Source organism: Mustela nivalis (genome assembly GCF_964662115.1).
Source record: "Mustela nivalis genome assembly, chromosome: 2".
In the NCBI taxonomy this organism is placed as follows: domain Eukaryota; kingdom Metazoa; phylum Chordata; class Mammalia; order Carnivora; family Mustelidae; genus Mustela; species Mustela nivalis.
Genome location: NC_139021.1, coordinates 28752826 through 28824914, shown reverse-complemented (window position 1 = coordinate 28824914; position 72089 = coordinate 28752826). Strand labels below are relative to the sequence as shown.

At 41.0% G+C, this 72089-nt stretch overlaps 1 protein-coding gene and 1 long non-coding RNA gene across 2 annotated transcripts; one reads left to right on the top strand and one right to left on the bottom strand.

Annotated features, from left to right (window-relative positions):
* Window positions 1–11603: 11603 nt before the first annotated feature.
* LOC309860612 lies at window positions 11604–26162 on the bottom strand. The gene is made up of 4 exons (XR_014309491.1): window positions 25957–26162; window positions 16830–17136; window positions 13619–13797; window positions 11604–12346 (listed from the first exon to the last, which is right to left on the bottom strand). It is a non-coding gene; the product is annotated as an uncharacterized lncRNA (long non-coding RNA).
* Window positions 26163–29786: 3624 nt separating this feature from the next.
* Window positions 29787–66996, top strand: TRHR (thyrotropin releasing hormone receptor; the record flags this gene model as incomplete). Its single annotated transcript, XM_082713580.1, has 3 exons — window positions 29787–29913; window positions 30453–31325; window positions 66589–66996. The coding sequence occupies exons 2-3, from the start codon at window positions 30537–30539 to the stop codon at window positions 66994–66996; spliced, it is 1197 nt and encodes a 398-aa protein (XP_082569706.1). The 5' UTR covers window positions 29787–29913; window positions 30453–30536.
* Between the last annotated feature and the right edge of the window lie 5093 nt (window positions 66997–72089).

The following is a 72089-nucleotide window of genomic DNA, read 5'->3' as shown; positions in this document are numbered from 1 at the left end:
TCTTACGGTTCGGGCTTTTCACTCCTTGGCCACTAGGATTCCTCGGATTCCTGCTCCACAGAGCTAGTGCTGCCCTGAAGGTCAAAGCAGGAATGGCCTTGTTCCTGACTCCTTGATGGGAAGATTATGGTGGACTCTTGGAGGTGTTGGTCATTAGAGATCTCTTGGGTAAGTTAACCTATAAAGTAAATAAACCTTTGTCTGTGACGATTGACTGTCTTTTTTTTTAATGTCAAAGTTATTAGGCTAACAGTCCCCATCTGTGACAAAGCTGAGAAGAAACACAGGAAGAGAATGGGATGGAGAAACCTCCTTCTGCCAGAGCTCCAAATCCCTCCAGCAGAGAAGCCGTGAGTGTCTTGCTTATGACAAAATCCTTCTCCCACCTGAACTAGCGCTGGATTGCACTTGACATCAAATGTATAAATGGATGAATGAACAATAGACGCATGAAAGTACTAGCCAGGGAATGTGGCTGTTTCAGTGGATAGGAAAGAATGTTCTAAGCAGAGTGAACAGCATATGAAAAAAAAAAAAAAATCAGGGAGAATATCAGAAGTTCCAGCAACTGAAAATAGACCAGACTAGCAACAGTTGAGTATAAAGGGATTTATAAGATATGAAAGTTAGAAATGTAATTCTGAGTCCAGTCCCTGCTTGGTTCAATCATTGGCATCATAACTTTGTTCAGTAAATTCTTACCCTGTCTATAGACTGGGTAAACATTCCCTAGCATATCATAATATCTAGCTAATAAAACATCAAACTACCTTTTCTTTATCAATTTCCATTTATCAGGGTATCAATAAACAATCTATCATTGTGAGTATAAGCACATGCAAGATTTAAAACACATACTGTATTTATAATTTTCCCCAATTTTGGTGACTTTATCTGAGTTTTCATGGTTAGGAAATTTGGAAAATCATTCTGTAATTTAAAAATACTGTTAATCAATTTGAAAATTAACATTTTCTTTCTTGTGCTTGCAGCAATAACTTCTGAGAACTTTATTTCAATTAGAAATGTCCAATTATAATAAATGCCTCTAATGAAGATGTAAAAGGACAAGAATAAAAGTGAAGAAATGGGAACATTGGAGAGATGGGATCTAAAGGGCAACCATTATTCAGTTTCTTGTAATTGCCTTCAGAATTCTCTACCTCTCTTAGAAGGAGGAGATCTGAATGATGTATAATGTTGGTACTTTGGGAGTTCTTCCAGGCGGTTCACATAATTGGGAATACAAGTGCATGTGAGGTCCAGCATATCCATCTGAATACTTCAGGATAACCATATTAATTTTGAAGTACACTAGGAGGTTGCCTGGGTGGCTCAGTGCGTTAAGCCTCTGCCTTTGGCTCAGTCATGATCTCAGGGTCCTGGGATCGAGCCCCGCATTGGGCTCTCTGCTCAGCAGGGAGCCTGCTTCCGCCTCTCTCTCTCTCTCTCTGCCTGCCTCTCTGCCTAATTGTGATCTCTCTCTCTTTCTGTCAAATAAATAATAAAATCTTTAAAAAAAAATAAAGTGCACTAGGAAATAAAGGGATTTTCCTTCCCTATTGTTCTTAGATCCCTATTGTCTTGTTCAGATACACGTGTGAAAAATGTTGAAGAACATAAATTTCCAAGTGTCCCCATCTATTCAATTTAACCTATGAGCTCATAGTTAAACTGTAAGAAATGTTTAAATGTGTCAGCCTTAATTCTTAATTACTAGGATGTTAATTCTGCCAGCTCGTGTGGCACACATGGGGGAATGTTTCCTGACCAGCTCATAAGAAGTGATTAAAATTCAAGGGTTCTGCTAGACTTGCAATCACATGAGTAGCATAAGCACCAAAGCCTATTTGAATGAAATCTATAGCACGATGTTTTCTTTCAGCAAAGCAGCATCTAGCAAAGGATGGAACAACACATGGAAATCGATGCTTGTGTAAGCTGACAGATTTGAAGTCCAGATGTAGGGGCAATTCTGACAAACTTGTCCCTACTAATAATAATCAATTTTTGCTCAATTTTGCCCATAAGGAAGCCTAAGGCATTTAGGTAACTCCACAGGAGTCTATGTAATAAATATGTGTCTATTTGTCTATTGTCTATTAAGGTTTTGGTTCCATGATGTAGTTTAATTCTCACATTTCTATGAGTTAGAGAGGTTGGTTTGAGCACCTCTGTTTTCCTGATATGGAAAGAGGATGACAAACTTGACCCATGACAGAGCTAAGAAGAGGAATATCCAGGATTTGAATTGAAGTCTAACTCCAAAGCCTCTGCTTTTTCTTCTCTACCCACAAAGAGCCAATCCTACATGAGCCTTTTGAAACACGTAGAAAGGGACTTGGGACATGTAGCAACTTTATTCCTCATGCTTATACATCAGTCCTTGTCTTTCCTTCAGAATAAAAGGGATGCTTCATTGTCATGGGGAAAAGTCTGGAATAACCTAGCCTGTAGAAAAGCTTGTGTAAAGTACTCTGGACAGAAGAGACCCAGAGTGAATATATTCTGTTTACTATGGTTTCACATTTAAATATTGTTCTATATACAAATTCCTGACATCTGTGGCTGCCGATATAATTACAGAGGCAGAGAACATCCTCTCACAGCCACCTTGAATGTGAAACATTTCTACAAGAAACTTTCTCCAAAAATATTGCTATCGCAATAAAAAAATTAACTATAATCCCCTCCCGGATTCCAATTATGGAAAATCTGCCTCAACAACATTCTATTTAAAAAAGAAATAAGGGGGCACCTGGGTGGCTCAATGGGTTAAGCCTCTGCCTTCGGCTCAGGTCATGATCTCAGGGTCCTGGGGTCAAGCCCTGCATCGGGCTCTCTGCTCAGCAAGGAGCCTGCTTCCCCCTCGCTCTCTCTCTCTGTGTGCTCTTCTGCCTACTTGTGATCTCTCTCTCTCTGTCAAATAAATAAATAAAATCTTTTTAGAAAAATAAATAAAAATAAAAATAAAAAAGAAGTAAGACACAAAACAAACGGGGTTGCGGGGGGTGGAGGGAGAGGGTGGTGGGGTTATGGGCATTGGGGAAGGTATGTGCTATGAAGTGTGTAAATTCACAGATTTACAGATTCACAGATCTGTACCCCTGGAGCTGATAATACATTATACGTTAATTAAAAAAAAAGAAGAAAGAAAGAAAGAAAGAAAAAGAAATAAGGTACAGAATGAACCACAGATTTCCTCAGGGAAACTGGGGTAAGGACAGGACTTGTGATGAAATTCCTCCATAGATTTCCTTTTCTGCTGGTCTTCCTTAGGTATTCAAACAACATAAGAGCCAAGAACGCTCAGAGATGGCCACTGAAGGGACGTCTGCTGGATGAGAACAGGAGGAGAAGGGGAGAACGAGGCCTCCAAGGCTCCTGTTCATAATGCGTCTGTCGGGAATTCTACCCAGCTACCCCCCTAATTCTCCAACAGCTCTTCCTCCTTATGACTCTTCCCAGATACTTTATCTCCCATGCATTTGGAAATGATTTCAAAGTGAGAGCTATAAGTAAACAGAAGTACCACTGCCTGTCATGCCTTAACTAGATGCAGCGTAGATGTTAGAAACATGGACTCCGGAGCCATTTTGGTTGGATTTGTATCATAGCTTTGCCATAGACTTGGGCATATTGAATATGCTTCGCTTCTCCATATCTGTAATGGGTAATAGCAGTGTCCCCTTCTCAGAGTCATGGTGAGGATTAACTGTGGAATGCCAGTGCCTGGAACAGAGTAGGTTTTCAGAAAATGTTAGCTATTTTAAATATTTTGAAGAAGTAGTTAGTTGAATTCTCCTCTTCCATACCCTTATACAGTTGATCCTTAAAACAATATGGATTTGAACTGCATAGGTACACTTACACACAGATTTTTTTTTATTGTAGTTCTATATATGGATTTTCCTTATGGCTTTCTTATTAACATTTTCTTTTCTCCAGCTTACTTTATGGTAAGAATACAGTGTATAATACATATGACATACAAAATATGTATTAACTGCCTGTTTATGTTATTAGCAAGGCTTCTGGTCAACAGTACACTGTTACTAGTTAAGTTTGAGGGGAGTCAAAAGTTATGGATATTTCCAGGGCAAGTGCACAGAGGTTGGTGCCCTTAGCTCCCAAGTTGTTCAAGAGTCAACTCTACTCTACTTCAAGAGTCAACTCAACTCTACCATTGGCAAGTTCAGTTTAATTGTGAAAAACAGGATCTTTGCTCCAACCTTCATCAGATTCTCATAAATTACTCAGAGAAAAATATTTCATCTGTCCATAAACAATATTTCAAACATCACTGATCACTAACTTCCCTCCACTCGAAGCTTTTCTGTGCTCCTGCACTTTATATTACATGTTTGTACTGAGTTGAAAGAGGAGCGTTCACACTTTGCCATGTTTATTTTCTTCAGCTTTTAATGTGAGTAATAAATATTTTCATTTATTTTTTAATTCAGTCTTGGTGACAACCCACCCAATGGCATGCAATCTTTTCACGTGTTTTTCCCCCCCAATGTAAACACATGGCCATTAAAACCAACAACTGTTGTTTTGCTTTCTTTTAAATCCTACAAACAATTAGATTTACAGATGGAAACCCACTAGTGCCAGTTGTCTGGGGACTTTCTAGATGTAAGCACTGAAAGTCCTATGTCCAGAGAACTCCTTTGATCCTGGACAAACCAGGACACTTTACTCATATTGGACAAATATATTGCAGTTGTCTTTAAAATATCCCAAACCACGAGGCATCCAGGTGGCTGAGTCAGTTAAGTGTCTGACTCTTGATTTCAGCACAGGTAATGATCTCAGGGTCCTGGGATCAAGCCCATGTCAAGCTTCATGCTCAGTAGGGAGTCTGCTTGAGGATTTTCTCCCTCTCCTTCAGCCCCTCCTCCATACACTTATGCGCTCTCTCTCTCTCTCTCTCTCTAAAATAAAAATAGAAACTTATTAAAAAATTATCCAAAATCATTAAATAACAAAGCATAGTGAAAATAGCACTGGACTTGGGACTCAGAATTGCTGGTTTCAAGAAAATACGGGGTGGTTTTTTTTTTTTAAGATTTTATTTATTTGACAAACAGAGATCACAAGTAGGCAGAGAGGCAGACAGAGAGAGACAGGAGGAAGCAGGCTCCCCGCTGAGCAGAGAGCCCGATGTGGGGCTCCATTCCAGGACCCTGGGACCATGACCTAAGCCGAAGGCAGAGGCTTAACACACTGAGCCACCCAGGTGCCCCGAAAGTAAGGATTTTGCCTTCCACTCTCTCTGTGACTTTGGCAAATCAGTCCCAACATTCAAGGTTCTCATTAATAAAACGAAATTGTAATATTGTTCTTTGTTACCCAAGGACTGCTGTCAAGGCTATCCTCATAATGGTCATGCACACAGAGTCTTAATGAAGAGTTGCACATGTTTTCTCATCTGATCTGAAAATTTAGTATAGAAGTTGCTAAATGATATGAGGTAGCCTGTCTGTCCGTGGTGGTTACTAAAATTTAGAAGTTAAAGTGAGGTATTATACATGAAGTTTTAGTTCTTTTGTGTAGACATTTCATGTCTAAACATATCCATAAACAACTCCATTTTATGTCTAATCAACAATAAAAATTCACATCTCTTCTAGTATTCCAATATTTTCTGCTGTGGGAGTTTCCAAACCCTCCCTTTAACTTTTGTAGTTCAAATGCCTTCTTAGGTCAAAAAGAATTCATAAGAAAAGAGCATCTTAAGTTCTTCTTTCATCAGTGAGCATTTTCACATATAGTTCTACAGATACTATTTTTCTGGGATAACGCATTTCTTCATAACTACACAATATGCTTATGTATACTCAGCTTCAGAAAATAGATTTCGGCTCATCCCTTTACAAGCTTTGTGACATTGAGCCAGATGAGTGGTCTCGTGGTGCCCAAATCTGTGCATTTATAGAACACAAATAATAATAGTACCTACCACCTTGGATTCTTGTTGTTGTTGTTTTAAAAATTATTTATTTATTTATTTATTTATTTATTTTAGAGAGATAGATAAAGTGTGGGAGAGTGGGGGTGGGGGGAGGGTCAGAGGGAGAAGGAGAAACTTAAGCAGACTCTGCACTGAGGGCGACCATGTTTATCTTCTCAAGGAGCATTACAAATGCTTTGAGGGAAGAGATCCTGGGTCATGGGTCAAGCAAGGCTATCCTAGAGAACATTGTGTTTATTCTCTGCCTTTAATTTAGGAAAGGAGCCTGACCTTTCTATGCATTCATTTCCTTATAAGCTTCATCTATGATCTGCTATTGAAAACCTTAATCCCAAATCATTTCCAGATTTTAGATATGCTTAGTCTTTAATAACTTCTCTTCACAAATAGGACATCAGGACTTTTAACATTTCGGGCACATACCAGGGTCAACAAAAATAGCTTCTGTCTCTATCTCAGTGCCCACTATTTTGAATATTTGTGTTAATAATGTGCTTCTCCGGTGCTCCAAACCAAAAGATTGTCATCTTCAAAGAAATGTTGCCAAAACCTCTTCATAGGTCGTCTTCAAAGAAACGTTGCCAAATCATCACTATTTACTCCATTAGAAAACTGAAGCATTGTTTTCCATGTAATTCAGTAAATATGTGGGTATATATATATTTTTAAGATTTTATTTGTTTATATGAGAGAGAGAAAATGAGAAAGCACGCATGAGAGCAGGGAAGGTCAGAGGGAGAAGGAGACTCCCCACTGAGTGGGGAGTCTGATGTGGGACTTGATCCTGGCACTCCAAGATTATGATCTGAGCTGAAGGCAGTCGCTTAAGCAACTGAGCCACCTAGATGCCCAAATGTGGGTATATTTGAGGATATCTCCACCAGCTACACTGTGGTCAGGTGAGACCATGGTGACCATTTAACACAACACCCTCCACACACACACCTTCAAGTCCTGTCCTCCTGTCCCTGCTCTCCCATCCTCTCCTTAGTCTCTCCCAAATTCTGCAGTGTGAGTCACCTTTCACCCACAGGGGAGATGATTAGTAATGTACTGCTGGGTACAATCATTAAAAGTGCTACTATTTATACGACGCGTGCTGAAACGAAGCCCATCATATCTTACGTGGCTTTTTTAGTTGCCAAGCTTCTCCTTTAACACTCTCAACAACATGGTACCTGCTACTCAGTGTTCTTCATTGGAGAAACAAAAGTGCCTTAAAGAAAGTAATGAGATCTTTTCATTTTCTTCTACCTTGTGTATTTAATCATTAAGGGCAAATGGGGATGGCATTTAAGGAGTGAGCAGTGGCTGCAGGGAAGCGTACATGGCCATTAGCCACAGTGACCCATGATTCAGCTGAGTCCCACCACGACCCAGGTTATCCTGATCTTCATAGTCCAGTTCCTGTACCTGCAGAAGCATCATCCCAGAATCAGAAGATCATGGAGCTATACAGGCCTAGAGTTGGGTCCTCCAAACAAACGTGACTCAGGCTGTCCATTTTCACCTGTTTAAATTTCCTATTGGTGTGCTTCAGAGATTCAAGTTCAGCAGTGTACCCTGGGCTTTGTCTTATGGACGGTTCGTGTTCTTCCTCACATTCATTTCCATATTTCTCTGCCACATTCCAGACTGCTTTATCTTGTTTTATTCTCCTAATTAATGTAGCTTTTCTTTTACTCTCTTACTAATATGGAGAACCATTTCTTTATTTTCTTTAAGTTCTTTGCATTCTGGAGGTTAGAATTCATATCCCATTAATGCACCCTCTCTTAAGTAACAAGCATAATCAGTTACTGAGCTCTGATTCCTCTTCATGGGTTTTCATCACATCTTCTCTCTCCCTTTTTTAATCCCTCTGTCACAGTCCTAAAGAAAACAATAAAAACCCCAGTTTACAGAGGTGCCTGGGTGGCTCAGTGGGTTAAAGCCCCTGCCTTTGGCTCAGGTCATGGTCCCAGAGTCCTGGGATCGGGCTCTCTGCTCAGCAGGAATCCTGCTTCCCCCCCACTCTCTCTGCCTGCTTCTCTGCCTACTTGTGATCTCCGTCTGTCAAATAAATAAATAAAATCTAAAAAACAAAATAAAAACAAAAAAACAAAACAAAACAAAAAAACCCCAGTTTACAGAAGGACTATTCTGGGTCAGGCACTTGGCCTACATTTTCTCTAAATCCTTGCCATTAATGAAGGGAGTTACTGTCTCTATGTGTCTCTTCTCTATTTCACTCATTATGATCTGATATGAACATATTTGCTTTATTTATATGTCTATTGGTCGCCTCAACTAACCAGAATGTAAGCTCTATGATGACAGGGATATTTGCTATGTTCATTGCTATATCACCAGTACCTAGAACTGGTACCAGGTTGACAAGAAGCCATCATTTTAACTTAGAACATTGCACAGTGTCTGACATTTATGTATCACCCAATAAATATTTGTTGAATTAATTAACAAATCAAGAATGACATACAAGACTCCTTTTCTATTTCTGTCTGCTTATATTCTATTTTGGATTTTTCAGTACAAATTGGCCCCTTCTGCATTTATTTATTTATTTATTTATTCACTTACTTACTTATTGAAAGAGAGAGAGAATAGGGCAGTGCAGAGGAAAGGGAGAGAGAGAATCTTAAGTAGGCTCCACGCCCAGTGTAGAGCCTGATTCGGGGCTTGATCTCACAACCCTGAGATCATGACCTGAGCCAAAATCAAGGTTTGGATGCTTACCCAACGAAGCCACCCATGCACCTCAAGGTCTATGTATTAGAGCTTCTGCAATAGTGGCAGCTGGTTAAGTGGTCTCTGCAGGGTTTTTATCTTTGCATCTTATGTTAGAGCTTCAAGTCCAGTCATTAGGCAGTCATTCCCAGGGAGGGAATATAGGGATAAAGTAGGGGAAAGCAAGAAAAAGTTGGAATCCATGAATATGATCTAGAATCCACAAGGAAAGACCGAAACCTGTGTCATTTCCTATTGCATCTGACCTTGATGGTGTAGGTATCTGCAGTAAACAGGGCCTTTCTTCATGGAGTTAAATACACACAAGTGGCCCAGGATTCAGAGATACTGAATTAGGATCCAGAGGAAGGCGGAGAGCATGCAGGCCTGAGAGCTACCTCACATGAATGATTCAGACATGTAAGTTACAAAGTGGCCCTCTGTGTTGCCGACAAGGCTGTCCCTTATGGCCCACCCCATCTAGAAAATACAGAAAAGGGAATTCTAAGAAATGTAGTGCAGTCTAGCAACATTGATACAGTACAAAGCGGCTTCTCATCTTTTCCAATTAATTACTCATGGTAGTTTTGAGTGGCATTTCCTGTTTTGCCAGTGGTTAACAACCCACCCTAAGAAAGACGAGAAGCTTTCCTTGTTTTTATAAAGATCATAAGGCATTCCTGAATTCGTATGTCTTGCCTCTATTATGCCACTTAAAATTTAATTGGATACTCTCATTAAATTAACTTATCTACTGGTTAGAATTGCATTTGTCTACAAATAACATTAAACCAAAACAAACAAATAAAAAATAATGTCTGAAACAAAATAAAAAAGTATTTCTTTTTCACATAAAAGACATAGGAATTCTAGAGCTGGTTTGTGTATGAACATTGGAAACTCAGGCTTTCTCTATCAATAAAATAAGGTGTAGCATCTTTTTTTTAAATTTTTTTTTATTTTTTTAAGATTTTATTTATTTATTTGACAGAGAAAGAGGGATCACAAGTAGACGGAGAGGCAGGCAGAGAGAGGAGGAAGCAGGTTGCCTGCTGAGCAGAGAGCCCAATGCACACCTCGATCCCAGGACCCTGAGATCATGACCTGAGCTGAAGGCAGAGGCTTAAACCACTGAGCCATCCAGGTGCCCTCCCTTCCCAATTTCTTAAAGGTTTCCTGGAAATCCTGAAGAGCAAATTCCACTTGCATCTCAGAGCTTCAAGAGGAACTGAAAATTATAGCCCAGAGCTGTGTACATTGTTCAGGGAGAAATTAATATTTGGAAGGAAATAGCAACATCTGCCACAATTTCTAAGAAACATTTCCCCCACAAGTCATACTTACCTAGATGAGATATTGCTTCCTTCCCTAGGAATGAGAAGAGTATTGAATATGAGGTGGGCTTTAAAACAGTTAATTTTGTGGCAGGAGACTTTATTCAGCATTGTCCACAAACGCTTTTGAAGCTCTGCACTTACAATATGGGTCTTACAGAGAAAGTTCTGCAAACTCTTAAGCTGAAGCAGTGGAGATAATATAGAAACCCCAATTTTGCCGTCAAAGACATGAAATGTGAATTACTGTAAAAGGTGTGCAGAGTATTAGGAGACCTTGTGGGACACTGGGTGCATGTCAGTGAGCCGTGATTGTCAGAGGAGGGGGAGGCTGATGCAGACATGAGTGTGGGTGGGGCCCAGGCTGCACTTTGACATCTCCATGAAACCAACGTGGTTTAAACCAGCGGTAGAGACTGCAAGGGTCCATTATAGGGGTTCATTAGTTTACTGGAGGGCCTTTTCTCAGTTGCAGGGAGGAGGGGACCCTGAGAAGAAAAACGTGATAAGGATCCAGAGGTCCTGCAGAAGTGGAGGAAGCAATGCAGAATTTACTCTGGACGCAGAATTAATGTCTGTTTTATATCATAGCACGTGAGTCGGAGCTACCCACAATCCCTTGCAGGTATCACTTTAAAGTAGTTCTTCATTCACCTGATTGTACTATTGTCAAAACACTTTCCTGTCTTCATCATTAAGAGTGCTATTCCAGGCAAACAAACTGTCTTTGTACTGCCTTCCCCCTTAGCATCAAAAAAAAGAAGTTGGTTTCTCAAAATTTGCTTGTCATTAGCCATGTTGATTTTATATAAGAAATATGACCACGCTCTAGTGAGACTAACACCTTACAAATACAGTGGCATTTATGCGTCCTAGTGAATGCCCATTACTTCAAAGAGTCATGGAGGGAGAAAGCACAGTTACAGATGCTGCTATAGTTGACCACACGTTGGGAGCCCCCATTCTAGAATTCAACAGACAGTGTGGCATTTCGGGGGTGAGGGGGCACTCTCATGTATGCTTCTTGTTTTCCATCCTGCTTGGATCAAGGAGACCCAAGGAATGGGTCTGTTCAAATGGGAGGCGGTACAGAGGCCCAGAGCATATGGTTAAGAGCACGGGCTCCAAGGACAGGGTGCCCAAGTTCAAATCCTAGCCTTGTTCCACATGAGCTGGGCCACCCCCGGTGGGTTTCTTACCTGCAAAGTGGGGATACTAAAAATAGTTCTACACCAAAGGGTCTGGGGCAGACCTGAGGCTGCAGGTCAGGTTCAAGTTATTTTACCTGTGAGGATCAAGTCCCTGGGAACAACCAGAAGAGGAGTATGGTCTGCTGAACAAAGAAGTATGAACATTAAACTTCTATTTTTTCCTCAACCAAATATTCTTAAGCAATTAAGTTAAATATGAACAACCATGTACCTGCTTTAAAAAAAAAATGGAAAATTTCTTGTAATTAATGTCTTAAATCATTTAAAAATAACAGATTCTCAATAATATAAAGAAAGAGCAGAACAAGGTGTTTCTAAATTAGCATTCCTGATTGGAAGACAAATTGAAAGTTGTTGAGAAACAAGAGGGCAGTCTCTAGTTCCTCATTTAGCTTGCCTCCAGGAATGTGGAGTCTGAGCTCTAGGCTCTGGAATGGTTTTACGGCCGCCCCTCAGTTATCTAGGTACCTGGAGTTGAGTCAGCCTGACAAGTCAAATTTAGTTTGAGGGAACAAATTGAAAAGTAGAACCCGTTACTGGTTAGTTTTAAAGACTTTCAATTGCTTAATTACAGTCTTTACTGAATTTATTGAATCTATTTTTATTCCTCATTAACAACTGAGTGCTTATCACCACACACAGAAACAGAACCGCCATCTGTGTAGTTAGAAGGCCCTAGTGCAGATGGATCCATTGGGCTCCATGACTCAGAGAACAGGACAGCAGAGCAATCCAGCATCCTAGCCAGCACTGAGTGGGTCTTGCTGTGAAACTGTTCATATGCTCTAGAAATCTTCATGTGCATTTGGGGTTCACATGAATATTTAAGTTCAGGCGTGTGGATGACTATGGAAACAATAGTTTTAGCCAAAAGTGTGTTTCTTTTTTCCCCGATGGACCCAGATTTGAAGAAGTCACAGGGGTCCTTGATTGTGTGTTCGAGTGCTTTGCAACTCATGGCCACCAGTAGAATATTCTATTTCTTGGGCATGGCTGTTTCCTTCATTCATCTTCAAAAGGATACATTTGTTTTCAGGCAGTGTGTCCCTATTTATGCAACATGCATTCTCTGGTTGTCAGCATTGTACAAGCAGTACCTGAAAGTAATTGGTACAATGAGCTTGAATCAGATGGAGAGGAAACCTTTACTAATGCACAAAACAGAATTCTTTCAAATCGAGATGAAAGACTATTTTCAGAGTACACATTTGTAATGGATTTCAATGATCACTCTTCCTCTTTTCCTATTATTTGCTTCCCCCCCCACCCCATTTCAAAATGTTAATCTGATGCTTCGATAAATTTCTTTTAAAAACATTTTAAGATGCTCTTATGAACGCACTGTAAGCAGTTCAAAGGAAAATCTCTAGGACTCCTGTAAGTTTCAGGAGATGTGAAGAACACCGTTATGCCTGGCATATTATATTTTGACCATCAGAACACCAGCAGGAATGTCAGTAGGAGGTAGCAGACATATATGAGTGTTATATGGGTGTCTAAAAAGATAAAGCATAGTTTTCCAAAATTAGTTTTGCTGGACTTGGGCATGAAATAAACACACACACACACACACACACACACACACACACACGGGGCAGGGATCAGGGAGAAGAGGGAATTCCATGGTCAAATACATTGGGGAAATGCTATATACTCTAGCCCTTCATAGAGACATCCAATACACTTACTATCTTAAACGGTATGAAATGCTCTGTAGAGAAGAACTCTGTTTAACCTAGAATTTGTCTACATGTTTGAATCACAGAATCCTTCTCATTTGGGATTAGCAGGACTTGAGTTTTCGGAAAGCACTTTGGGAACCATTCTCTTAATAATCACCAGTTAAGGCCTGTATTAATGATTAGCCAAGGCATTCATTTTTAAATTCATTTTCATTTAAACTATCCATTAAGTAATTAAATGCATTTCATTTTAAACAATTCTCCTGGAAATATTTTTCCTGTGAGCTAAATATTTTATCTCTACAACGGTCATTTGTGTTGTTTGAATCTCTATATATTTAGAACATCGGGATATTGAAGTTTTTTCTGTTGAAGCCCGAAGTAAGGCCTTATTTAAATCAAGAGATAATTTCTTTTCGAACCTGCATACAGTTTGGCAATGGTCGTGGCCTTCTCCACTCCAGCTAATAATTACGGTAGTTTCTACATGCCTCCCATGTGCCCATTGGGGAGTGAAATAATATTTTCCAGGAAGCAGATAGGTAGGTAAGATCAGCCCCAGTCCAGGAAGAAAAAAATGGAGGGTGTCAGATGCTGAGGAACTTCACTAGAAAGAGCAAGGAGAAAGCCCAAAGCCAGGTCCGTTCGGCCTCCAGAGCACTCAGCCTCCCTCCACTGTGAGCTTACCTGCCTGCCTGTGAGCTGCTCCCTTAAACTAAACACCGTCGCCTGAGCACACCTCTGTCGTCACCATGGTCACACCACTGGTTGATTCATTCCCTTCTTTACCAGTCTGTGGAGTCTGCCATGTTGCCTCTTAGTGACAGCGTCTCTCATCTCAAAATATCCAGAATTTACCACAGGACCTTGGCAAATTACAAATATAATAATATAATAACAAATATAATAATAGTTAACACTGAGTACGTAGTTACTTTGTGTCAGGACTTGATTTAGAGGCTTTAAATATATTAACTCATTTTCTCAAGCACTGTTATGATCTTTGTGTTATAGATGAGAAGCCTGAGGCTCAGAGAGGGGAAGCAATGTATCCAAGGCAACACAGCTGATAACCGGAAGGGGCCCAGGTCTGAGCACAGGAGGGACAGACGAACTCCCTGATGAATAGTAAATGAATAAGAAACAAGCTATAGCATCTTTTGAATTCTTTTTTCTGGACTAGGCACCATTCTAAAGACTTTATATGAATTATGGCTTTTATTCCTTACAATTCTGTGTTTCTTTGAGAAGGTGGGTAATTCTTAGACCCCTATTTTTTTTTAATTTTTTTTATTTTTATTTTTTTTTTTTACAGAGAAGGAAATTGAGCAGAGAGAGCTTAAATAACTTATTCCAAGCCACAAAGCCTAGTAAGTGATGAGACGGGAATTAGAACTGACTCCAGAGCCAAGGTTTTATGAATGAATAATTAAGTTTTTAAACACCACACTAATTACAACGTAAGTCAATAGAGAATCACACGCCTAAAAATTTTTCATTTTTAAGAAGCAATAAAAAGTGTTGTCAGTGGCCTCCATTATAAAATTCTCCAAAATGACGCCTGGTTTTCCCCAAGCGAGACAGTATTTTAGCCCAGCATCTTTCTTGTAGCTTGTGTGTTTACAACAAAATTAATTAAGATTCTGATAGGGACTCTCTTAGGAGAAGGATTTGAAATCTTTGAAACCAATTATTGAAAAAGAAAACAAATCGTCAGGATAATAGCCTCTAGATATTTCCAAAATTCATCTGCATAAACATTCCTGTACTATTCTATATACTTTACGCTCCCCCTCTAAAACAAATATTCCTCAGCTCTAAGCTTCCCTAAAGGAGCAAGAACCAGTAAAATGAGGAGAGAAAACAACAAACATCATAAGAAAAACTTTGTATTTTCATATACAACTGTGGGAGGGCAGTTGTCGGCTGCCTGACAGCTGTGTAATGTTCAGCAAAAATTTGCCTCTCTGGGTTTATGAAGTATAACAAAACAGGCATCATAAGATGTGAAAACGATGAAACCAGTCCTGAAATCACCGTGTCAACATTTAGAAAGTGCAGCAGGAGGGAAGTAAAAATGATAAAATTAAGGGAGACAGAAGGTGCCGGCTCGCTGCACACAAGCAGCCTTTTCCAGCGGGAAACAGTCCTCGTAAGTGGGCTGGAGGGGTACGGGAGGTGGTGGCCAGGGGCAGGCGCCCAGGGCAGGTGGACGAAAGGAGTCCTCTACTACTTTGGCAACTGCTGAAGAAAGGCAGGATGGTCCTATTCTCTTTCTACATCACCTGGTTCTTAGGTGACATCAGATCTGGCTACTTCTGTCCAGTTCCAATGATGACAGAGTTGCTCCCACAGTGTCCTGAGCCCACCTGCGAGGTGATAATGATTCCTATTGGTGAGCATTTCTTCTGCTAAAAGCACACTTTATCGGTCCTCTTACCGACTTTTGTTGTTATTTATTTATTTATTTGGCTTAACCAATCTTTATTGTCTCATGGTTCTGGTGGCCACAAGGATGAAATCAAGGTGTTGGCGGGTTGGTTTCTTCTGGTTTGTTTCTTTCCTTTATGGAAACCTTAAAGAGCTCCGTGAGTAGGTACCTATCACTAGCTTTGCTGCACACATAGGTAAACCAGATCATGGAGAAATTAATTGTCCAAGGTAAAACAGGTAAAAAGTAAGAGACTAAAATTCAAAGTGAGACCATCTTTCCCAAGATTCTGTCTTCTTAACATGCAAGGCTGGAATTCAGCCAACAGCAGCCTGCTGGCCAGACAGGCCACTCTGCCCATTACTTCAGTGACCCATGAGCTAAGAAGAGTTCTTGCATTTTTAAATGGCTGGGTAAAAAAAAAAAAAAAAAAAAAAAAAAAAAAATCTAAAGAAGAAAATCACAAGAGACACAAATGTTATTGTTCGTCACCGGAGTTGGTTGGAACACAGGCTCAGTGTTCATTTCTCCAAAATCTGTACCTGCTTCTGTTAAAATGGCAGAGCTGAGCAGTTACAGCAGGCATGGTGTGGACTGCAAAGCCAAATACATTTCTTCTCTGGCCCAGTACAGAAAAGAAAAAAGTCTCCCACTCAAAAACAGAACAAACAACAACAACGAACGTTTGAAGAAGGTTCCTGGTGCCCGGTCTATGCAATGCTGAGCACGGGCTAAGAAGGATTCTCCAGCTTTGTTGTTCCCAAAGGATGATCAGCTCCACAGCTGTCCTGGCTGGCCTTCCGGTCCACCTACCCCCCAACTCTTCATGCTCTAGATTGTTGCCACGTGTGTGAATGTGACGACACAGCGCCAAGTTTCTGACCTACTGCCAGCAGGCTAGCTTATTGTGTCTTAGAATGGAAGTACAAGCCTAGCCCACCAGCAACATGGGTTGAGGGCTTTCTACTAAATGGAACTAGACACAAAACCAAATGTCCAGAGTACAGTTATTGTGACTTTAAAAAATACTGGGGCCAGTGTTCAGATGAGTAGGGAAAGAAACATTTTATGATCTCTTTTTAAGCAGAATCAGACCTAGAAATATAAAGAACAGACTGGTGGTTGCCAGAGAGCAGGGGTGTGGGGAGATGGGTGAAATGGGTGAAGCCGAGTGGGAGCTACAGGCTTCTGGTTCTGGGCTGAGCAAGTCCCAGGGATGGAAAGTCCCGCACGGGGAATAGAGTCGATGGTACTGTCGTAGCTGCACGGTGACAGGGGACAGCTTTGCTTGTGGTGAGCCCAGCATAACCTTTAGAATTGCTGAATTACTGTGTTGTATGCCTGACACGCTAGTGACGTTGTGTGTCGACTGTACACAAATAAAATCATAAAATAAAATAAAGCCTTTTTTAAACTAGAATGTTGCCCATCACTCAGCTGCCTTCACTGGGGGTCAGCAGTTCTCACCTGAGCCCAGGAGAACGCCGGCTGGTGCTGGCTCTGGCCGAAGATAGCTCCGTGCAGAAAGCAGCAGTCGGAGAGGAAGTAGCAAAGGTCATCGGGAAAGTAGTGCTTCGGCCTCCCTGATCGCTGGATTTCAAATATTTTAATAAGTAAAACCCACATTGAATTTAAACACGAGTTGGATAAAAATTTCACCTGAATACTTCATGCTTGGCTCTTCTTTCTCAGGAATCGCTATGGTAACAGCCAGGAGAGAGGTCTGGCATTTCCTTCACCACAGTTACGGGAGTCACCGATAAAGGAGATGAACCTACAACATAACAACCATAAAATATGCATCATTAGACCAGCAGAGCTCTGGTCGACTTTCTCTGACATTAATATGCATTCCTTAAGAACAAAAAACAGGAAGGTAGATAACATTATTATCTCCAAAGAGGCCATCTCACCCTCTCTCTACTCCAGGGGACTTATCTGCATATGTACAGTGGGTTTAAAGGTCCCCCTGAGAGCCTGATTCTGTGACATCATGTGGGTTTTTCTGCTCTGTTCCCTTATGCAACTCTCGGCCTCCGCAGACGCTCTAAGCCAATGGCATTAAGTCTATGATGCAGAAGAGCTTTGGGCCTTTTCCACCCTGGAGGGAAACCAACACAGGAGAGCCAAACAGAGCAGCATGTCTGCTGCCAGAAGCAGGCAATGCAGTGTTAGAGATGGGCTGAAATTCCAGAGGCACCACCAGAGGGTTCCACTTCCCCGGCTCGGTTCACAAGGCAGCTTTGTTCAACTTCAGGGAGGAAGCTGAACTTCTTCCATTTGGGCTCCTTTGAGATGATGGGGGTAAGAGAGACGTGATAGCGGGACTCTGAGCCGCCTGAACTTGAAGCATCTCTTGGTGCTCACGTAGCCTAGGATACTTAGCCTAGTATACTCTCAAAATCAGACTTTTAAAACTAGAACATGTCAGTTATTTCCACACCTTTAATTTTTCTTAATTTCATTATTTATTTATTTATTTATTTGAGAGAGAGAGTGAGCAGGAGGGAGAGGGAGAGAGAATTCGAAGCAGACTCCCCACTGAGCATGGAGCCCGACTTGGGGCTTGATCCCACCACCTCGAGATCATGATCTGAGCCAAAACCGGGAGTCAGAGGCTTAACTGACTGAACCACCCAGGTGTCCCCCCAAAACCCTTATTTTATTGACCAGGAAATTGAGGCTCAGAGAGCTGAAGCAAATTGCTGAAGATCATCCAGCTGATTTATGGGATACTCAAATCCTTTAAGGGACACTCCAGGCTTTCATTTCCACAGCACAAACCACCTTTTAAAAAGACTGATTCTTTTTAAAAAATGGTGCTGGATGACTACACGGTACACTGAGCTCTGGGTTGCCAAAAACTCATGTTCCTTGTTGAAACATGTTGTAAAAAGCATGTGTCTAGAATGAGGAGAAAACACTCTCATGGCTTGTTGTGCCCCAGAGAGGTGGTGAACACTTGCCATCATCTAACCGACATAAGCAAGAAGACTTTAAAGTTGCTGCGGGCAGCATCTCCCTTGAAAGGAGGACAATCAATCCGCAGAAAGTGTTTTGCTCTCTGAAGTACGCTCAGCCCTTAGGTAAGCCAATTCAGCCAGGATTTATCAGGGACAGACATAATATTGTAGAAGCTGCACTAGTACTCAGTTACACATACTCAGCAGAGCCGGGAGAATGCTGCTATCTTGGCAAGGTGTGGCATTCTGTCAATGATTAGGATGTTGTAGAAAAATATTAAATGTTTATCCCCAAAGACATTCTCATGATGGTGAGGCAGATGAAACCACCCCTTGTTCTAAAGACATGCTCCAGACTTCATGCCTCTGCTTTATGACACACCTTCTCCCCGCAGCCTGAAACCCCCTCCTCTTTCTACTCTCAAGAATCAGGACAGAGATTAGTTCCTCCTGGAGCCTAGGTCGGGTTGGTGACCACTCTTATGTACAATTGAAGAGCTCACTGCATTTCTTCACATTCTCTCGTTGAACTTACAAGGTAATATTGTAGTTCATACCTTATGTTGGTTTGTCTCTCCCGTTGGACTGTAAGCTGCTTGAGAACAAGGGACCTTGTTCTACTTATCTTTGCTCCCCACGGTGCTTGGAATAGGTTGGTGCACAGTAAACATTCATTTTCTGAAATACTGTTTTGCAAATGATACTAACTGAATTTTTTTAGGACCTTCACATTCTACTAGTTCACCATTTTCTCTCTCTGAAAGCACGCCCTTGAAGACTTGGATATCTTATTTGTTTGCATACGCTTTCGTTCCTCTTTCATTCTTAAGTTGATTAAACCATCCAGCTAAAACTCAGAAGACACAGGAGCATTAGAGTGACTTTCAAGCCAGTAGAAGCTCTGCAAAGGCAGGATACTTCCCTAGGGATCCTGGGAGGGGGCAGCTACACATGTCTTTGTCATAATGGCTTCAAAACCACAGTAAGATGTACATTTTCTATTATACTCATGTCCCTCATAGCTTCTAGAGCCAGACTTCCAGGTCCGCACTCCAGGCTCTGAAATATATCAACTCTGTCCTTCTAAAGTTGGTTAGCCCCTTGGTTACCTCCTCTGCAAAATGGAGTTGATAATAAGATCTGATAGGACATATGCAAATTAACTGAGTAGACATAAGAGTCTCACTATCATATATATAGTGTTCTCTGTTAGTGTCAGCCATGATGTTATTACCTATATGAATAAGAAGTTTATGAAATAATACCCATATTATCTGCAACCTAAATTTTTTTTCATGAAACTTTAAATTGATTTCACAACCAAATATTGGTCTCAACTGCAGTTTGAAAATAAAAATGCTTAGCAATTTCATTTTCCTTTTAGAAATTCATTTGCTGGAGTTTGGTGAACTCCAATTGCTTTTTAAAAAAATCCCTTGAGGGCGCCTGGGTGGCTCAGTGGGTTAAAACCTCTCCCTTCAGCTCAGGTCATGATCTCAAGGTCCTGAGATCGAGCCCCATATCTGGCTCCCTGCTCGGTGGGGAGTCTGCTTCTCCCTTTCCCTCTGCCTGCCAATCCCCCTGCTTGTATAGGTATGCTCTCTTTCTATCAAAAAAATAAATAAAATATTTAAATTATAAATAAAAAAATAAATAAAAATAATAAAAATCCCTTGAGAACAGGTAGAAGAACCATAAGGCTTCTGTCAGAAGGAGTCATAAGAATGGACACTCTAGCCTCCTTGACTTGTTTCAAAAATTTGTTCAGCATAAAAACCCTACACTATCCATTCCTTTCATCATTAAATAGAATTGAGTCCTGTGTTTTCTCTGGCATTACTATGCAATATAGATTAGCATTCAGCTTCATAGCTGGCCCTGCCTCTTCTTGAAACCAATAAGTGTTAGCAGGGTACAACTTCAGAAACCCATGCCTCAAAAACCAGCGGAATTAGAAGACAATATTTTTCTTATACTTTAAGGATGGATCTGTTAATGTTTACTCAGTACACTCTTTGTGTGGACATAGTTCTAATAATTTTAATTCATATTATTTTATGTAAAGAAACACAGGACCCTATGAGAACGCTACTATTGTTATCCCTACTTGGCAAAGGAAAATATCGAGATGCAGAAAAGTTCAAGGATTTGCCAAAGTCACACAGACAACAAGTGAGCTCAGACCAAAGACGAGTCGGACTGAGGAGAGAATCCTGGGCTTAGCAGATGCCTTTGCTATAGGGCTCCACGTTCAAGGGCGAGGCAGTCAGGCCCTGTGTGTTACAGAGTAGCATTCACTGTGAGACATCCTCAGAGAGAGACCCGGTACCTGCTGGTCTCCAGCTGAGAATTTTCTAGACTCCCGACCTTCTGTATTCCCCAGGCTTTGGGCCAGGGGCTTTTTTTTTTCCCCCTCCCCTTCTCCTGGCCCTAAGTCCTCTGTTGATCTTCTTTTTTTTTTTTTTTAAAGATTTTATTGATTTATTTGACAGAGAGAGATCACAAGTAGGCAGAGAGGCAGGCAGAGAGAGAGGAGGAAGCAGGCTCCCTGCTGAGCAGAGAGCCCGATGCGGGCTCGATCCCAGAACCCTGAGATCACGACCTGAGCCAAAGGCAGGGGCTTAACCCACTGAGCCACCCAGGCGCCCCCTCTGTTGATCTTCTTGGTCTTTGAAATTGCTCCATACCTTTTCACATGGAATTAGTCTCCCCTAACACTGTACGTCTTTAAAAATGTGTACACACGTCAATTATAGCAGCTAACAGATTGCAATATAATTAGCAGTTTATGGAAGTCACCCTGCCAGGCTGGGCGCTGCTCTGTGCCTTTCCTATTTACATTCCTATCTATAGTGTCTGGCACAGAGCCTGCCCAACAGGCGGCACATACTAAGTACGCACTTAACAAGCGTGAATGGAGAACAGGCAGGAAAGTTCGAGAAAAAAATATAATAAAATATTTCAGAAACATCTTGCCTTAGGAGAGACTACGATGATGATTTCACAAACTAAAAATTCATTCCACATTAGTGCCTCTTTTTTTGTTTGTTTGTTTTGTTTTTTAATCATTTCCAATAGTAGCATGGCCTTTCATTCTCAAAGATGCTATACTTCTGATTTTGGCAGATCTCTCTTGGCAGTTCACCATGGAACTGTCACAAAACTTTTTCTCATGGAGACGTGATCCCTCCTGCACCTCAGTGCCGGGATGGTCTTGTCAGTGACACCAAATATCCCATTGCAACTAACAACCTGATCAAGTGACCCAATCATTAAATAATAATTATTATATACAACTTCAATAATCTGTACTCTTCTTTCTGTCTTAGAATACTCTTTAAGCCAACAATTCCTAATAATGAAAACAAATTACTTTTCCAAAGTTTTCTATATCACGATCCTAATTCCAAAGGCATCAGTAAGAATTTCAATTCCCCAAATTCCCTAACTTGCTTTGAACATAATTATGATGAATGAGCAAATGTTTGCATTTTTGTTGATAAGTTAATACAATTACTGAGGCACAAAAACATTCAATGTTATATTTTACATTAACTCGGTTTTAAAGAATAAAAATGATATGGCACTAGGGTCTCCACAGAGACATAACTTAGTCAAACCCCTAAACATCTCCATTGGATGCGGCAAGATACCCTTTATCACTTAGATATTTCAGAGGCGCTATGTGGTGTTTTTATCAAGTTTAATAATACTAGTTTTATATTCCACAAAAAAGTTGTGTTTACTGAATAATAAATACACTAATCTTTTACACTGTGCCAAGGACTGGACTGAATGTTTGATGTAGTATGTCATTTCCTCAATCACCTCTATTCTATGAATTACATTTTAAGTAAATAATTTGAGGAAATTGGGGCGCCTGGTGACTCAGTGGGTTAAAACCTCTGCCTTCGGCTCAGGTCATGATCTCAGGGTCCTGGGATCAAGCCCCACATCAGGCTCTCTGCTCAGCGGAGAACCTGTTTCTTCCTCTCTGTCTGCCTGCTTCTCTGCCTACTTGTGATCACTGTCTGTCAAATAAATAAATAAAATCTTTAAAGAAAAATAATTTGAGGAAATTAACTCACTCATGTATACACCCATTTGTGTTCCACACAAACTGCCTTCTCCCAGAGCTCTATATGTTCTGTCTGCTGCACACGAGATCCTAAAACAGAGTTCACCCTTAATGTGTATGGTTACCCTCTGCTTTGAAGTTTTTACATCCAGCCATTACGTCTATTTGTATGAAAACAAAATATTATTAGCTTTGTATGAAAATGGTGCAATCATTTTTTGGAAAACATTTTAGCAGTTTCTTAAAAAATAGAAACATATACTAAATTTATGTCTCAACAATTTCACTCTTGGGGAATTTGTTTATGCTTATCCAAGAGAAATGACAAAATATGTCCACAAATGTTGTATTTGCATAGATATTAGTAAAAGTTTTATTCATAATAACCAAAGCCCAAAGACAATCAAATTATCCACAAATAGGTGAATGTATAAACAAAATATATCTCCATTTATCCTTACAATGAAATAGGATGCATCAATAAAAGGGAACAAACTACTGATTCATGCAACAAATGGATATTTATTTTAAAAATTATGCTGATTAAAGAAGCTAGACACAAAAGAGTATATGTTGTATAATCCCACTTGCATGAAATTCTTCAAATAATAATATAATCTTGACATAGAAAGCTAAAGGACATTGACCTGAATGCAGAATTGTTCAGGGGATACAGACTTGGTTGGGAGAAAACAGGGAACATTTTAAGATGATGGAAGTTTTCTGTATCTTAATTGTAGTGGTATTTGTTTAAATTCATAAAACTGTATACTTAAAGTGATCTCCAGTTTATATGAGTTGTACCTCAATAAAATTGATTTTTTAAAAATGATATATACACATCTGGGAAGCATTGTTTTGTGTCTGCATTTGTGTGTATGACATCGTAAGGGGATAAGAACAGTTTTACTGAAGGTAAAACAGTAAGTTGATAGATTTAGTAGGCAAAAGAAAATTTTATTGGGATGTTCCTATACAACTATTCATGTAAGGATATGTATTTGGAATTGAGATTCCTAGCATCGAGAAAGAAAGAATAAAACATGACCAGCTACAGTTGGAATTTTATAATAACATAATTGAAGTACATTTTTGAATTATGCAAATGTTTAAAAGTAAGCTTAGTGTTTCATAAAACTTGCAATAAATCAAGATTAAACACAGGCTCAGATGTTAGATGTTTTGATTAAAAATCTTATTCTTAAGCCTTTCGTTTAGGTCATGCTTCCAAGTGACACTTTGGGGAACCTCATAAAGGGTGTTCATTCTTCTTAGACATACTTCACCTGACCAGATTACAAATGGTACAGACTATGTGTTTGTGTTTATACTTTTCATCTTTAGATACTTTCAGGTTGAGTTCTACTGCTTTGTTTTTAAATCTAAGGTCCTATTTTCTACCCAAATTTGGACATTAGGTGATATAAAAGTTTATATGATAGAGAAACAAAAAGGAAAGGCAGTTTATGCCCAAAAGACACATTACCATTCCAACCTGCTTTGCCATAAAGGGCACAAAGATTTCATGTCTTTTCCAATTAGCACAAACACAACTTCATAAAACCATTACATAAAGTATTTCCTTTTGTTGATCAACAGCCAACAATTTTCTCTAGCTACTATTTAAATTACAGCAAAAATGAATTTGACATTTTCTGGAGTTTGCCAAATGCCTTCTCCTATGCGAGGCTCCAGGCTGAGCCTCATACCTGTGCACAGGAACCCAGAGAATCCTCACTGTGGTACTTAGGATAACTCAGCACCACATCCTGTTTTGACTTTGTTTCCTGTTCCCAGAACTCAGACCTTATAGCTCAGTTCCAGTGACCAAGCCTTTGCCTTGGTTTTGTGTCTGAATCTTAACTTGATAGACTTTACTAGGTTCAGCAACTCTAAACCTAGAAACCCACAGAATTGTACAGTTTCACTCAGGAACCCAAGTCCTGAGCCAGTGTCCTGTTGCCAAAATGTTCTGATGCCATCACCTTTCTGAATCATTGCACATTCTTTTCCTCCAGTTTATCTCATCCTCCCACCGCCTGGACCACCAAGGACCGCCAATCTTTCATCCCTAGAGACCAACGTCCATTGGTCTAGCTCAGTGATTCTTGACCATTGTTGCACCCACCAAGCTTAGGCTTTGCTCCCTGACCGATTAAATAAGAATATCTGGGAAAGAGACCTAAGTCTCTCATTTTTAAAAACCCAGGAGGATTCTGAAATTCAGACAGGGAAAAGAAGGCTGAGAATAGGCTGAGGCAAGGGAGCATGCCAAACTTAAGGGGCTCCAGGAAAACAGGAATCGATTAATTTAAGATTAATCTACTAAATCAAATTAATTATTTAATTTTTATCTATAAATAACTTATTTACAAATAATTATATTTACTTATTTAATGTATTAAATTAACTTAATCTGAAAAATCAAAAGGAGGAGTGAGTGGGCGGTGGCTCAGTTGCTTAAGCATCCAACTCTTGATTTAGGCTCAGGTCATGATCACGGGGTCATGAGACAGAGCCCCTGTCTACTCCAACCTCCACAGAGTCTTCTTGTCCTTCTCCCTCTGCTCTTCCCCCTGCTTGCACTCTCTCTCTTACTCTCAAATAATGAACAAATAAATAAAATCTTTTAAAAAAGGAAATGCAAAGTAATCCATAATAAGCAAAATATCAAAATTTTAAAATTTAAAAAAAGGCTCTGTACTCAGAGCCTGAGATGGAGGGGAAACGTTTGTAATTCTGACAGGGTCTTTATTTAAAATTTTGATATGTTATTCACCATTGACTTGTTGGCATTTATACTAATTTAAAAAATAGTCCATGAAAACATTGATTCTATTAATTACTGAGGTTTTGGGTGCTCCTTGAAGTGTTGCCTTCTGCTCACGCTGGTATGGGTCCTACAAACCACTGACCTAATCACATGCTCTGCATCATCTCTGACCCCAGGGCCAGCTGAATGTAGTGAGCACAGATATTCCCTTTCCCAACAATTTCACACCTGCCAAGCCAAGCTCCAGTTATAACAATATAAGACAGAGAAACATACATATAACATATATGTTGTACGTCATATACATTATACAACTGAAGAACAAGTCAATTGTTTTTGTCCAAAGTCCCAGTCTCTTTCCCAAACCTGAGCCCGATTTTAGGAATATACCTATATGCAAAATATGTAGGAGGACAAAGCTAGTATGTACATTTTTAAAATTCTGTCTAGGTGACTGATCTGTCTTTGCTCCCTACCTCCCACAGTAGCTCCATGGAGCTAGGTCAGTGCTGCTCCAGGTGTGGGCCACGGACCAACAGCCTCAGCATCACCTGGAAGTTTATAAGAAATGTTTATAAGAAATGCTCAGGTCCTATCCTTGAACTACTTAAGCAGAAGTTCGGGGATGGAACCAGGAATCTAGATTTTAATAAGCTCTCCAGGAGACACAGATGCATGCTAACGTTTGAGAAAGACTGACTGTATAAAGAATCATCCATCTACTCATGGATTCGTGACAACCCGTGGACAGTCACCTCCTCCCCAGATAGCTGAGCTCACCTCCAGAGATAACGGTGGGACTTGCCCTAATTCCTCCCGCATAGAGGCTGGCAGGCCGGGCAGACGTGATATCACATCGGCCAGCGTGTCCCAGGAACGGAGAGTCACCAAGCGAATGGTTTCCCGGAGTAGCCAGGAAAGGGAAAGCCAGATTCGGAGAGTAAGCTGTGACTGGAAATGCCGGGGATCAGAAACAGAAGTGCCAAATGTTTCCTCAAGTTCAAGGAGCAGGTCTGAGTCCAGACCAAAGAGACCGTGCGGGCTAGAAGTCCAAGGACATTCTTACAAAGGAGTCTGGGAAGTCTCGTGCTTGTTTCTATTGACCCTAGCCAAGTGGCCCATGAGAGAGAAGGCCTGACTAATGGCATCAGGTCAGAGAAAACAGGCTGGGACTGAAATGGCCGTGAGCAATGCGTGTGGGTTTGCCATCTACACGGCTGTACTCAGGACTCCGCAGTCTTTTCCAAACAGATGCCACTGGACTGTTTTCAAACTGCTCTCTAGTCAGAAGTACTCAAAAGATATAAAAACTGTGGCTGGTTATAACGTAAGATGCTATTATGAGAAAAAAAATCAAAATGTAAGGTTTAATTGAACCCCATTTTTGTGCAGTTCTTTACCACAGAGAACATTTATTTGATATGATCAGATTGAGGTGTACAACTAAAAAGCCTAGTTTATGAAATCACAGCTACTTTGAAAATGTAATTTTGCAGAGAGCATGGAGTGGACTGAAAACAGACAGAACCACATTGAATAGTCAAGTCCGGGATGGTGAAGTCAGAAGTTTGGACTCTCCCGAGTTGGAAACAACAAGGTCAGGGGCGGGGGGTGGGGGTGGGATGGGGAAGAATGGTCTGAGAACAGTGGAGAGGGCTTCTTTCTAGAAAGCCTGCCTGTGGGCATCAGTGGCTGTCTCGTGACCAGCTCTAACTCCTCATGGCCAGAGCCAGATCATAACATTGCCCGCTCCCTCCTCCGTCTGCCATTTCACCCAGCTGGGCCTTATATGCCCTGTCAACTCCAGGCAGGATATCTTGCCTTCTTCCACCTATCAAAAAGTATCTGTTCTTTTCTTCAGGAATGTTCTCCTTGGTCCCTCAGTCCAGGGCCCCACCACCGACAGATGCCTTTCCCTTCACACCTGAACCCTTTCAACATAAGCTGTTAGTGCGTTTCTCCCTGTAACTGTTTATGTCTGCTTCTTTCAACAGACCATGACCTACTCGAGATAAAAACACAATTTCACATACTAGGTGCCTGGAACATAGTTGAAATGTAACAATTACATGCTTTAAAAACAAAGGGAGCCTGGCTGGCTCAGCCGGGTAAGGTTAGCGTCTGCCTTTGGCTCAGGTCATGATCCCAGGGTTCTAGGATCGAGTCCCACCTCAGGCTCCCTGCCCAGCAGAGAGCCTCCTTCTTCCTCTCCCTCTGCCCCTCTGCCCAACTTGTGTTCTCTCTCTCGCTCGGTCTCTTCTCTCTCTCTCTCTCTCTCTCAGATGAATAAATAAAATCTTTAAAAAATGAATAGAGATACAAAAATGGAGACTCAGAATGAGGACTTCACAGAAACAGTGAGGAATGTGAGAAGATCTGGCGTGGAGTTGGAATTGCCGGAGTGGAGAGCACTATGACTGTTCTCTCCCTCACCTTCACCACCTCAGAGTAAGACTTGCAGTAAAGCCTTCTCAAGAGTCCTAAAAGCTAAAATCCTGGGGGGTGGGGGGGTAGGAAGATGTACTTTCAAAGTATGACTTTTCAAGAGATATTCTGGGTTGGAGGTGATGGGGTTAGGGTGGGGAAGGGAGGCAGTGTCTCTCCTGGGAAGCATTATTGTTTTAATTCCAGAATGTAAAGGGCTAACTTATCAAGAAAAGGGGTGTTCAGAGTAATTTCTGTCCTCCAGCCCAGAGAGAGAGGCAGGAAGGGCATCGGCCATCCAGTGTGCTAAGCCAGTTGGGCAGGAAGCTGGAAGAACTCCAGCAGAAATCCCACTCGGGGTGACCGACACTGTCTACTGTCTCTGAGGAACTTGCACGTGGTAAGGAACCAAGACTCAGATGGTTACAGAGGCCGGTGCCGTGTGATGGCCAAGTGAAGCTGGCAGGGGTGACAGACAAAAGAGAGGAAGTGGGGGGTGAGAGAAATGGAAGAGGGCACATCCCCTGCGAAGGACCCCCGCGTACTGCTACCCACAACCACAACTCAACATCAGGTGCTTATTTCTATTCAGGAATAAAGACCCATCTCTCTAATTTTTAAGAGAGACAGGAATTCAGAGTTAGTAGAAAATCTCCCAATTTTTGAAAAGCAGACAACCTTCAAATTATTTTAGATCCCACTTGAGCCACCATTGTACACACCAGAGAACAAATGTCTCAGAGCTGAATCTGGGTCGTGGGCCATTCATTTGTAATACGATGCTTTGAAAAGAGTAGATAGTCAAGGAGCCCTCCGGGGATTCAGAGGGCAGGATCACTCAGTGTGATCCAGAATTCACCTTCATCTTGTTGGTACCTAGCCTTGCACGGGGTTTTGATATCCCCATGATTTTAGGTACTCAATCTCTACACTTCCATCCGCGTCTAGAAGGAAGAACGTCTGAACTTCTTAAAACAGAGAATCAAACTATTCATCATACAGAGAATTTGGTTCAAGGCTGTTTTTTTGGCATCAGTTCATAAAATAAAAGTAGAAAAACATTAACATTCATTTGTTTGGTGCCTATGGAAGGGAGACAGGCTTTCTGAGCCTCTATAAAACGGTAAGGATTTGCCCATGAGCTACTTTAGAGTAATAAAAATCAAGCTGATTTTTTAAATCCTTTTTTTTAAGATTTAAGATTTTTAAATAATAAATTTTTAAATATTTTCTAAAAAAAGAAGCATCTATGACGTTCCCCTTCAGATATGTGGTACCAGAGCGGCCCTGGCCTAGATTTCCCTGGGAAGTTTTCACCTAAAGATAAATACACACAAAACATTGCTGGGTTGGACCCATGGCTGGTATACCAGACGTGGGGGAAGAGGCAAGAGGCATCCAGAACAGGTAGAGAGATTCTAGTAAGTGATGCAGAGCCAGAATTAAAAAACAAACTGAACAGATAACATGTAGATTTAAGTCAGTATTCCTAGCTCAAAGCGTTTTTAGAAATACAATTTTATAAGCCTCAGAAGAGTGCAGCTGAAATGGTTTAAAAATCAATATTAACTCATTTTCCATTCATATACCACGAGAGGAAGGAGCCGGTGTCTGTGGCTCCCGGAGAAATGGGTTTAAGGGTTTCTATAGTAGAGGAAGAAGTTGATTTCTTTCCATAGTAGAGGAAGAAGTTGATTTCTGTATTTGTTTTTCAGACAGATATTTCAAGCTTCAAGGGCCGTGTCTGGACTGAGAAGGATTTGCTTTCCCCAAAGTCCTATCACACAGGGTGTGTAAATACTTATTTCAGGGCTGCTCAGGTCCTGGAGTTCCTGTAGGACTTCGACTAGAAGCAAGTGCCGTCCCCCACTGCTCTGGGGGATCCCTGCTTAGAATTGCAACCTTCCAGACTGAGGACGGTGTCTTCAGCACACTTAAAAGGAAATCCTTCGAAGCGAGAAGATCATGAATGAATCCGTGAGAAGGGACGGGCAGTTGTCAGTGCGGAGGGGGGAGGGGGGACGGGCGGGGGGCGGTGATGGAGGGAGAGACGGAGGGAGAGAAGGAGAGCGCGAGTGTGCTCATTAGGGGACGCTTTGTGATTTGACAGCCTCGCCGCGCGGCTCCCTCGCGGCTCCCCTCCAGGCTGCGGCTGTGCGGTCCCCCAGCACTTGCAAAGGGTTCCGAGGAGCTGCGGAGCTAAGTGGTCTCCCCGTCCACAAAGTAGACGAGACCCTCCTGCGGGATTGGAAACTTGCACTTATTACTGCTTCATCCACCCGGGAAAAAACAGGCAGCGCCACAGAAGAAAAGGTAAGAGAAGAAATTGGTTTCTACGGGGAAGGTAGGGCAGGAGGCAGAGGGCAAGGGGGCTCAAAGACTTGTGGTGTCGTGGCCCGGTGATCCCACCCTCTGAGAGCAAAGGAAGCAAACGTTAAATTCCTACCAAGCTTCATCATTGAGCGTCTCTGCTCCCTCTACCCCCCTCCCCATCCCTTTTTCTTCTTTCCCCTTTTCCCAAGCATCTGAGAGGTTTCTGTATTTATTTTTCAGCTAGCAGATATCACTTAGTTTTTCCTACTGGGCACCCTCTCAAAGTAGGGAGCTTCCTCTGTTTCACTTCCCCTTTTTTCACCATTAAGAGGAAACAGGTGCCTCTGATGAAGCTGGTCAAAAACGGTACCTCCAGCCTACAGTAGAGGTTCAATAAGGAGTTTTCAGAAGTACACGTGAGCCCAGGTACTGGAGGAACACGGGAGGTGAAAGCAGAGGAAGAGAGAGCTGCCCGTCCGGGACTGGCTCCCTTTGAAACTGGGAGGCTGTGAATGAATCTGGGCTGTAACTCTTCACAGGGGGAGAAAGCACGGAGATAAAAGCAGGCCACCGGGAAGAGGATGTTTTGAGAAGTGCTTCTGAGAAACATCAAGCCGGTGAAGATGGAAAACGAGACAGTGAGTGAACTGAACCAAACACAGCTTCAGCCAAGAGCGGTGGTGGCCCTCGAGTACCAAGTGGTCACCATCTTACTTGTGCTCGTGATCTGTGGTCTGGGCATCGTGGGCAACATCATGGTGGTGCTGGTGGTCATGAGGACCAAGCACATGAGGACCCCCACAAACTGCTACCTGGTGAGTCTGGCAGTGGCCGATCTCATGGTCTTGGTGGCTGCCGGCCTCCCCAACATCACGGACAGTCTCTATGGCTCCTGGGTCTACGGCTATGTTGGCTGCCTCTGCATCACTTATCTCCAGTATTTGGGCATTAATGCATCCTCTTGTTCCATCACAGCCTTTACCATCGAGAGGTATATAGCCATCTGTCACCCCATCAAAGCCCAGTTTCTCTGCACATTTTCCAGAGCCAAAAAGATCATCATCTTCGTCTGGGCTTTCACATCCATTTACTGTATGCTCTGGTTCTTCTTGCTGGATCTCAATATTAGCACCTACAAAAATGCTATCGTGGTGTCCTGTGGCTACAAGATCTCCAGGAATTACTACTCACCTATTTACCTAATGGACTTCGGTGTCTTTTATGTTGTGCCGATGATACTGGCCACCGTCCTCTATGGATTCATAGCTAGGATCCTCTTCTTAAATCCTCTTCCTTCAGATCCTAAAGAAAACTCTATGACATGGAAAAATGACTCAACCCATCAGAACAAGAATTTAAATGCAAAGACCTCCAATAGATGTTTCAACAGCACAGTATCTTCAAGGAAGCAGGTAAGCAAATCTGAGGCACCAAGTCCAGGGGAAAAATGTGGCATAGAGTTCTTTGCAGGATGGAATCAACTTTCCCCTACTGAGCTGTTGGCAAAACCAAAATACAATCATGCTCATGTTTCACAGTGTAAACTTCTGCTTTACCTATTAAATCCATCTCTAAAGTAACCAAAGATCTAAAAATAGGTGGGGGAAAATGTGATAGCACACCAGCAATTCTCAGTGTAGGGACTGGGATGATACAATGAAATATAAACAGAAACCCTAGAAATCCACTTTTAAAATGTGTGTGACTCTCTGGGAAATGTTCTCGAAGTACATGCACTATTTGTGTCTTCTCTGGGGAGCAGCTGGATAGCTTTAAGTATTCTATGGCATGACAAAGCTTTGATAAGATAGTTGGAGAAAAGATGAGTCAGAGCCGTAAGGAAACTTTTCTACCATTCTACAGCTGCTCACTGAGACAGATAATTGAAAGGGGTTCCCGGTCCTGGATTTAGTGGTTTTTAGTGGGGAGCGAGTCTATCACCCTCTTCCCCAGCTCCCTACAAAGTGTCCCAGCATGCAGAAACTGAAAATGCGCTCTGGAAGTATTCTGGTAAAAAACCTAATACCAAGCTCAATTCTTTTGTCACAAAGAATGGTTACTTTTTTTTTTTTTTAATGTGTTTCTCCTGGCAACCATAATCAAAAATCCCTTTACGCTTTTAGATGGCCAAATGTGGATGTGGTTACAGCTAGACAGTGGTTTTACTAGTGGATGAAATGTAAGTTTGTTACAGTAGATACAGTTTATAAGACAATATAGGAATAAAACACTTCTATATCATATACATTTTCAGCTGTATTGACACAATTGTCCCAAGTTCTTTAATGGACTTAGCTTCCAGTTCCTTTTTCTTCTTTGCGAAGCAGAATAAACACATAGCAAACAATTAGTCTCATAGCTGAGAAAGAAAACTTGAAATCAGCAAAACTGGCTTTTTCTCTTTTTTTCCACTGCAGGGAATACAGTTCTTCTGGCATGCACAGATAGAAACTGAGCATACTTTAAATGTTAAAGTACACATGTGGATTATATACATGTTACTACTTCCTGAACTCTAGATTAGCTGTTATATGAAGAATCTTAACTGTACTGGGTGTGGTGCATAAATAATGAATTTTGGAATACTGAAAATAATTAAATAAAAATTTATTTTATTTATTTATTTTTTAAGATTTTATTTATTTGATAGACAGAGATCATAAGTAGGCAGAGAGGCAGGCAGAGAGAGAGGGGGAAGCAGGATCCCTGCTGAGCAGAGAGCCCAATGGGGGGCTCGATCCCAGGACCCTGAGATCATGACCTGAGCCGAAAGCAAAGGCTTAACCCACTGACCAATAATATTTCTTCTTCTTTTTTTTTCCCTAAATACCAAAGAAGTCTAAATTTTATTTATAATGTTGAAAATATATCATTAAATAAACATTTTTTTAAAAAGAATCTTAATTGGACATATGGGCACACACTGAAATGAGCTACTAATGAATGTGGGTGTTTGGGTGTTGTAGATATGCATGAAATGAATAAGAAACTATAACTTAAAGGGAGTATATAACCATTTTAAATGATACTGTGAAGTCTGATTTAATAGAACCTTTTTAATGAAAGATATTTTAATACTAGACAGGGAAGACCTGAGAACCATTGCCACCTCTTAGATTCCTATCACTTTGGGTCTAGCAGTGCTACCTAATACAAGGCACGTTTGGGCATCCATTACTCAAAACTTGATTAAGGGAAATTTAGAGAGAGCTGTTGACCATCTGCCAAGACAAACATTAACAAATACAGTAAGAAAGTAAAGAATATATACATCTCAGTTAGAGATCAAACATGGGTTAATGTCTGCAGCAAAGAAGGTCAGTGAGTAAATTTGTTCATTAGACTCCAATTTATATTCTTGTTATAAATTCTAAAAAAAATTGTTGGTCCGGTCTAATGTCCTTCCTCTCAATTATCGTCATTAGTACCTATCAGCATTAATAATGTGCTTTAAATTGGTAATTAAGTTACATGTTCACGCTCCTGTTTCAAAGCTGTTACAGAGAGGCTGCCTTTCGAGAGGTTGGTGATAGAAGAAAAAGTCAAAGATTTGGCTCCAAACAATCCTGGGCTTACATGCAGGGGTTCCAGTCGAATAGTACGAGCTTGAACAGGTAGAACTCTCTGAGCCTCAGTTTCCTAATCTGGGAGAGGAAGATCAATAGCGGCATCCAGGGTCACCAGGAGGGCTCAGTGAGACATCTTGTGAAATGGAGTGGTGATTGACACCTGACAGTTAGCTCCCTTCCCAGATTTACAGTGTGTTGGCAACTGTTAGAGAAATACAGATTCATTCTTTGAAATACTATACACAGTCACCATTTAAACAGAGTAGTTGTTGAACAGATGTGTATATGCTATAGTAACTTCTCTAAGGGACTTTTTAATAATTAAGGCATTTGGAAATGTATTCGGAGCATTTGGGTTTGTCACCACAGCATCGCTGTCAGCATTCAAGAGGGAGGGGTGCCAAATGTCCTGAAACGAGCCAGTCAGCCCTGCCCTTTGAAGAAGTGCCCTGTGACACATGCCAATAACGAACCGCCTGAGAGACATGGGCTCGTGTATGAATCAATGGAAATGCACTGGAGTAATATGTCATGAAATTCAGTCTTGATTATAGATGGGATAGGTGTTCAGAGAAGAGAAAGGACATTGTGGGGCTAAAGGGATCCGGGAGGGCTTCGTGGAAGAGGTGGCATTTGAGAAGGCTCTGAAAGGAGGGAGCTAATTTGGAAAGTAAGAGTCAAGAGGTCTTAATCTCACAAAACAAACTGAGGGTTGCTGGGGGGAGGGGGTTTGGGAGAAGGGGGTGGGATTATGGACATTGGGAAGGGTATGTGCTTTGGTGAGTGCTGTGAAGTGTGTAAACCTGATGATTCACAGACCTGTACCCCTGGGGATAAAAATATATGTTTATAAAAAATAAAAAATTATATAAAAAAAAAAAGAGTCAAGAGGGACAGCATTCCACACAGACAGAACCTGGCTGGGATGAGAATGTTACAGGTTTGGACAGGAGACAAGGAAGGGCCCTTGGGTGGGATTTTTATGGTGTCGAGTGATTTGGTTGACTACAATGAATGATGTATTTGGGGGAGTAGTAAAAAGAAAGATTGGATTAAATAGGAGTGTATGTGTGTGTGTGTGTGTGTGTGTGTGTGTGTGTGTGTGTGTGTGTAACAGTAGTGAGCAAACTGGTTCGGGGGCTGATGAACATGGGGATGAGGCAGATTTGGAGGGCAGGAGACAGGGAGCAGAAAGGCCGCCTTGGACATTGTTGGTGGTGATTCAGGCATGAGGTAGGAAGATTCTCTATCAGGAGGACTTAAAGGAGGGTGTGAACCAGAGACATGTTTGAAAGAAAGAAAGGGTGAGTTGTGAACGTAACAGACATACCAGCTGAGACAGCAGCTCCAGGGCTCTGAGCCCAGGAGACCCAAGCGCCCCTCTTCCTGAGTACCAGTGAGAGCCACGCAAGGCAAGCAGTTTTGTCCAAAATCAACGTGCCTTCCCTTGGCCTTTTTCTCTTCTAAAATTGTTCTTTTCTCAAGTCTTCAAAAGGTTCAAACCTCCACCTCCTAGAACCGAGGGTCTTTTATTTTACTATTTTCTCTGCATATTTTTTTCTTCCAGGCAAGTTTAATTTACATTTTAACAAATATTCTCTGGGACAAGTCTTCCTAACCAAGTTATTAAAGTCAAATGTGCATAGCCCAAGAGAACTCCATTTAAAAAAGGAAATAAAAGAGCATTTATATGTAAGGGACCAAAGAGCACTTTTGTTTGTTTTTAACTTTTATCCCCCATGCAGAAAATCCAGATCAGAGCTTTTCCTTTCCCTATTATTTAGAGATTCAATTATATTTTAGGAAACTGACTAAATATTTGGTAAATTGAATCAAGGAAATTACTCAAAACTGTGGCTTGGAACTGTGGAGATAAAGGATTTATCTGATTGACTAAATCTTTGGCTTTATAATTGGTTGTTTTGATATCGAGGAGACCCAGAGTAAATGAGCCCACTTGTCCCATTTCAGCTCTCTCACACAGTTGCAGAAGAGCTGTCGGTTTTGTCCATTCCAATGCAGAGAGTTGGGTGGATAAAATATTCAAATTATTGACTGTCTATTTCGAAGCAATTGATTGGGTCCTTTGGTATTTTGGAGGCACGAAAAATCTTGGTAATGGACTATACTACGGATACACACAAAGCAAATGCAAATATTTGCTTTCCACGGATCCTGGGGTGTGCAGAATATCGTACGGAGCAGACTACTGTTTTTCTTTTACACCGAGTCTCCCTAGTTCATTCGTTTTTTTTCTCTGGTGGGGGAACTGTGGAACAGAGTCCAAATACAAACTCCATGAGTTTATGGCAAGTTTTTCATTATAGGTTTTATTTGACTGAGGAAGCCTTTAAAATACCAGTCTTTGTTTCCAGAAATTTCTTACAAGCCTTCTACCTTGAGGAACACAGCATGCCCAAGAAACAAAAGACACTTTCCTTTCTAAAGCAACCCATGCCTTTGCTGCTGTTGCTATTGTTACTGCTGATGACAATATGAAAGCAATCATGTGTATTATGGAAAACTACAGAAAACCAGGATAAGAAATAAGGCCTCCTTTACCCCACGTCCCCAAACCACAGTTATTAGCATGGGCTTATATTCTTTTTCTTATGGTTTCACTTGGTCTTTTTAATATGATTACAGTCATATATATATACACACACACACACACATATATATACTATTTTCCTTGAGAATATTAATTTCAGGTGGGGTATAAATCATATATATATGATTTATATAAATCATAAAATGTTGAAATTAATATTCTCAAGGAATATAGAAGAGTAAAAGAAGATGGGTAAGATTGTATCAGTTTCTCTTAGCCTTGATTTTCTCATCAATAAAAGGGGAATAACAATTACTCATAGACTTTTTGTTCAAATGCAGTGAGATGCCTGTGACCAAATTCATGTTTGCTCTCTTCCTGCCTGTCCCGTTGGTTACCCTTCTCGCTGATCCGCGACCCCCTCTGCAGCTCCCTAGGCGTGTTCCACAGGTGCAATAGGCTCCTGGAAAATGAAGAATCCAGATCAAGGAAGGGCTTAAATGTGTCTTTTCTCTTCTCCCCCTGCCTCCCTCCAAATCCTGCCTCCAGCGCTGCTTGCTTTTCGAAGAAATCTTGAACAAGGAAACCCCTCTGAGACAGGAGGGAAAGGAGGCATAACAATGTAACATCAGGCTGTAGGCTGGGATATGAGAGGAGAAAGTCCCTTATGTTGTACGGGGGGTTTCATCGACGGTTCATCGTACCGACAAATTAATGAAACTAAACTCCTCTGCATCAGGCTAAATCAGAGATCTCTCGAGTTTACTGGGACTATTTTCACAAATCCATTTTTCATTTCTAATGGTTTTATTTCATTTGTCTGCGTTCACCTGTATCCTTCCTAGTAATAAAGGCCACTAAGATGGGAAAAAAATGTGATTTTTTTTTCACTTAGTACACAGGTATCTAAGTGAGCCATCTTATCTTTATCGTCAAAGAACAGCTTTCCATGATCCCATTCTGTATAAGGAAAGACTCTGCACATACCCATAAACTGACTCAGCAAAAAACCCCTAGAGTTATGAGCCTTGTGTCTCTTGGTTAGATGAACATTGTTTATTTCCAGTTTTATATTTGTAGCTTTGTGGCATAATTACACCAGTACAGAAAAATACATTTTTCCTACGTGCTTACAAAAAAGGAGAAGATGTACTCCTGTAGCATTCTTAATTTAGACACACACACACACACACACACACACACACACACACACTTCTTAAAATCAGCTAATCTTGAGGTGCAACGGGGTGGCTCAGTCAGCTAAGCATTGGGCTCTTGGTCATAACCTCAGGGTTGTGAGTTCGAGCCTTTTGTCAGGCTCCGCACTCAGGAGGGAGTCTGCTTGAGATTCTCTCCCATCTCCCTCTGCCCATCCCTCTGCTCAAGCTCTCTCTCAAATAAACAAATAAAGCTTTTTAAAAAAGTCAGCTAACCCAGGGGCGCCTGGGTGGCTCAGTGGGTTAAACCTCTGCCTTCGGCTCAGGTCATAATCTCAGGGTCCTGGGATCAAGCCCTTCATGGGACGCTCTGCTCAGCAGGGAGCCTGTTTCCCCCTCTCTCTCTGCCTGCCTCTCTACTTGTGATCTCTCTCTCTCTCTCTCTGTTAAATAAAGAAATAAAAATCTTTAAGAAAAGTATAAAAAAAAATCAGCTAACTTTGAAAATGACAAACCGTATTTCTTTACGTAGCTTTTTGCACATTCTTCAAATAGCGAGCAGATATCCCGGGTTCCAGACAGAGGAAGGCTCGGCTGGCTCCCTGTCTTTAGGCTCCTTTATGAGCTGGGGGAAGGGTGAGAGATATGAAGCTAGAATGAGGTCAACGTTAAGCAAAATTGGGCAATAGGCACTTTATATTCAATATCCTCCTCAACTTAATGAAACGTCCACTCACAATCCTGAAAAAGCACCTAGCACTGCCGTAAGTGTGGGGGCCGCAGGGACACGGAGAGACCAACTCTTCATCTTCCGAGGAACTCACCGTTGGCCAAGTGCACAAATAATCCTGAGGGCGCACTGTGTTCTGGATAGAGAACACGGCTTTGGGAGGGAGAAGCAAAATGGGGGAGAGGGGAGGGAGGCTTCGTGGAGTCCCTGCTGTTGAGTTGAGCCGGTAAAGATCAACAGAACATCTCAAAGCAGCCCTGAGAAGACACGGGGAGAAGCGGGGAGCAGAGCTCCAAAGAGGGAGAGGCTGGGAGATGACGGGGCAGGTTCAGGGACAGAGCAGTCTAGTCTCCTCACAGCGGGCCCACGAAAGGCAACAGTCCGGTGAAGGCCGTCTACACCTGCTGCATCCGACTCCCTTCCCGCTTCTGCAGCTGCGCCCTTTGTCATCCACCTGCTCTGTGTCCAGATCCGCTTACGAGTCTCTAGCACGGGGCTCTAGCAACACTTCATTGCTTTTTGGACATCACGTAAGCACATCAAACCCAATGTGTCTAAAACTAAACCCATTATTTTTCTTCGTAAATCCCAACTTTCCTTTCTTATCTGATAGTCCCACGTCAAAAATCTGGGAGTCTCTCTAAGGTGCCTTCCACCTTATATAGCCAAGTCTTATATAGCCAAGTCCGAGTGATTCTAGCTCATACCTGTCCTGTTCGTTTACCCCACTCACACCGCCATGGGCCTTGGGCCCCACTCCCCGCCCCCTTCATCCAGCACACACCTGGCCAGCCTCTTGGGCTCCAATTCCAATCTCCCCAAATCACTCTGTGCATTGTTCACTAGGGGCTCCCTCTCCCAGAGATATATTATCCAAGTGATTTGTATGGTTCCCTGAGGCCTACAGTTGAAACATCTTAGCATTAGCAAATAGGATCTTGCCTCCTTCCTGTGTGTTCAGCTTACTCTCCGGTGGCTTTCCTCACTTACACTTCATGCTGCAGTGATCCTGAATTATTTGTAGTTCTCTGAACTTGTTGTGTTCTCTCAGCCAGAATGCCCTTCATCTGGCCAACTCCCAGTGATCTTCTGAGTCTCAGGTCAGATGATGTCCCAAGGCACCCCCCAAGCCTTCCCTGAATTTCTCAGGCAGACTTATATAACTAAATGCCTCGCTCTAACTATGAATGTTAGGTGTTCTACCTATGTTTCCATAATACTTTGCATATACTGCTAGTTTAGTAATCCTTAAGTATCATAATTGGTGGTCTGTCCACCACGCTATTGCCATTAATATCCTTAAGAGCAGAACCTTGTGTCCTCAGTGAGCTCAGCACGGTGTCTAGCACATAGAAGGCTTCCAAAAGTGGGCACACACAGTCGTGTGTTGCAGCCAGAAAGCACAGGCTTTGGAAGAGCGGGTTGTTAGCATCTCTTTTTAACTCTGTGTTCAGTGATGACACATTAGTTGCTTACAATTGGCTGTGGGTGGAGTTTTGTAATCTATGGAAATCAGCAAATATGACAATTCAGTGCCTTTCTCTTTTTGGTGGAGAGCCAGTGGTTAAATATTTATCAGCATGTTCCTGTTTATGTGTGTGTGTGTGTGAGAGAGAGAGAGAGAGAGAATTTTACACGTATAATGAATGAAGATATAAGAAAGTACATGCCTGCTTCCTGTGGGGCTCAGTCAATTCCAATACTATTTTGCTCTGTGGAAATACTGTTGTTGATTTATGACATATACTTCTCTGATTTTAAATAAAATTTTCTTGTCCTTTATTAAATCTCTCTTTTAATCCCTTTAAAAAAAAAGATTTTATTTCATTTTATTTCAAGTAATCTCCACACCTAAAGTGGGGCCTTGAACCCACAACCCCGAGATCAAGAGTCCCGTGCTCCACTGACTGAGCCAGCCAGGTGTCCCTGTTGAATCCCTTTTTTATGCCAAAGTAGCCAAACTAGCAACTACCCAATATAACAGTGACTATGTGAATAGGAAAAACTTTTTATGGAGATTTCCTTCTCCCAGATAGGACAGGCTAACTTAGAAATATGGCAGACTCAAATAATAATTCACTTTTTATACAAAATCCTGTTGGCTTTCCAATGAGCCTTTAAAATACTGCCTGTAATGAGAGATCTGCACTGGACAGGATGGAGAGAGAGGCAGAGTGATGGCAACTCAGAGAAAGAAAACAACATGAACAGAAGTATAAAAATGAGGGCTCCTGGGTAGCTCAGTTGGTTAAGTGACTGCCTTTGGCTCAGGTCGTGATCCTGGAGTCCTGGGATTGAGCCCCGCATCAGGCTTCCTGCTTGGCAGGGAATCTGTTTCTCCGTCTGACCCTCCCTCAGATAAATAAATAAAATCCTTTGAAAAAATATGAAAATGAGAATAAATCTATCTGAGTACCCCTATGTGACTCCTTTTCCTAAAACAATTTGTACACATCATCTTCTTTCAAAAGGAATATCCCCAATCTCCTCTGACTCGCTTTTAAAACTGTCTAACATCTGACCCTTTTGTCATTATTTTGGCTTTGTTTATCCATTATTTCTTTAATTCAATAAACATTTATTGAGTGCCAATTTCAAGCCAGGCATTGCTCTGGAAAACCAGTGAGAGTCACTGTCTTTAAGTGCAATATGAAAGATTGCTGTTAAAAACACTCAGAGGGCACCTCGGTGGCTCCATTGGTTAAATGTCTGCCTGCACTTGGGCCATGACATCGGGGTCCTGGGATCGAGGCCTACGTCAGGCTCCCTGTTCAGTGGGGAGTCTGCTTCTCCTTTCTCTGCCCCTCCCCCCTTCTTATGCAAGCTCTCTTTCTCTCTCTCTCAAATAAATAAAATCCTTTAAAAATATGAAAAAAATGTTGGGCTATACAGTGCGCAGAAGAGGCAACGGGGAGGGGCAAACGCTGTACTTAAAGCCCCCAACAGAGTAAGAGTCGCTTCTGCTCTGTAACAATGAGTGGGCTTTCACCAGCCCAACAAGAAAAATGAGAAAACCTTCAGACCAGCACAAGTAGTCATTTATGTAACCAAGCTGAGCCCAGGGCGAGACCACAGAAGTTCCCATGTGTCTTCCGAAGGTGTCTGAACTTGATTCTGTGGCACTGGGGAACCACCGAAGGCCTTGACCTTGGGAACTTGGCTCATAAAATTGTACAACTGAGGGAGCCAAGAACCAGGGAGACAGAGATAAAGCTTTCACTATGCAGACAAGAAACCAGGAAGGCTTCAGTTAGGGGGTAACAGCAGGGATGGGGAGGAAGGGGTATGTATGAGAAATATTTAGGAGGAAAGATCAGTAGGATTTAACAACTAATTTGACCAATGAAGAAGAGAGAAGTTCCTGAGTGGAGTCCCAGATCCTCAGCTGGGGTGACTGGACAGTTCGCAGCCTTAGAAAGCACAGCACCTAGCAGAGAGGAAGAGGGGGCTTATCTGTATGTATTCCTTCCCCATAGAGTCAGGCACATCAAACCACATTTCCCCACACCTACCAGGCTCATGTACATTTTGCAACATTGCTCATGTAATTTTTCCCACCTGTAAAGCCCTCCCCATCTTGATGCTTCCACACCTCTCTGTGAACAGTCCCCAGCCCAGGCAGCAGTTGGATCACGAGGTCCCATACACGGTACATGTATTGGAAGGCAGGGGAGCACGAGCTCTAGAGTCCGAAAAACCTAAATCCCAGCTCTTTTTACATTTACTCTTGGATTCCCCAAACCCGTCTTCTCCCTGTCCCCAGCACACCGTCCCATGGAAAGGTTCCTAAACTCACCCCACTTTACTCTGCGTCCAAGCCAAGGTGCACATGCCCCCAGCTGCCTGCGCTCTGCAGCCGCCCTTGGACCTGGACCTGTTCCAATCCGCGCGTCCTGACTCACCGCTCAGCTCAGGCTTCCCCGAGCACCCCCTGGCCTCCGAGCCAGGGCTTCTCTCTTCTCATCAGCACTTTGTTCCCACAGCTTGCGGCTCGCCCTGTTGCCGCAGTACTTTGTTCAAGGGTCTCTCCCACCGGCTCGTGCCTTCCCCAGCCCCGGCGGACATCATCCCATTCCTTTCTGTGTCCTGCCATGGTGCTAGGGACACACTGACACATAACGGGGAAACACCAGGTGTGAGGAATGAGGAAGACAGGAGGGTCCAGTGTGACTCCCCCAGTTCCCTCCAGGAGACCTGCAAGCGGCGGGACGCTTGAGGGCAACCTGGAGGGTCAGATGTCAAAAGCACCGTCAGAAACCTTCAGCTTAAGGAGAGGATTTGGACATTGTAGATTGTTATGTCTTCAGCATTGGGAAAAACTTACATTGTCAGCTGGATCAGATCAGATATGGGCCTTTGGGGATCATTAAGATAATGGAAAGAAGGTATAATTAGGATTAAATGTAAAGAGAGGAAAGGAGAAGTGGACAAAAATCACGCTCGGGAGGAATCTCTGATTAAGAGGCTGGAAGAGGACCAGGGTCTTTGCTGGAGACAGAAAGACCTAGTTTCCCCTCTTGGAATACGGCCAGAGGGCCAAAGACGGAGTCTTAGTGGCTGCTTTCCTTCCAGGTGGGAGGGAAAATAAATAAGGAAGAATAAGCTGGGGAGAGAGAGAAGGTTTAGGGAGAGAGAAGTTTCAGTGAAAAGAGTAAGTGGATCTCTCTAAAACTGGGAAGTCACGGCCTGGCGAACCAGAGTCGAACGCGGCTCTCCGGAGCTGCGTGTGAGGTGCCCGAGAATTTAAACTACAAATTAAGTTTGCTATGAAAATTCCACAAGGCTAAATGTGCACGCAAAATAGAATGGATAATGCAAAACACCTGATAGCCCTCTTTTGTTGCAATAAAAATAGATAAAATCATCTTGGAAAAGAGAATCCTGCAACTTTTCGTGGACAGCCCTGGTGACTTTGGGCTGTCCCCCTAGGATAGCTGGCCTGAGCAGAATTATCCAGTAATTGCAAATAGGTAAAGCGTCCTGTGCCTCTCCATCCTGTGCCTTCATCGTTTTGAGTTTTAAACGGGATTTATGGCTCTGGGAGAACTCAGCAGATTTTCTGCAAGCCAGCCGCTCTTAGTTTAGAGAAGGAGGCTGTGGCTCAGAGAGGCGGCCCCATCGTGAGGGTGAGAGAGAACAGAGACAGGGTACATGCCAAGCACCCCAGGAATTTGTAAAGATCATTTGTGAAGTCAAGTAACGGGAGCCTCCAGCAATGTCTGGGACTGATACTCTGCCACATTTCCTCTGACAGGAGTTCTGCTTAGTGACTGATTCTACTTGGCAAATCTTTGAAAGATGACGTATGTAGAAAATGAGGGTGGGGGAGAGCAGGAGAAAAAAAAAATGTGCATGGATATATTTTCTGCTCTGTAAAGAAGGATAGGAATAGGCTCGGATTCTGGGTGAATTTACAGGAGAAATAGAATCTAGAGATTATGAAGTGCTAGGTGGATCTCCAGCTATTTCTCTGTTAATCAATTAGGAGCAATCAAATCAATACTTTTGTATAAACCAACTGTAGCACACAGTGGCGGTATTATCCTTGTTCAATAATTCCAGTCCCTTCCAGGGTGCTATTATATGGAATGGGAAAACAGAGCGGTAAGGACAAATTTGCACCTACTCATCTATGGTTTAATTGAAAACCTACTATGTATCAGGCACAGTGTTAGGTACGAGGATACAAACATGAGTAAGTTAGAACTCCTGCTCACAAAAAGTTCACAGTCTAATAGGAAACACAGGAAAGTAAACTGATACTTACAGTCATAAAGGACTAAGTGTTATCTATCAGAAGAAGCCCAGAGTGGTGTAGTTCTAGTTCTACTGACCTAAATGGCTCAGGGCCAGATGGACATCAGAAAGTCTTCCTGGAAGAGGACTCCCAAGCTGCGCCTTGCAAATCAGTAGAAATTTTATAGGTGAAGAAGGGAAGGAAGATGGTTTATGCATGGGGAACTCTACTGGGGAAGGCCAGCAGTCCAGAAAGATCACCATCAGTCTGGAGAAGGTCCCATAGCTCATTAAAACTAGACAACGAAAGCTGAGACCGATGGGACAGGCAGGAACCAGGAAACGAAGACTTCAGCTAAGATACAGAGGTATTTGGACAATTTTCTAAGGGGTATGTAAAGTCACGGAAAGATTGCAAGGGAAGCATATTATGCTCAGATCTGTGCTTGAGGAAGATCCCTGTCTTTATGTAGGCGAAGGGTTGGACCAAAGTAAGGACATTAGCTAGGAGGGGTCCACAACAATAGGGACAGAATAACTGGATGGTTCGGCAAAGGCCTCCCATGATAAGGTAGAATAGAAAGAAATAGACATATTTGGAATTTAATCATCAGACTTGGTCTGAGTAGATGTGCAGAAAGGAATCAAAGGTAAGTCACTTGAACCGCTGGGAAAGAGGTGTGACCATTGAGAATCTGCATTCTGGAATCTCGTGCCCCACAGCAGAGCCAGAGTTGGCCACTGACGATGTGACATGAGCCTGTAAATTTGTCTCCCTTTGCTCATCTGTGAGAGCGATGCGAACAGTGGACCTATCTCTCAAGGTAATTATTAGGATTTGGTGCAATAATCCATACAAAGCATTGTGCACGGTGCCTGAAACAAGGGCATGACAAATGCTAGGTACTATTATTATTAACTGGGTAGTATAATTTGCCTGAATGAGGACAATTAGTAGAGGAACACTTTGCAGGGCAGTGAGCGTATTAAGTTCGGTCTTGCCCATGTTCCATTCAAAATGTCTAGAGAATACAAGGCCACAGTTTTGAAATACAGACTTGAGCTCAGAAGGACACCTGGCCTGGAGATACAGATTGGGAGCAATCAGAGTCCAGACGGTTGGCTGGGGACTCTGGGGTAAACATGATTATTAGGGGAAATTTTGTGGAATAGACAAGCAACCCTGGAGTAGCCAGAATTCTGGCGAGAATGGGATGAAGAGCCCATAAAATAAACAAACATAGGAAATAAATAAAATAATAAAGTAACTAAAAGGAATTGCCAGAGAGAGAGGAAGAAAGCCAGGAGGAAGTAGAGTCACAAAGGCCAAAGGAGGAGACTTTCCATGGAGGTCAAAAGAAAGAGGTGAAGATAACTGAAAAAGCACCCCGATCAGTCATTGGCAGCCTCTGTGAGTGCCGTCCCCATAGAGTGCTCGGGGGACTACACTAGCTTCCATGAAGTAGCGAATGAATGGATTGGCGGGGGCGGGGGGGCAGCAGATGGAGCACCAGGAAACTCAACAGAGAGTAAGAGAGATGACTTTTAACAAATTTGATTGTGAGAGAAGGTGGGTGGGTGGGGGTGTGCACAGCAATGGCAGGGAGAAAAAAGGCAGAGTATTTTTGTCTATTTTATTCTGTTTCCTGCTTAAGACAGGAGAAACCTAAAGCCTTTATTTATTCATTTTTAAAGATTTTATTTATTTACTTGAGAGAGAGAGAGAGAGGGAAAGCATGAGCAGGGAGAAGGGCAGAGGGAGAAGTAGGCTCCCCGCTGAGCAGGGAGCCAGCCGCTGTGGGACTCTATCTCTGGACTCCGGGATAATGACCTGAGCAGAAGGCAAACGCTTAACCAACTGAGCCTCCCAGGATGCCCAACCTGAAGCCTTTAACTCCTGATGGGAAAGAACGAAGCAGAGTGGGAGGAATTACTTGCAGAGACAAGAGCCAGACTCACTGTTGCTAGGGCTGCATTCCTGGGGAGACACAAGGGGTGCCAGCAAGAGCACAGACAAAGCCATTACCTTAGAGAGGAGAAGGCAACGGCTCTTTCCTCTTCTTCAGCAGGGATTGCATCTAACTCCCCGACGCGTTTGCAGCCCCTAGCCCCATGTCTGGCATGCAGAAGTTATCAATGAATGTCAAATGAATGGATAATGAGTGACTTCATGAGAATGAACGATACAGGAAAAGAGATCAGGGTGATCCTGGTTGCAGATTATTTTTAGGTTATGGGGTAGGAGACCACTCGTTCTCATAGTCTGGTCTCTCTTTTCTTGGTGACACGGAATGGGAAAGAAAGGACTAAGCATGCCGAGCCTGGGGGAGGGAGGGGTCGTGAGCAGAAGCACGGGGGTTTGTTGTGGGAAGTGAGAGATATGATGGAGGAAACGATTGCAAGAAGAAGTCCGACTCACGTTTAGAAACAAGGAGCTGGTGTGCTAGTAAATGACAGGCGATCTGAATTTTTTAATGACATCTAAATACTTTGCAGTGGGCCTGTTCTGGGATTCATTCCCAATAAACATCTTAAGCAAATTAGGAAAAGCCATCCCTCTGTTTGGACAAGAAAAGGCACTAATCCTGAAGGTCTTGAGGGGTGTGATGCCATATTTAGATGAGCCATTGCATTGTCCTCAAGGTCGTCTCCTTCTCTGCGACAAAGCATGACACCCCCACAACCAGTACAATTGATACTTAGCACTTCATTCCCTTACACTGCAGCAAGGATCTTACAATAAAGAGAGATAGGATTTGATGCATTACCAAGGGCAGAGATTCCTACATTTGCCAGAAAGTTCCATCCAAAGCCCTGCCCTCTAAATCAACAGAAGCCAGGTGCCTCAATAAATTCCTTCCACAAAAATATCGTGAACAAAGCCAGTTCAGGGGTTGTTAACTCCTTCCTCGCAATCTCGAGCTGGGTCTCTGCTTTATTGGCATCCTCAGAGGGCATGTCTGGGGTTCGCAGTCCTTTGCCTTCCCCTCAAACATCCTGGCTCTTTCCAATTTATCAGTGAAGCTTGCCGGGAACACACTTAAAAGCAATTAGCCTTTTGATCAAAGGAACACTGCTCCATTCTGCAGACAGTTCTTGCCTGGACATTGCCGCTGACTTTATCTCTAGGAAGGGGGCATTATGAAGCCCAGATACTCTTAATAAACACAGATGGGTAGAATCAAGGGCGCTTGTCCCTTCCCGTGTGTGTGAGCGAGACCACTGAGCCTCTGTGCCTTGCCACAGCCTTGAGACAGGAAAGGCAAAAGCAGAGAGGTTCCACGTACTGACCGTTTCTGTATCACATGTGCCCTTTGCTTATTCCTGAGGGAGCTCTGCCAACTCAAGGAGTTGGAGCCGGCCGCTCAAAATCCAGTACAGACCCAAACTCAGACCAGTAGAAAACTGTCATTATGGACTGTGGTTTTTAAGCTAATGAATGGTTTCTGTTACTGGCTGCTTCCCAACTCTGCTTATTTCCTTAGAATAATTAAGAATGGTTATTAAATTACATCAGTCTCATTGTACTCATCGTAAGCATGTTTTGCTAGAGACAGTTATTCATGCATAGACCACAGGTAGAAAAGGCTGTCTTGGATTTATTTTTTAATCACGAACATTGAGGTACTCAAAGAAGACTCATGTTCCCATGAGGCCCAGTGAGTCAAAATACAGAAAATTTTGGGCTGTGACAGTGTGAATTCACTTTTCAAATAATTTTTAATGGTCATTAAGAAGTTCTTGGTAGCATTGAAGGAAGGTACTCTAATTTTTACAAATGGGTACTGAAATTTAAGTGCACTTTTGGATAATTATGCTTTCATTAAGAGGAAAGTAAAACTGTCATAATTAAAATTCTATTTATTCAAGGTTACCTTTTTGCCTCAGCTAAACCCACCAATATGATCTCAGGATTAAGGATGGAGTCAAGTTCTTTAGTCACGCTGAGGAATATAAAGAATTCTTTGAAAAACAAAGATTAATCATAAAGATGACTTGAATCATGGTAATTAACAATGATAAAATTCATGAAAGCATTTTTCCCTAAAGAGCCATAGAAACATCCTCATTCAGAAGGAAAACATCTGGGTAAGCTGTTACACAGTCATGCTAGGGAAATTCTATGCAGGAAAGCCTCGATGGTGAACAGTGATTCCCTCCCTTGTGTGCTAACCAGCCACTGTTTCATGCATACGCCGCGTTTGCAGTCATCAGAAAGATTTGAACATATTACACCTTCGTTACGTACTTTAAATTTGTTATCAACTTTTATTTTACTCCAAAACCCCAAGGAATAGGACATGTTCCTTCAGTCCAGAAGCACATCACGGCACAAATTATAAAGAGAGGCAATGTTACCACCTCCCCGGGAACATGGAGAGCTTTGAAAATTTCCCCCAAGGGATCTTCAAAACCTCTGCATCCCCGTTTGAGTTGCTGCCTTAATATTTTATCTTACATTCTTCGGTGAATGTCATGCCCCAAGTTATGTGTGTCCTCTCCCTCCCACCTGATGGAACCCGGAAAGGAGTGTGGCCCACCTGCATGGCTGTCAAGTCATTTACTCGCCTTTCAGGTGACCAGGACTCCTGGGCTTGGAGCGTGTGCTAGGTGTGGTGCTCGGGGATGTTTGTACTGCATCATGTTTCTACCTAGGACATGGCTATAACTTCTCATCTCAGTTTTCAAGACAAGGAGTCTGAGATTCAGCAACATGAACCTCAAGGTCATCCAATAAGAGAGGGAAGAACCAGGGATCGAATCCTTGCATAGAATCCAAAGCCTCTGATTATAACCTTATACTCTACTTCCTTACACACTTGCCCACAGTACTAGTATCTCACAGATGAGGCACATGTCTTAGGCCATATCTGCCTAAGAAAAAGGACACTTCTTGTATAGATGACAATTGCATTGATTTATGTGTTCTACAAACGGTGCTGAACACCTCCTTGAGTGCTCCCGGCACTGCCTGAGACCTTAGGAACACAGTAGCGAAAAAATGAGACAAAAAGCCTTGACCCATGACTTCTATTCTATACCCACTTATATGCTAAGGAGGAAGGGGAAACAATATACAAACTTATTCACAGTATATAAACATATACACATAGTATATCAGATGTTGGAGAAAAATGAAGCAGATGAGGACGCTGCTGAAGTAGGAGGGAGACGATTTTCAGAGACATAAAATAAACAGCTCATTTTCAGACGGTACTGTCATTTTAATTCTAGATGTCGACATGAGTAAATGTCATGTATTTACTTATTGTTTTTTCTAAAGATTTTATTTAGTTATTTGGCAGAGAGAGAGGGAACACAAGAAGCCAGGATGGGAAAGGGAGAGGCAGGCTTCCCACCGAGCAGAGAGCCTGATGTGGAGCTTGATCCCAGGACCCTGAGATCATTACCTGAGCCAAAGGCAGAGGCTTAATGACTGAGCCACCCAGGTGCCCAGCAAATGTCATTTATAAACCAACGCCTGAAACAACAGGATTATTCCCATTAATGTAATGTTAAAACACCAGGCCAGTCTACATAAGTCATTTAGCTTTTATGCATAGTAAGTGTAGCAGTGATACTCTTCAGTTATCTTTCATAAACTATTTTTTTCAAAATTTTCTTATTTTTTAAAAGATTTGTATTTATTTATTTGCCAGAGAGAGAGAGAGAGCACACGCAGGGGGTGCGGCAGACAGAGGGAGAAGCAGGCTCTCTGCTTCTCCCTCTCCCTCAGCAGAGAACCTGATGCGGGGCTCAATCCCACAAACCCAGGTTCATGACCTGAGATGTCCAACCAACTGAGCCACCCAGGCATCCCTTTCATAAGCTTTTATTAACACTCATTCTAGAAGAAAAGGCATTCTCCATTCTTTTTTTTTTTTATTTTAAAGATTTTATTTATTATTTGACAGACAGAGATCACAAATAGGCAGAGAGGCAGGCAGAGAGAGAGGAAGGGAAGCAGGCTCCCCGCTGAGCAGAGAGCCCGATGTGGGGCTCAATTCCACCCAGAGATCATGACCTGAGCCGAAGGCAGAGACTTAACCCACTGAGCCACCCAGGTGTCCCGGCATCCTCCATTCTAATTCAGAACTGAAACATTTTCCACTGGTGGGGATGGAGACCTCTAAGTAGGTCAGAGGTTGAGAGAGAGGTTCGTGGTCAATGTGCCTTTACCTACACACAGTGCTGGTTCTCTTCATTTTTGTAAGAGAAAACATGACATCTACCTAGTTCTACCTGGGCAATCAGAAATAGTTGCCTTTTTAAGGACAGATAGGACTAGTGGCTTCTATCTTCTCAGTGGTAGCCAGAGTGGTTCAAGCACACACAGGGGCAAGCTGGATGAAATCCCAGTGTAAGTGTAGATGGGTTCCCTTGCTGGTAGCACTTTCTTCAGATGTTATTATAGAGATTTGAAGAGCTGATATGCAAATGAAACACTCAGAACAGGGTCTGATGCACAGTAAGTAATGAGTGATTTTTATTGTAGGCTTTAAAATTAGCTTTGCTTTTCTCGCATTTACGGTGTTCCAAACACTACATAAGCCCTTGAGCGACATCATCGCACTTATCCACACAACCACTCTGGGAGGCAGGTAAAATGTCTTTCACCACCTTTGCTGAAGAGAAAATGGAGACTCAGAAATAGAAATGGGCCCCAAGTCTAACAACTGGATTCCAGCACAGATTAAGAGAGTCTAAGAGCAGAACCAAGGGACTGGCTCACTCGGGCCCAGCAGGGCCCTCTGCCATCAGTCTGGAAGTGTGTCCTCTCCAATGGGCTCCAGTACTGGTTTCTGCACCCCTGCCTGAATCCAACATCCATAGGAGCGCACACCTTCTGGGAAAGTAGGTCCCAGGATTATTAAAAGTACTATATCAACAGGGTATTTTTTAGGTGGCATTTGTTTAGAGCAGTAACGCTCATGATGATTCTTTCCTGAGAGGATCAAATTTTCATCAAAACTCTGGTCTCCATGCTGACAGCCAGCCTTATTCGGTTTGTATTTCTTATAAGATCTGTTGATAATTAGATGAATAATTTAAAAAATAAATCACAAGACTAGTTCGAAATAAATTATATGCGATTTATCTGCTTTACTGGAAGTACTGGGTAGTTCATTCGTTGGCAAACTACAGCCATGGGCCAAATCCAGCACCGTGGCTTGTTTTACCAAGTAATGATCATACCCATGCCTGTTCGCCCATGTGTCATTCATGGCTGTTCTCACAGCAGCAGAGTTAAATAGTTATGACAGAGACTCTAAGGGCCTATGAAGTCTAAAAAATGTATTGTCTGGCTCCCTATAATAAAGGTTTGCTGAACCTTGAGCTATTCCTATTTAAAAGTTTATTTGTGAAAATATTATAGATTTAGTGCAGGTACATGAGAGGTGCTCAAAAATAAATTATAGATATTAAACAAATATTATCAAAACAAAAATTACCAAAACATTACCCAAAACAAGAAAATTCAAGCTTATCACAAGCAGCCTAAATTAGCAGCTGGTATAGCCCCAACCAGCATCTTGACTCATATCCCCTGAAGAAAATGCTTTGCCCATCGATTGGGAAATCTTTGATTTCATTGGGCTCTAAAAGTACAAATTTAAGGTGCAGAGTGCAGACTTCCAGAGAAATGGTTTTCTACAGCTTCATGAGGGACAGAGAAACCACAGATGATTAGATGTGACAGCAGACAGAGAAGACAGCGCAAGAATGACTGTCAAAGTGGGTTTGTATCTTTGAAGGCTAAACCTGCCCTGGTATATATTAATACATCAGTATCAATCAACATCAGTAAGGGGAAATGACTTAAACATAAATCCTATTGACTTAGTATCTCGTTAGTTCACACTTCCTATGTTCCTCATAACATTATATCCAACAACTGCTTATTTCTACAGAATAACAGGCTGTTCCCCAAAAATCTTCTTCACCATAATTCCAGTCTGATCTATCATGCCCCCTTTTGGAGACTGAATCTTTACACATTGATTTTAATTGTTAATTCCAAGCATTTTTTTTAAATGCCAAACCTTGATTCAAGGGCTAGAGATAAAAATATGCAGTCCACCCTATTCCTGCCATCAAGATCTTACATATCAGAAAAGAAATCAGAACCCAACCAATGGTGACATTTGTGATTAGGACTGGAAGTACCAAGAAAACATCTGGAATTCCACAGAAGAAACAATAGAGTAGTGTTAGTGAGTTGTTCGTTCATTCATTTTTTTCATTCATTCATTTCCTGGCTACTTTTGGCACCTACTAAGTGCCAGACCTTCGTGTGGCCCTTTGCGTGCAGGGATAGGTAGAAGCCATCGTTCTAGAGATGAAAAAGAAACAAGAAACAAACGAACAAATGAGGCAACAGCATCCTCTCAGAATGGATCTGTTAGTTCACAGAAATAAGCAGGGACATGAGAGAGAAAGCAACCTGGGAAAAAGTTAGTACCTGCCACTGTCTAGAAAGTTAACATTTTCTTCTCTGGATCTTTCTCTTTATCTATAAAATGAAAAGAATACCTACTTCATAAATACTGCAATGATTGAATAATTGCATAAAGTCCCTGGTGTTATGTTTAAAATATATTGAGTATAGTAAGGAATTACTATTGTGGTGGTGGTGGTGGTTGTCAGCCTTCTCTGCTATTTAGTTAAATTCTCCACATTTTCCCAGAGATGGTTTAAATGATATGTTGCTTATCGAAGCCCAGACTCTATGCAGATGCTTTACATACATCACCTCATTTATTCTTTTTTTTTTTAATTTTATTTATTTATTTGACAGACAGAGATCACAAGTAGGCAGAGAGGCAGGCGGGGGTGGGGCAGGAAGCAGGCTCCCCGCTGAGCAGAGAGCCCGATGCACATCATGTATTCTTTACACTTACTCCCATTTCACAGATGAGTACTAAGGCTTACAGGCATGGTATATCCTGCCCAATTGTATATGGCTAGAGAGAAGCAGACCTAGAATTAGAATCCAGCCTGTTCCCTCAACCACTACTAATATGGCCTGGATAATATCTTTGAAGAGAAACTCTAATGACTTAATAATCTGTGGTAAAAGCTTGGACTTCATAGCATAGGCCCAGCCTGCTGTGGTTTACATCTTATACCTTGTAGACTCGTGCAGGTTTTTTAGACAAACTGCTAAAAGCAGGTAAATGCAAAGTAGCTCTATTCAGTCTGTTAGGTGAACAAGGCGTGATAGAGGCAGCACCCCTCACCGAGGAGGCTGACTTCAAGATAGGATCAGGAATATAAGAGCACCTCATATTAGGAAGCTATAGTATATGTGTCAGTGTGTTTTCACATCCTCCTTAGAATTAATCCTTAAACACATTATATTCACATATTATGTTAACTGAGACATCAAGGCTCAGAAAGCTTTGAGAGGTAAGCTGACATTCCAAACCAAGTCTTCTGATTCTGAGTCCCGTGGTGAGTCATCAGAAAGCTAAAAATCAGTGAAAAGTGCTGAGTTTATGACTTGCGGACGGAAAGAAACATATTTTCCCCATTTGGCTGTTGCTGTGAGTTCTTTTGGGACAGCTAGAAAATTCACTCTGTAACTCCAGATAGACCCAAGCGTGTTATAGTTGGTCCCTTCTGGGGTTGACACAGATAGAGAAGGAGTTGGCTTCCTTCCGTGTGCTCTTAGCCCCATGATGAGGTATTTTGTCCAATACCTTTAGGAGCAAGACCACTAAATGCCCACTAAAACCTGGCAGCCCTGAGAGCTTTACTTCTGTTTAGAGATTACCTCTCTTCCTCTCCATCACTGACATTTTACATTTTAAAACATTCTCATTGATTTCCCATCCCCTGCTGCGTGAGCTGAGGGATTGTGTGTCTGGATCGTTGTCTACAGTGTTACCCTCACCAGGCTGCAGCGCCAGAGAAGCACAGGGGTGAGAAGAGACCGGGAAATGTCTCCCTCAGAAAGGATGGATATCTTCAAAGAAGTGTTAGAGCCGGCAACTGAATGCCTCCCTCACAGCCAGTCAAGATGCCTCCTCATTCAATTTTTTTCTAAGGTCTGGGTCCAAAGAGAAAAATGGTCAGAAGTAAACACATCCTTGAGAGCAAAGGAAAGAAAACCCACTCAAGGTGGTAGGACAGGTTTTCCTCCTGCTTAGTCATTCACCAGTAATTTACCTGGAGTAGAACATTTAGAAAAGGTGATATAGCACACAACCCACAGCAGATACACTGTAGCATTGTTCCAGGATGGCTCATGAAAGAAATTGGAATGACATTTTATTTTCTACAATGGAGATGTTATTGTAATTTGAATCCCAGCTCTGACAGCTGAGTTGTCCCCTTCCCAGCTTGGTTCCAAACATCGGCCTCCTGTGAGCAAGAAAACATCAAAGCAACAAGAGAGGAGACAGCCTTTCATCCCTCACAACTACCAGACTGTAACCAGTCCTGAAACCTCCACATCACAATAGTTGCTAGTGTTGGGGGAAATTTTGTAGCAAATCCTCAAATCTAGCTGCCAACTTTACCTAGCCCTACACTGTTTTCCACTGTCAACTGGAGAGCAGACAAAACGGAAACTTTGAAAAACCATGTTCCTTCAGAGCTTAGTGGAGGGAACAGGATAGTTCTGGTAGGTGCTAAGGCATTACCTTTGGGTGGGACTAGGAATTCATCTTTCATTTTCCCTGTTCCACTCTGACAGTCTTTACCATTTCTAAACCTTCAAGCCACCTTTGCTTTTTGGTTTTTGTAAACTTCAAAAAAAATTATTTTGTCCCACAGTTAAGGTATTATAATGAAGAGAAGAGGGAAATTTTGCCGTCAAATATACATACCTTTAAAATGTGGCTTCCATTCATCAGCATAGGACTTTCTCAGCACCAGTTTTGCTGCTGTTGTTGTTGTTTTTAGACTTTATTTATTTATTTATTTGACAAAGAGAGATCACAAGTAGGCAGAGCAGCAGAGAGAGAGGGGGAAGCAGGCTCCCTGCTGAGCAGAAAGCCTGCTGCGGAACCTGGATGCTGAGATCATGACCTGAGCCGAAGGCAGAAGCTTAACCCACTGAGCCACCCAGGCACCCCTCTCAGCATCAGTCTTATCCTCTGTAAAATGCAGATAAAGTAGGACTGATGTGAAGAAAATGCTAAGCACATGGTGGACACACAGGAGGCATTGCATCTCTCTGACACTCTGACTCCCCGTCATATGCTAATTCCTAAACGAGAATAGTTCAATTTCGCTTCCCTTTTTCCACTCTTCATGTGTTTGTACCTCTCTCTATCTTTGCTCTTGAAAGAAAGAATGGCTTTGAAGGTTCATCCCACATCAGACTTGGGTGCAGAAATCTGTTTCCCATGAGTGTCCTCACACTTGGTGTTTGGTGATGCTGGTTAAGTATCTGGGGGTGTCATGGAGGACGGGACGCATGGTGTTCTATATGGAAACACATCCTTCTACAACTCCATGTCTCAGCTGTGCTCATGCATCCTACCAAGAGCAGTGCCATCTTGTGACTGCCCTGGTGCCTGTGGCTCCCTGGAATGAGGAGCCCAATTTCCAGTACCAACAAATGTCTCACTCAGAAAACAGCTCTGCCTGACAAGTCTGCTTTCTCAGCACCCCTACAATTGTGGAGACTTATTTTTCCAATTTCACTGGATGTACTCCACTTACAAATTTATACTTAAAAATCTTTATCACTATTTCCTTAATCCCTACTTCTTCCCCAGCATCACCAATACCACCAAAACCTCTCTATTGTGAATCTCAGCTACTATTTTCATAGACATTTTTAATCAGAATAGAATCCAGAAAATACTCTGTAATTCTAGCCAGAATGGCTCTAAGTTCTTAATTTTTAGATTTAGTTATGGTACTTGATATTTAGATATAGACTTGACAGGTGGAGCCAAGAACCCATGCGTTAGCATTCCTAGGTGGCTTCTTGCCAAGGAATGCATAAGTAATCCACAAGGCAGAATTTGACAGTCCATGATCTCCCCACCATGGATCACCACTTAGACCTTATTCACTTCTAGCATTCTTAAACTGACTTTGAGTTGATTCCAAGCCCTTTGGTGGCCCCATCATTCAATTTTTAAACCCCACCAATGATCTCACTCCATAGTACAAAGCACCCCACATTGATTATAACTGTGTTTTAAAAACTGCATTGCCAGACTCTAAGTCAAAACAAAGCAGAACACCTCTGGAAGAGGAAAATCCCGGAGCTCCAATCAGTGTAGAAGCTTACCTACATTCGGATTTATATAACGGTCTCTTCAAGTGTATTCTTCAACCGGCTTAATTAATGTAACAAAATGCAAAGGGTCATTGATCACTTTGTTGAAGGCCATCTGAGAGCAAAATAGTCCCAGGAACAGAACACTCTGTTAAAATTCAGTAGTGCAGGAGAACATGGAAAGGAGCCCAACACAGAACGTATTGTTACTCTTCAAAGAATGGCATTAGACAATTAAAGCTAACTGTTTTCTATTCATTAACCAAGAGAATGTTTCCAGAAGGAAGTACAATTTTGAATTTTTTTTCCCAAAAAATTTCAGTCAGAAGTACAAGAACTAGAACGCTTTGCTAATTTAAAGAGTCCTAAACTTACACATACTTCCACAGTTCTATTTTAACATTTGTGAAAAACAAATTTTTACTCACTAATAATTCAACCGTGCATTGAGTGCTTTTGTGTGGCAAGTATATTTACTAAGGACTTCTCCCAACTTCTGTGTACTAGAGATCCAATAAAAGTTTGTTGATTTACTCTGGTCATGAAGCCAAAAACAGAACTTTTGTGTTATACAGTGTGGGATCCAAAATAAATAAAGAGCCTATGATCCACAAATTAAAGCTACTGCTTTGATGCTGTTGAAGATAATTTGTTATAAAAATGGTAATAGTCTTCCAACAAAAATTATTGATAGGGCTGTCATCTCCTGTTACATGGCTTTGCCCTTTTAATTTAAAGAAAGCTTTTCCACAGTATTTAAGATTGCCCTGAAATCTTTATATTGTGCCACTGACTTACAGCCAAATGTTTTAATGGACCCTGTATTAAATAATTTTTATTTCAGCATTTCTTTAAAACTTCTGAATCAACAGATTCAGTCTTTAAATTGACAGGACTCTTAAAAGAGGATTCAATTGTTTGCTTTCTTCTCAAGGTGATGCTCTAATACACTCCAATGACTCAATTTCTTCAACAATATTTCAGTTATAATAAACTTTAAAAGAGAAAATGATAAAAGGTTAGGAAGCCAGCCTTCTGGGTCTAGAGATGCACCATGTTCTAATTAGCTACAGGAAGTTAAAATGAATTCTAGTAATTTCTTCAGCACCTCAGGAAACTGTATCATCCCTGTGAACACAGCAATTAAGATGATTACTGACAATCACTGTTATTAGGAATTGGATCTATTCCTATAGCTTATCAACACATTGAGGGATTATGTAGGCTCCAGGTACTATTTCCCCTATGACTGGCCTTACAACCCCCAAATAACAAAACCCAATTATGTGAAAATGATCCCAGGCATGTCTGAATATTGTGTTACCATGAGTAACCTATAAGTTAGATTTTATTCGAATGCTGGAACTCGAGAGAGTTTGGGGAAAATATAGATTGTACATTTACTGACTCTGGAAAATGAGTTTCAAGCATAAGTCATGTGATCTGCCCAATCTCTTAGATTCAGAGAGGGATTGTGAAACAATGCTACACGCCAGTTCCAACTCTTTCTTCCAGACTCACTAGACTTTGCCACTCACTGAGAGACAGGGCTATGCCACGGGCTTTCTCCCCCTAGGAAGAATGTCTAGACAATAGCACGACCCATGACCATGCTCAGAATCTCTTCTGAATTATACATGAACTCAAAAGTCAGAATTTTTTTCTGAATCAAGAGGAAGAAAGAATTCTAAAAATCTTACAGAGAACTGAGGAATCAATCAACTCCCTATATGACTTCCTAGACAGACTAATAAACTAATCTCTGATGATTAATCAAAATGTCCCCAAATCCCATGTAACCAGATCCTCACGCATGACATGCTACTAATTGAACTGTGACCCCCAAGATCAAAGTTTCCATTTTATCTTTTACTCCATTGTATTACTTTTGCATTTTAAATTTTATTGTTTATTTTTTTCCCCTAGGAAATAGATAGGTATGCAGCATCCCTATCTACCTTGTTATGACAACTTTCTTCTCCCTAGTCAGTACTTTCTAAATGGAGCACTCTGATTTGGGGCAAAAAACCCCACAAGTAATCCCAGGGCTACTGATGATTCCTACCAACAATATTAGCCTTTCCAAGTATTTCATAAACATTCTTTACAACAACTAGAAGTCTTCAACTCAGTATATATATCGATTTCTGTAATTATCTAGAAAGAAAACTAGATGTAGTATCAAAAGAACTTAATCCAATAACTACCTTTGCTGTTTATATGTATATATGAGTTGTATGACCTTGTTTCTCTGCTTCTCTGAGTTCAGTGTACATCCCTCATCAATGAAATGGGGAAAATAACACCTGTCCTACAGATTTCATAGGGATATGAACACAAACTGACTTGATGACAATGAAAGTACTTTGTTAATACCAAGGATATAAAAACAATCCGCTGATATTAGGACTCCATTCAGGATTCAGGGTATTGACAAGAATGGTGAATTTTCTCCTGCATGATCTTGATATCTTAGATCAAGTGTGGCTAAGAAAAAGGTGATGATATTGAAAAAGTGGTTTTTGTGTATATGACCCAGAAGAGGCCAACCTTACCACGTGTGCACCCCTATTCAAGAACTATTCCCTATTCAAGAACATAGCTCTTCCAATTGTCTTTCTTTCTCTCCTGGATCACAAATTTTCCCCTCTGTGGGATTCCTCCCTGGCTAACAAAGATGTGATATCTTCCGTTTTTCTTTCTTTTTTTTTTTTTTTCAAAGATTTTATTTATTTATTTGAGAAAGAGCATGAGAGGAGAGAGGTCAGCGGGAGAGGCAGACTCCCTGCTGAGCAGGGAACCTGATGTGGGACTCCATCCCGGGACTCCAGGATCATGACCTGAGCCGAAAGCAGTTGCTTAACCAACTGAGTCACCCAGGCACCCCTCTTCCATTTTTGAAAAACATAAATTGACTCTGCATCTCCCTCCCTCTGGCAACCCTTCTATTTTACCAGTCCCATTTCCAGCAAATAGTAGAATATTATTCAGCAATAAAAGAAAGGAAGTACCAATACGAACTTCAACATGGATGAGCCTTAAAACATTATGCTAAGTAAAAGAAGCCAGTCACGACACAAAAGACCAATTCCATTCATGTTAGTTGTTCAGAATAGGCAAATCTATAGGGCCATGAATATATTAGCAGTTGCCTAGGGCAATCTAGCTCTGTGGAAGGGGGCCATGACTTCTAAAGTGTATGGGGCTTCTTTTCAGGATGACTGAAGATGTTCTAAAAGTAGAGTGTGGTAATGGTTGCACAACTCTGGGAATATACTAAGAACTCTTGAATTATACACATTAAGTGGGCAAATTTAATTATATATATACATATTATATTTCTTTTTTTTAAAGATTTTATTTATTTATTTGACACAGAGAAAGAGATCACAAGTAGGCAGAGAGGCAGGCAGAGAGAGAAAGGGGGAAGCAGGCTTCCTGCTGAACAGAGAGCCAGATGCGGGACTTGATCCCAGGACCCTGAGACCATGACCTGAGCCGAAGGCAGAGGCTTAACCCACTGAGCCACCCAGGCGCCCCTATATATATTATATTTCAATAAAGAACTATATGAGGTTAATAGTAGTCATAAGTCAAGTTGACAACATGCACTCTTGGCATATTGTGTTGAGAATGGCCGTTCACCTCTGTGGCCTTCCTGCCCCAAAACCATAACTTCATTCTAAGCATGAGTAAAAGTTCAAATTGAGGGATATTCTATTAAACACCAAACTGGTACTCCTAAAAACTATCAAGGCCATCAAAATTATGGAACGTTAGAGAAACTGTCACATCCTGTCACTGGAGGAGACATGATGACTAATTATCACACAGAATCCTGGGTAAGATCCTAGAACAGAAAAAGTGCACCAGGAAAAAACTAAGGAAATTTGAATAATGTACAACGTTAACTAACTTCCTAGAAAAACTATCCATGTTGGTTTGTTAATTATGACAAAATGACCACACGAATGGAAGGTGTTAATAATAAGGGGACTTTGATGTAAAGTGAATGGAAACTGTATTATCTTTGCAACTTTCCCATAAATCTAACACTTTTTTTAAAAAAGCAATATACAAACATTAGCTAATAGTTCTAAAACATGTATTAAAGTCGTAGTACTAGTAATAGGGATAGTAGTTAGTAATACAAGGATCCTTAGCAGGCTGAACTAGAGAACTTCATTATCTGGTTTTTCACATGCAGCACTTATATGCCAAGCTGAATAAGTGCCCCCAGGAGGAACCATAAACTTCAACAATCAGAAGATAGAAATCTGTCCAGTTCACATTTAAAAAAAGGAGGGGGAGGGGAATAAATCCTTAGTAGGGTCTTCATCTAGAGGCTTTATGATGATTACAAAAAGATGTGTTGAGAAGGACTGAATCCAAACTCTTTTATAAGAACTATATGCTACTATTCTGCATAATTAAATATAATGAAAAGTAGAATATATATAGTATGGCTTCATTTAACATTTTCTAGTGGCTCCTCATGAGAGAGATAACCCTTCCCCATGGTGGCCAAGGACAGAGGCCCTGGCTTATCTCCTCCGTAGTTCCCACCTTGCTCTTTTCAACCATCTCTGTATGTAATCTCTCTCTCTCAACACCATGTTTTAAATAACTGATTAATTTTTATCAATTTAATCAGTCTCCTTTCTGACCCTCACTATACTGTGCAAAAGTGGCTGCCTACCTCCTCATTACGAAAATGGCCTCATGGAGCTGACGTTTTCAGAACACGATGCTGTATCTCCTTTGACAGCTGCATCTCTCCTTCTGTCTTAGCAACGGGAGGCCAAGCACCCCACAGACTATGACATCACCTCATCAGATAACAATGATGACTTTTGTAATGGTTTCCACAAGCTTCCTAGAGAAAGAGATAGAGCTCCACTTAGTCACATGATCTGCAACTGGAACTTGCATACTAAATTTTTTTTCAAGATTTATTTATTTAGTTGAGAGAGACAGCGAGCATGAGCAGGAGGAGCAGAAGGAGAGAGAATCGGAAGCAGACTCAGTGCTGAGCCTGGAGCCCAACATGGAGCTCCATCCCATGACCCTGAGATCAGACCCAAGCTGAAACCAAGAGTCAGACGCTCAACAGATGGCACCACCCAGGCATCCTAGAACTTGCATACTAAATTACCTCTGGTCCCCCTGAGAATTCTCACTATCTCACGCCTCCAGAATGCTACACATATCTGCAGGAACATTCTTCCTGTCTGTCTTTACCTCCAGATTTTGGCTTAGATGTCCCTGAGACCAGGATGCCCTCACAAAACACCCTTTGACCTCAACTCCAGATCAGATGCTCTTATAGAACCACAACTTTTCTCTGTCTTCTGAGTCATCACAATGTCTGATGACTACCCATCAGATTATAAGGTACATGATGCCACTAGCAATGTCTCTCTGGATCATTGTCGAATCCTCAAGGGCCAGGACATTGACTGGTACATAGGAAGGATGCAAATGAATGTCCTAAGTGAATGGATAAATTCCTTCCCAATCAAAACATACTGTAAAATCACTTTCCCCTGAAGATTGTGCCATACTGTTTCTCAAAGAACTTTACGTCCTGGTACAGAGGCTTGTAAAGAAGCAATCTTCATCTCATCTCATATCTCATGCATTGCCTTAGCAAAATTGTCAAGGCTTAAAAACAATAGCCCAGAGATATTTTCAGATTTGCCTCTTTGTCACTTTACTTGGGATAAGGAATAGCAACAGAAATAAAACTTTAGCAATGGTGTATGAAAGATCTCCAGAACATTTTTTTTTATATTTGCTTCTATACTGAATAACAGCTGCTAAAATCCAAGCTATGGATACACTAAAATCTTGTGAATATTTTAGAAAATGATTAAACTCAATCTAAGATATTGGGAGTTAACTGAAGATAATTACAAGTGGGATTAAATATATTCTCTATTATCCCACTGGAGATGTATTTTCCATTTGATTAATTTTAGAAACATCACTATATTTGTTTTACTCCACACTTTGTTAAAATTTTAAAAATATATTTATTTCAACAAAAAGTTGAAATGTATTGGAAACTCATTTTGTTAATTAACCAATCTCCACTTAAAAGAGATTTTTTAATATTAAAGAATAAAATGTTTGCAAAAATCTTCTAACAAAATTTTGCAGTATTAGAAAAGGATCATGGCTACATATTTTGAAGTAATTATTTCCATGCCTGAATTTATTCAACATTTACCGGGGGCTATCTTATATTACACACTGTACACACTGTTTTACTCCACACTTTGTTAAATTTTTAAAAATATATTTATTTCAACAGAAAGCTGAAATGTATTGGAGACTCATTTTGTTAATTAACCAATCTCCACTTAAAAGAGATTTTTTAATATTAAAGAATGAAATGTTTGCAAAAATCTTCTAACAAAATTTTGCAGTATTAGAAAAGGATCATGGCTACATATTTTGAAGTAATTATTTCCATGCCTGAATTTATTCAACATTTACCGGGGGCTATCTTATATTACACACTGTACACACTGTTTTACTCCACACTTTGTTAAATTTTTAAAAATATATTTATTTCAACAGAAAGCTGAAATGTATTGGAGACTCATTTTGTTAATTAACCAATCTCCACTTAAAAGAGATTTTTTAATATTAAAGAATGAAATGTTTGCAAAAATCTTCTAACAAAATTTTGCAGTATTAGAAAAGGATCATGGCTACATATTTTGAAGTAATTATTTCCATGCCTGAATTTATTCAACATTTACCGGGGGCTATCTTATATTACACACTGTACACACTGTTTTACTCCACACTTTGTTAAATTTTTAAAAATATATTTATTTCAACAGAAAGCTGAAATGTATTGGAGACTCATTTTGTTAATTAACCAATCTCCACTTAAAAGAGATTTTTTAATATTAAAGAATGAAATGTTTGCAAAAATCTTCTAACAAAATTTTGCAGTATTAGAAAAGGATCATGGCTACATATTTTGAAGTAATTATTTCCATGCCTGAATTTATTCAACATTTACCGGGGGCTATCTTATATTACACACTGTACTACATCCCTGGAGGACAAAGAAATTAATAAACTTACCCATCTCCTGAAGAAGCTTACCATGTATTAGAGAGATGGACAAATATAGATCATCGCAATAAAAAGTTTTCATAGTGATGGCAAAGTTTGCCTGGGGGACTGTGGAAGAGATATTAACTTTGAAACATGTGCCTTTTCTTAAAGACAGTGCTTCCTCACTGACATTAAGTGAAAAGAGGTCAGTTGATATTAAAGGTGGATTCAGTGCTCCCCCCTGACTGTTGTAGAGAAAAGCACAAAGACAGATGAAATTCAAACTTTAAGTTTGGAAATTTAGCAGCAATATATATGTTGGGTTTATGCTTAGAAGAAGTTAAATGTTTAAGTGACCACAAGGGGATAACACAGTAGAAATCTCAACATTGGAAAGGCAAAAGACTTTCACAGGGAGAAAGAGCAAGTATAAAGGAAAGAACATGGGCTTTGACTTAAGTAGACAGGTTGAATCACAGCTTTGTCACTTACTACTCACGTATCTTTAGACAAATCACATATATTCTCTAAATCCCAATTTCCCCATATGCAAAATGGAACTAATTTTAGCTTACACATGGAGTTATTATAAGCGTTAAATAAGATAATATTTATATATCTTTATGAGTCATCATAAAGAACTTGGATGTGATGGTAGCAATGTCATCGTGTAGCAAGCAAAGATTCAACTCTAGGATGCTTAGTCCTTGGTGAGGAGTGGAAGGATGTTGGCAGGTCTGAAGCAGTGACTGGAGGTCAGAGAACCTGGAGTACTAGACAGGAGACAAAGACAAGGATGTAAGTGATGATGACGATAAAGATGATATTACTGTAGCTCCTTCCAAAGCTCAGAGTATTTATCACTAAATTAAGTCTTTGATTTCCTAGGACTGGTTAAAATATTTACTCATAATCTTAAAAGTCTGTTCAGAAAAAAATTAGGCTTCAGTCAACCTCTGGACTGAGTGAATCCTTCTTATCTTTGAAAGAAGTCAGAATCTCTGGGATAATCCTTTACCTGGTATTTTATGAACCTATGTGAAAATTACACCTTCTCCCACAGAACAACTTACCCCAGTGAGCAAAATATGAAGTATCACTACCCTCCATGCACTGAGTCCAAAGAGAAGCTCAGGGAACAGTGAGTGAGGCAGAAGAGGGGGCCTGGGCACATTCTTGGAGGGCAGGGAGACCTTCAGGAAGTGATCAAATGGCCCTAGAAGGGAGGGAAATAGTAACTTGAGAGTAGGCGGATAGATCCTAGGTGGCATTGCAAGGAAGTAGTAAGAGTTGTTCAAAAAGAGATAGTAATGGTTAAAAACAAACCAAAAAAAAAAAAGACAAAGGCTATTTGTGCCCTGGGCTGCAAAGTCTTACAGCTAATATTTCGAGAGCCAAGGAAAGAAGTAGTTAACTATAGATCTGAGAAGAATAACAGTAAGAGAGTAGCATTACTCCCACAATGTAGGCTACAAGGGGCATTCCTAGCTCAGGTAGAAGAGATATGGCTAAGAGTAAGACAGAGCCCCAGGATCAGACGACAAAAAATGCCAGGAAGAAAAGGAAAGTTTTAGAACACAGGAAACCAAGATAGAGTCTATCACCAGGATTAGGAACAAGGTTGGGTGATGACTTTATACTAGATTCTGATGATGGAGTACGTGTCTAGATGTAGAATCTTTCTTTCTACACTGAAGACCCTTAAATAGCCCTCTCTCAAAACAGGATCCCCCTGAAGGCCAGAACTAGATAGAGACTGTCAGCGCTAGCTTTGGTAAAACAGCCAGAAGGTCAAAAGGGGTGAGGGGGAAGAATCTGTTCCTTCCATTTTGGGTAGTTTTCAAGTTCAGAGCATGTAGAAAGTTTGGGCCAAGGAAGCTGAAATTTCTCAAAATCTGTGAGAGACTAAAGGTAACTGAAAATGTATTTTTTTTATTTTTAAAGATTTTTTTACTTATATTTCTAAGTAATCTCTACACTCAACATGGAGCTTGAACTTATGACCCCAAGATCAAGTCACATGAGCGACTGACTGAGTTGCATGAGCCAGCCAGCTGCCCCTGAAAACTTATTTCAAGATATGTAAAGTGTTGTTTTCGAAGAAAAGCAGTCAATTATTATCTTCTCTACCCAAAGATAACCACAGCTACAATATGTCCTTCATAAAATTGAAATATTATGGTCTCTTTATATAGACACGAATCAAAGGGTAATATTTCTAAAGTGCTTTAGAGTTTCAAAGCCCTTATGATGTTCATTATTTTTAAATTTTATTTTCTCAATATCTCTGTGAAGTAAACGAATGAAATATGAATATGAAAGAAATGAATGAAAATATGATCAGACATATTTTCAGATATAGAAATGGAAGTATTAAGGTCTTAAAACCACTTAACATAGACAAAACCAAATGATGTAACTCTAAGTCCAGGACAATCTCCAGAATTTGCAAAATTGTGCTCTTTGATAATCTTGTCCCTGGGCAATCTTGTATATTAATTTCATCCTACCTATTGTCCTGGTTCTCATGCATTGCTTGTTCTTAGGAGCAGGGTCAGCTCTATATAAAATTTCTAAGTTTGTTTTCTCTGTCCTGCATCTCTCTTTACCCTAAAGGAAAGCTGGACGATGGGAAGGGCAAAACTTGGGATCCAGGCTGACTTGGCTTCCAGTCCCGGCTCTAAGACTCTACCACTTCTGCCAAAGTACTTACCAGCACCTACACTTCATTTTCTAATTTGAAAAATGGAAGATGCAATATTACTTTGGAGGATTTGGGGCCTTTTAAATATGATAACGTATGTAAAGCAGCTAGTGTAGTAGTGTCTGGAGCATAGTAGACATCCAATAACCATCTGCTTTTTTAAAAGACATTTTATCCTTTTCAAACTATTACGTTACCTCATTTGATTGAGGGGTGCAGTTATTGGCTCCATTTTACAGATAAACTATAAGCTTAAGATCATTTCTCAGGGCCACATCTAAAGTAAGTAGACGAGATCAGACCCTAGGTCTCCTAACACTTGTCACAGACATCTTTGGTGGCCTGTGTCACAATCTCTTAGCTGGCCTCTGATTTCAGCCATTGCTACAGTAGAGTGTTCATTCCTGTTTGCAGAAAACATCCTGCTTCTGGTATCCATTGTGCCCGGACTGTCTATCTTCTCTGCCTCAAGTTTCTCTCTAAAGCCCCCCCATGTAATTCCATGCACGAGAATCATGGAAGTGTGGACCATTAAGGACCCTAAGGACACTCCTCAACAAAGGGGAGATTGGCCGCCAGGGGATCAATGCCCCGCCTCTCTTTCCCTGGACAGATAATCCTGAAATGCGTGACTTGATCCACAGTTGCCTACAGGGGCAACCACTGCAATAATACACCCTATTTTAACTTTACTTCTATCACACTCTCTCTCTTACCCTAATACTGCTTCCTGGGATGATCTCACAAATTAACTGCCTGCATTGAAGTCCTTGTCTCAGACTATATGTTGGGAGCTAATGGTTAGGGGTTCGGCATTGGGGGTGGGGGGAAGCTGTTTTACTTTCATTGGTTTGTTTGTTTTCTTTTCATTTGTGTTTGCACTGCATTTCTCTTGATTTCTCCATAGGTCACCAAGATGCTGGCGGTGGTTGTAATTCTGTTTGCCCTTTTATGGATGCCCTACAGGACTCTTGTGGTTGTCAACTCATTTCTCTCTAGCCCTTTCCAAGAAAATTGGTTCTTGCTCTTTTGCAGAATTTGCATTTATCTCAACAGTGCCATCAACCCAGTGATTTACAATCTCATGTCCCAGAAATTCCGTGCCGCCTTCAGAAACCTCTGCAACTGCAAGCAGAAGCCGGTGGAGAAACCCGCTAACTACAGTGTGGCCTTGAATTATAGTGTCATTAAGGAGTCAGATCATTTCAGCACAGAGCTGGATGATATCACTGTCACGGACACTTATTTATCAGCCACCAAAGTATCTTTTGATGATACCTGCTTGGCTTCGGAAATAACCTTTAGCCAAAGCTGATTCATTAATGAGAAGAAAATGGACCACAGAGTAAATGAGAATCTGTGCCGTCATCAGCCCAAGAGGAAACAGCCAGTGCTTGTACCTGAAGACAGTGCAGATAAAATCTTTGCCAATGCTCTAATAAATCCTGGCCCAAGATACTTTAACCCATAAGAACGCTTCATATTTTCCTTCTAGTATCACAAAAATGTGTCCCCCGAAGTGGAGCAGATTGTGAAAGACCCAAATGATAGAAAGAGAAGTGTGGCTCTTTCCGTTTAATCTGAGAAATTCTCTGTATTTTCTGGGGCTGTGAAGCGTAGATTAAATCTAGACTTTGACGAAACATTATTCATGATAAATGTAATTTCTCAAACTCCCTCAAATTATTTGTCCATTTGGTAATTTGGCCACATGGAAATGTTTAAATGTTTGCATTTAGCATTTCATTTTAACCCAGAATAAGTGCTATTTGATGACTATCTGAAACTACAGGGGAAAAAAATAGAAAAAGATTTTATTTATTGAGTAAACATGAGATTCCAAATATATTCACTAAGTGAAAAACAAAAACAAATGTCATAATCCTTATAAAATTCTGAGATGATTTTTTAAATTCAAGGGTGGTTGGCACACGGTGCTACACTAGTTTCAGCGCAAAATATAGTGATTTGACAGCTGTACACATTCTGCTGTGCTCACCGCAAGTAGTATCTGCCAGCGGTCACCACGTAACAGTTACAATATCAGCGACCATATTCCCTCAGCTGCTCCTTTCATCCCCGGAGACCATTTTTATGTCTTACAAAGTAGATGTCATCATTCAACTCTAATGTAAGATAAACCTCAAAATACCCAGAATTACAACTTGAGAAGACATGTAGATGTGATTTTTAGTTGAATCCATCTCTTAACTCTTCAAGCCTCCTGCCTGATGGCTGAGACAGGAGAAATAACAGATTAAATAACTATGAAGATACAAGCCAACAATATAAGTCATTATTGAAAAGTAGAGCCAAGACAAGACCCAGTATTTAGAATAAGGCTTTACTCCTTCTGTAAGATTTTTAAGGAAGAAAATCCTTTATGAGCATTCTTGTGTAAAAACTCCTGAGCCATGTCGTGAATCCTTCTAGCAAATCTAGCTCTAAAAGTCTGAAACATGAGAGACTACGGATTCCAAGAAACAAACTGAGGGTTTTAGAGGAGAAGGCACGTTGGGGGGATGACTGAGCCTGGTGATTAGTATTAAGGAGGGCACGGATGGCATGGAGCACGGGCTATTATACGCAAACGGTGAATCACCGAACACTACATCAAAAACGAATGATGTACTGTATGGTGACTAACATAACACAATAAAAAAAGGAGAGAGAAAAAAATTCCAAAACATTCTCAAAAGCTTAGTTGCTATTCTAAGTCAGTGAGAGTTTGACTATTAAACTTCCAGATGAAGACTCCCCGTGGAGCATTGCAGTCTATGGATCTTTCACTTGTTTGCAATTGCCTTTCTTTCCTGCCTGCTTGCCATTTGTAGGTTTAGGGTTTGTGTTTTGTTTTGTTTTGTTTTGTTTTGTTTGTTTTTAATACTAGTGATGGTTGGTTTACAGATTCCAAGTCAAAGCAATGCAGACTTCTGTTGGCTCTACTTTCATTAGAGCTAAAGCTGATTTCATCTCATCATTATTATCTTTATTAGGTATGACTTATACCTGCTCTTCTATTGCAGTGATTATGAGAGGGCTGTGAATGCAAATCTCTGCAGGACGTAGGGTCAAGGTCTAATTTAATCCCTCATTTTTAATGATGGGGTCAGAAAGTACTGGGTGCTGGCATTTGCGTTCTTCAGTCTATATTTCTGTTTCATGGATTTTTGGGGAACCTAATCACTAATGACAATTACCCCTCCCCACCTTCTTTGTGGAGAGTACATCATTTCTATCTTGGAAACTTCAGGGGTTTTTGTTTGTTTGTTTTTTGTTTGTTTGTTTGTTTTTTAGATTTTATTTATTTATTTGACAGAGATCACTAGTAGGCAGAGAGGCAGGCAGAGAGAGAGGAGGAAGTAGGCTCCCCGCTGAGCAGAGAGCCCGATGTGGGGCTCGATCCCAGGACCCCGGGACCATGACCTGAGCCGAAGGCAGAGACTTTAACCCACTGAGCCACCCAGGTGCCCGGGAAACTTCAGTTTTGAAATGCTGCTATGTGAAGGCTCTGCCATGCAGAACATCAGACCAGAATATGCTTTTGAGAAAAGTGGCCTCGTCTCCTCCAGGAAGACATTCTTATCCTGTCACTACATCAGTCAACGAATGCAAGCAAATGTTTAGGAGAAAGACACTACGAGTCTATCTGCATGACACCAAGAAATCTATTCTAACTGATTTTTCATCCTGGATTAAATATTAATCTTGGAATCACATGGATAGAAGCACTAGAGGGACCCCCTACCCCAAATCCCACAAGGCATGTGTGCAGCCGCATACAAACACACACAAGAGCATCAACTGTTTAACCGAGGCAATTAGAATATATTAGCTTTGTTGTTAGGGAGAGGAGCTGATATCATCATATCAAGCTATGTCTCAGGCTTGCCGGTAGGTACTTAAACCCCATTATCTCCATCATGGTCTCACTACAGCTGTGATTTCTCTGATGATAAAATCAGGGATCAGAGATCAGGAATCAATGCAGCGTCTCTAAATTGTGTAGATACTGAAGACAGAAAATTTGTCTTTTTGTTTGTTTGTTTCTCTTTTTTTAAGCCAACATTCTGATGACGGCTTATGACCTGATAGGATAAATAACTAAAAAAAACCATAAACATTTTGCTGAATGGTAATATTAGATGTTGAAAAAATTGCAATTAATTTTACATGTTATAGTACATGAACACAATGTACTCTTCTCACTGTTGGAAATTTAATTTAGGGGCTCAGTTTTTCCATTTCCACTTTTAAGGAGTTATTTGCTAATAATCTGTTAGTTTTAGACCACATGGGAAATTCAAGAGAACATAGTTCATAGTGTTTCAACACTAAAGCAAATACTATTATGAAATTAAATGTTCCCATACAATGTCCAATAGATAGTTGGGTTTACACCCAAGAGATATGATTTTCTAAAGTATTCTTTACCACAGTGTACTAAATCACAAAGTATTTCCTTAAATCGTCAAAACTTAATACACCATCAAATGAAAAATAAAGAACTTGAAAAAAATTGCTATTGGAGTAGAGCAATATTAAGGGCCTCCCTTAAGAAAATCCCTTGGGTTACTTTATTACTTCCAATTTCATTAATTGCTGAGTGTCTTTGGCTAGATCTTGCACCTGAGGTAATTAGGTAAAGGTCATGGATCACAAATAGAACAAGCAAATGTAAATTACCCTTAAAACTTCTTCCATGAGTATTGTGAGTGTATTTCTAGAGTTTCACTCCACCACAAATATGCTGAAGAGAAATGAGGAAAGTCCAAACCATATTCATTATTAAACAAGCTACGTGTACAGAACAATACACTATGAAAATATTTCAGAACAAATAACTGGTTAGAGCTAAACAACTAGTAAAGTTAAAGGAAAACTTTGGCCTTAAGGTTTAGTGTAGCTGAATCTTAAACTTGGATTGTATCATTTTCAGAAGAATGCATTGGAATACTAAGGACAGTGTATCTTAGTAAAGCTGAGTCCATACAATTTTGGTCTCTTCTTAAAGATTAAAAGAGTTACATCGTTCTAAACGACGTTAAATTCTGTAAACTTGATAGAAGAGAGACAATATTAACTTTTTAGAGGAGGAGGTTTTAAATAGTCTACCCATGATTCTGTGAGTTCTACAAATACTGTATTCAACATTATTTTTTATACCATGTTGTATCTGTTCTCCTTTTTTGGAAAGTCAATCAATAACTCCCTAAGGGGTGGGAATATTTGTCCATGGAATAAGGAAACTAGGAGTGAAAGAGCCTCCAGAAACAAGTGGTCAGTCCCAGGTCCAAAGAAAATGGTTTTCAAATGTTTGGAATCACTCATTTCTCATAGAAGAAGGAGAGGAGGAAAATCTCTGGCAATTTATTCTCGGTTTATCTTCAGTTGTCTACAGTAAGTAGCCATCAATACCAAGATTTGGCTGAGGGACTGTAAGTATTTAGAAAAATACTCATAAAGAAGTCTTACAGAGCTGTGTAATAACAAATAACATTTTTCTCTCCTCCTGCCCTCCCTTCCCCACACCTCCTCCTTAATCAAACTCTTATTCCTCCTAAAACATGGCTTTCCTTAAAGCAGGCCATTTCATCTGACTTCATTCAAGACTAAACCTGGACATGAGCTATCTTAAGGAAAAATGTAAATATTCTTCAAATATATTTATATGTAAGAAAATATTTTGTTGTTCTGAACACTTTCATGTTTTCATAAGATCATGTTTCAAGTGTGAAAAAAATGGATGCTTCTGATATTTCTGTTTAACTTAAGTCCCCATTTTCATGAGGAGGGGGGGCTCGGCTGTAGAGTTGAGCCACTCGATGTGGCTTTGTCCTCACAGAACCAGGCAGAGGTTCTGCATCTCAGAACCTCAATGAGAAGCCAAGAGAAGAACACATCATATGTGAAAAACTACTGCAGAAATATACTTAAGGGAACAAAAGGCTCTTCCCATTCTTCAGGATCTCATGGTCCAATGAGGAAAACCAAAAACCAATGTGATACCATTTCAAGATATAACTGTTGGCAATATTTAGAATACAAATTAGAGGTGTCAGAAATGTTTTAAAGGAACAATTGTTAAGACAACTTATATATTATGATTCTATTTTGTGAACTACAATTAGAAATACCAATTGATTTAATCATTAATTTCATTAATTACCCAGGGGAAAAAAGGTCAGATAAGGCCCTATGATATTTTTATTGTATGTTCGGTCTGTAAGTATAATTTCAAATCACTCAGCAGAAAATCTCGTTTACAAAGTTGCACACTAGGGAATAGTTTTGTTGCTGAGACAGTTAGCACTAAATGAGCTATGCTGACAATAACTAAATCTTGGTGGTTCTAATTTTGATATTCAAATAATCTCTTGAAAAGAGTTGCCATAAATGTCTGTATAC